Genomic DNA, 69,961 nt, shown 5'->3' with positions numbered 1-69,961 from the left:
CATCATAACTATGGCAGGGAGGTGTGATTTTTAAAAATCCAATGGTCCCATTTCTTCTGACCCCCAACAGCAGCTGCAATTATTACTATTACAGTCATACCTTAGTTTTCAAACAGAATGCGTTCCGGAAGTCCGTTTGACTTCCAAAATGTTCGGAAACCAAGGTGCGGCTTCTGATTGACTGTAGGAGTGTCCTGCAGCCAATCAGAAGCTGTGCTGGATATTCAGCTTCTGAGGCAAAGTTCGCAAACCAGAACACCTACTTCCGGGTTTGTGATGTTCGAGTTTCAAGTTGTTTGTGAACTAAGCTGTTTGAAAACCAAGGTACGACTGTATTACTATTACTATTCTTATTATCTCTCCCCCCCAATAATATTTATTAAGTTTCATACAATCAATAAAACAAAAATAAGAAAAATTAATTTTTTTAAAAAAATAAGACAAATATAACAAATAATAACCAAGGATACAGCCACAGCCACATATACAATAAGAATTTATTAATTAGTCAAACTTCCAACTTCATAAACATATTACTTGACTTCCTCTAATCTCTTCCATCTGAATTTCCTTGTAATTGAATGTAGCAGTTTTCCAATTCATTATTCAAAAAACAATATTCCAATTATAATCAAATTTCTTAACTTTTCTTAACATTCTATTTCTCATTTATTTATTTAACCCTAGGCCTATTTGGTACTTTCAAGTAATTACTAATCTTTAATGTTACAATATTTATTCAAATAATCTTTAAATTTCTTCCAATCATCGTGATATTCCTCTTCTTTCTATTATCTCTGCATGTTCATTGCTTACATGCAATGAGCCTCACTTGTAGCTTGACCCTTAAGGCCTTTTGCAAGAAAGCATGAAAAGAGCTTGGCTAGGAAAGTCCTCTTCAATTCCCCCCGCTCTGGCAGCGCAGACAAATAGGAACTGCTCTGGGTGTCCCCTGTCTGTGCTGAGTCCTTTCCAGGGTCAGACTGAGGTAGGAGAACTGGGAGTGTAAGTGACACATTTTTGTTGTTGTTTTTAGTAAGATGATGAATGGATGAATAAATGCTAGCAGAGCTTTGAAACTAAAAAAGAAAAAGAAAAAAGGGCAAATGGACCACTAGAGGCATGGAGTGGTGGAAAGAGGGCAACACAGCTGTGTTAATATTGTGCAGGTGTGCTGGGCCAGACATTAGTTGCACTCCTGCACAGTCCTGACCCAGACACCTCAGTTTCTCTGGTGGGGCATCATGATTAGAGATGGAGGAAGAATTGGATTCAGTTTACATTTAGAGATAAACTTTCCTAATTCACACTTTCCAAAACTATGTGCAAACTGAAACAGCCATACTTCGAAATTCACACTTACCTGAATTTTGCAATGCAGCTCTCCAGCCAAATAATGTGTACATAAACATGTGTGCATGAAAATGCACATGAGAGAGAGCGAGAGAGAGAGAGAGAGAGAGAGAGAGAGAGAGAGAGAGAGAGCGCTAATTATTACTATCACTTAAATCGCATTTTTGGTGCCAAAGGCAACAAAGAAAGAGGTGCTGGTACTCTACTGATTGGTGCTATCACAAAAAAGCACTGTATAAATTTGCCACTCTATTGGGAAAGAAAGTGACCAGGTGATTTGGGTGACTAATTAGTCTCCTATCCAGGCATTTACTGTTGATGGGCAATGTCAAGGCCCTGACTCTCCAAATGATCTCACCACATCCATAGGCAAGGATGTTTTCTGCATAATGTCTTTCCTTCCATAGCATTTGGTAATCCCTGTTCCTTCTCTAGCTTACCTATTGGGACTTTTGTTTCTCATTTTAAAGAACACTATTAGCTTCTATCACCACCACTCCTAGATGCAAAATTGCACACAAACCTGTGCATATTAGGATAAATTCCCACTAAAATGCTCATGAATTTTAGGGAGGATTTATATCTATTGTAGGGACGCGGGTGGTGCTGTGGGTTAAACCACAGAGTCTAGGACTTGCTGATCAGAAGGTTGGCGGTTCGAATCCCTGCGACGGGGTGAGCTCCCGTTGCTCGGTCCCAGCTCCTGCCAACCTAGCAGTTCAAAAGCACTTCAAAGTGCAAGTAGATAAATAGCCTCCAGCGGGAAGGTAAACGGCGTTTCTATGCGCTGCTCTGGTTTGCCAGAAGCGGCTTAGTCCTGGTGGCCACATGACCCAGAAGCTGTACGCCGGCTCCCTCGGCCAATAAAGCGAGATGAGCGCTGCAACCTCAGAGTCAGCCATGACTGGACCTAATGGTCAGGGGTCCCTTTACCTTTACTTTATATCTATTGAAAACGTGGAGAACCAAACATGAGACTGGAAAGAAGAGAAGGCAAAATCAACATATTCACCCATCCCTAATCGCAATGAGCACAAGCAAGGGCACGGAACATCTTCTCGTTAATGGCAGAATGGGTGTCTTCCTACATGCAGAATTCCTATTTGAGCTGTTTCTGTGGCTTCTGAGCAGAATAGTGGCTGTCTAGTGGCCCATGGAAGGGGAAAGATTAATTATATAACAATGCTGTTCAAATATTCAAAGCAAATGTTTTTGCTGAAAATGATGGCCAGCTTTTTTTTAAAAAAAACAGAAATCCTGCAAGTATTTGTTGCCACAATTTTTTTTTTGAAAGAAATCATTTTTCTTTTGTAGTCCAGGCATGAAGGCATTTGTTATTCAGCAGTTCATTATTCACTGACTTCATTATTTGTCCATTATTCAGTATAGGTTGGCAAGCTGCAGACTGATGAAACTGCATCACATGATGAAGAAGGAGGTGCTGAGGTGCTGTAGTGTGGAATACTAACAATTATTTGGGCAGCAGTCCAGCATATTGATGGAACATTGTAAAAAGTCCTAGATTCTTTGAGGGAGATGGATTGAGGATTAAATCTGTAGATTAAAATTTAAACCTCCTATACACATGTGTGGGAGAAATGGAAAAGTAAGCAGGCCATGAAGCCGATATAGCTGAGCAAAAACACTTATATGTTTTACAGTTTGCTGAAGCTTAAGAATTACAAAATTATAGTGTTTTATCCACTTTTATTTGTGATCTGCTGACCTTCCTCTCTTCACCCCCGTTGCAGAGAATGAACCAGACATTTTTAGTAAGACAAGCAAAAAGTTTTACTTACATTTCAATGAAGGCAGCAAATGCATCAAAGTAGTGTGCAGAAAAATACTTCTAAGTTACCATAATATAAAAGTTGGTAGTCTCAAAATAGGGTGTGTGTGTGTGTGTGTGTGTGTGTGCACGTGCACGTGTGTGTGCGCGTACACTTGAAACCCCAGACACATGTCTGCTTAGCTTGGGAGCATGGTGTAAAGAGAGAGTCTCCTCAGAGGCAGAAGGAAGTGTAAGGGATTATCACATTTATTACAGAATTGCGCTGAGAAGGCAAAGAAAGTGGCCTCACACAGAGGGTCCTAGCAAAACATGTACTTGTGATTTGGCTGCAAACCCCACAGATTCCATGTATGATTTCATACTTCTTATCTCTCTGGTTTTCCAGCTCTAGCAAATTATTCTATTCTATTCTATTCTATTCTATTCTATTCTATTCTATTCTATTCTATTCTATTCTATTCTATTCTAAATACACCACTTGATTGTAAAGAAATATATCACAAAGTGGTTTAGAAAAGATAAAACAGAAGCAAGAAACATACAAAAGTTAAAACGCTAAAACAGATTAAAATTACCTCCTTGCATCTGCAGCAAGGAAGACTGCACAGTGCAGGCCACTGGTTAAATGACTTGTAGAATGAAAGAACACTTGCAGGCAGGGCCGTCTTAAGCATATCGGTTGCCGTGGTGCAAAGATCCCTCCAGCGACCCCCTCCTTCCCCGGCTTCCCAGAGTTGACCTTTTTAAGTGGGGTACGGGCGATGGGGACGACGACAACCTCAAAGTTGTAAAGTTGTTGACCTTTTTAAGGAAAGGTTCCCCGGGGTTGTTGACCTTATTTAGGGAGCTGACACCACAATTACACATGATCTCTGCTTGGGAAAAGAAAAAAGGAAACATAAACAAAGAACCAGTAAACAGTTAGGATGCAGCTTAACTGTATCAGGAAGGCACCCAGGCAATTTGGTTGCCAATAAATATTCCTGCAGACATTTCTGAGATCATGGTCTTTCCAACTAGTGGCTTTGTTAATTGTCTTACTTTGTGATGCTCCTCTGCCCTTTTAAAATGTGGTTTTGGGAATGGGAGCTTATTAGGGTTGTTGTTTTTATTTTGATTATGTATTTTGTGGTTTTATATTTTGATTTTATTCAGTGAAGCGCCCCGAGACCTTGGGGTATAGGGTGGTATATAAATTCTAACAATACTAATAATAATCCCACTTCCCACCATCCACATGCCCCTTTTTGACACTGTCATGTTTTGCACCAGCTTTCTTTCAACTAGCATAAATAGATAAAACTGAAAGTGGGGGGGGGGGGGAGAGGTAGCAGTGAGAGAAGAGAGACAGACATCCTGAAATATACTCAGAGTCGCAAAGTGATTTCATGCTCTTTATTCAGCTCATAGTGGTAAGGAGGAATGAATGAATGTCTGAGGGGTCTGCTTTATATACATTATTTACACAATGGGCTGCACATGATTGGCTAATTCTGGAATTCTACTGTAAGCCAATCAGGTTGTGGATTCACTTCTATCTGGAGCATGATTGGGTGGTTCCTGCCAACCAATCATACTGCTGCATTGTTCTAAGACCAATCAGACTGCTGCCTTTTGGATCCTATTGTTCTAGGACCAATCAGACTGCTGCAGTTTGGATCCTATTCACTCAGTACATAACACCCCTCCCCTCTAAGTTCCAGTCCTGCCCGGGAGGTCGCATTCATAGTCCTCAAGGTATGCCGGCGGCCTACGTGTGCGTTGCGGCCTGGGGTGTTCCCTGGTCTGGGGTTCAGGTTCTGGCTCGCGTTCCAAGGATGCTGGCTGTGATGGGGCTGTTTGGTCTGGTGCAACCTGCTCGCTCAGTCGTAGTTCTGGTTCCGGTGTCCTTTCGGCCTCACGGGTCCTCTCTGTATTTACTGATTCTGCCTCTCCTGCTTGCCCTTGCTGCTCTATGGGCCTCACTGCCCCACTGTTCCCTTGGGACTCCTTTGACCTGTCCTCCTCCTCCTGGTTTTCTCCCGGGAATCGTCGCCGTATCTGGTCGCAGTGGCGGCGCCAGCATTGCCCCCCATCTGTTAGCACCTCGTACGACACGGGGCCAGTGACCCTGGTGACTGTGGCGGGTACCCATGCAGGGCCTGCCCCAAAATTCTTTGCGTACACTGGGTCCTGAGCCTCGAAGGTCCGGGGGTTCCTGCCTTCCCCCACCCCTACCTCATCCTGAGCTCTATCGGGGTGAAGGCGGTCCAATCTGATTGCAAGGCGCCGACCCATTAGTAGTTCAGCGGGGCTCCGGCCAGTCGTTGAGCTGGGGGTGCTGTGCTGTGCTAGAAGGAATGTGGCAAGGCGGTACTCCCAATCCCCTTGCGTCATGCGGCGAAGGGTGTCCTTGGTGGTCCGCACCATGCGTTCTGCTTGGCCATTGGTGGCTGGGTGGAATGGCGCTGAACGGATGTGGCGGATGGCGTTCTGCGCTGTGAAGGTTTGGAATTCTCCTGACGTAAATGCAGTCCCGTTGTCTGAGACGAGAGTGTCAGGGAGCCCGTGGGTTGCAAACAGCCTGCGTAGTACCCGGATGGCTGCGGACGTAGAAGTGGACGGTATCAGTGCGACTTCCAGCCATTTGGTGTAGGAGTCCACCACTATGAAGAATGTTTTCCCCTGAAAGGGGCCAGCGAAGTCCACATGCAGGCGTGACCATGGTGCTCGGGCGGACTCCCAGGACTGGACTGGGGCCCTTGGGGGATCTGGGCGGGATTCTTGGCAGGCCTGGCAGTGTTTGACCCAGGCCTCTATCTCTCCGTCGATCCCCGGCCACCACACATAACTCCTGGCAAGGGCTTTCATTCTTACTACCCCTGGGTGTGTCTCGTGTAGGGCTGTGAGGACCCTTTTGCGGAGGGGCTGGGGAACAACGACCCTGCTTCCCCATAACAGGCACCCCTTGTGGGCTGACAGTTCATGTTTGCGGGTTGTGTAGCCGGCGAATTCTGGCCCGGGGCTGCTGCTGGGCCATCCCCTCCACACCCAGTCCAGGACCCGGGAGATGACCCTATCTTTCTTGGAATGGTGTGCGACTTCTTGTGCCTGAATGGGGCGGTCGGGAAGCAGCTCCAGGCTCATAACCTCTTGTGCAGGTGCTGGGTCGGGGCCTGTTTCCGGTAGTGGTAGCCTGCTGAGGGCGTCCGCATGGCCCATCGCCTTCCCAGGGCGGTGAATCAGTGCATACTGGTAGCTGGCAAGGAAAATTGACCACCTGAGGACGCGAGGAGACAGCACTTGGGGGGTCTGCTTTTCGGGGGCAAACAAGCCAAGCAACGGCTTGTGGTCAGTCACCACAGTGAAGGGCCGCCCGTACAAGAAATCATGGAATTTTTTTACTCCCTTCACGATTGCCAGACCCTCCTTGTCGATTTGCGAGTAGTTCCGCTCGGTTTCGTTGAGTGTCTGGGAAAAGTATGCCACCGGTACCTCTCTTCCATCCGGGAGTTGGTGTCCCAGGACAGCGCCAATGCCATAGGGTGAGGCGTCGCATGCTAGCACCACCGGCAGCCTCTCGTTGAAGTGTGCCAAGACCGAGTTTGAGACAAGCAAGTCCTTGACTGCCTGGAATGCGGCCTCCTGACGCTGGCCCCACACCCAAGGGGCCCGCTTGTCAAGGAGTCTGTGTAGGGGCTCCGCTACCGCCGCCTTGTGGGGAAGGAAGGAATGGTAAAAGTTCAATAGTCCCAAGAAGGCCTGAAGTTCAGTCTTGTTCTTGGGCGCTGGGGCATCACAAATGGCCTGTACCTTGTCCCCAGTTGGGTGGACCCCTTCTGCGTCCACCATAAATCCCAGAAAGTCCACCTGAGGCACTCCTAGTAGACATTTTTCCCGCTTCACCTTGAGACCCGCCGTCTGGAAACGGTGCAGAACGGTGCGGAGGCGGTCCTCAAACTCCTCTGGTGTGGGCCCGGCAATCAACACATCATCAAAGAAGGGGGTGACACCAGGAATCCCTTTAAGGAGAGAGTCCATTAGATTCTGGAATATGCCTGGTGCCACGCTGACCCCGAATTGCAGCCGCTTTACCCTGAACGCTCCTCTGTGCGTCACAATCGTCTGTGCCTCTGCTGTAGCCTCATCTACTGGCAGCTGTTGATATGCTTGGGCCAAGTCCAGCTTGCCAAAAATTTTCGACCCAGCCAGGGTGGCAAGGACATGGCTGACCACTGGCACTGGGTATGCATGGGCCGTGAGGGCCTTGTTTATGGTACATTTGTAGTCTGCGCAGATGCGTACCGAACCATTAGGCTTGACGGGTGTGACGATTGGGGTTTCCCAGGGGGCATTAGGCACCGGCTCCAGCACTCCTTGCTCCACGAGTCGGTCCAATTCCTCATCTATACGGGGTTTCAGGGCGAACGGGACCCGGCGGGCCTTGAGCCTGACTGGTCGTACTGCGGGGTCAAGCTGTAGAGCAATGGGGGGCCCCGTATACTGTCCCAATTTCCCATCGAAAACCCCCGGAAATTCCTTGCATATGGCGTCCACGTCCACTTGTAAGCTCATGTGGTTCACCCCGGTGATGGCTAGCCCCAGTGGTCCAAACCATGCCAATCCCAGTAAGCTAATGTAGGGGCCCTTGACCACAAGCAAATCCAGTTGCCGCGTCCGCCCTCGGTATTGCACCCTGAAGGTCCCCACCCCCATTGTGGGGACCTTACGTTTCTGGAAGTCCCGGAGGGTGAATGGGGCTGGCCTGAGTTTGGGACCCCCAGTAGGACACAGTTTCCTTAAGGTCCTTGCCGAGATTATGGATAGAGTTGAACCCGTGTCAAGCTCCATGCGGCATGGGGCCCCCTCTATCTGTACCTCTACATAAATTTTCTCTACGTTGGGGTGGGGCAACTGGTATACCTGGAAGTCCGTGAGCTCCGTCGAGTTGCCTTGGTGCGTTGGGCCCCGGGACCTGGGGCTCTTGGATTGGTCATCTGATGCCTGGCGTCGGGTGGGCCGAGCCCGACACACCCGGGCGATGTGTCCCAATTTTCTGCACTGCCTGCACTCTGCGTTGCGGAAACGGCAGGTCCTCCTCTCGTGACTTTCTCCACAGCTTGCGCAGTTCCCTCCTTCTCGTCGAGGCAGCTGTGGTATGTGGGCTGCTTGAGTGCGCTGCTGTACTCTGTGCACCTCCTCCCTGTCGGATCCTGAGTCGTCGGTGAGGTCTTCGTGGTGGACCCTCGGTTGGGACGGCTGGCTCGGCCGTGCCTCTTGCGTTGACCTCTCGGCAGCTTCCGTTGCCAGGGCCTCCTCCAGAGCGACCTGGAACGTTAGGTTCTTCTTAGCGTAGAGGCGTCGTTGCAGCTTCTCATCCTTCAGGCCACCGACGAGGCGGTCACGAAGCATGTTCTCCAGCTCTGAGAAGTTGCAGAACCGGGCAGCTTGGCGGAGAGAGGTCACAAACCCAGTTATGGTTTCCCCAGGGGCTTGCCGCTTTGCGTAGAAGGCATTTCGACAAGCCACCACTGAGGGCTGTGGCGAAAAGTGCCCCTTCAGCTGTTCCATTATTGTTTTGTATGGAACAGTAGCGACGTCTTCAGGTGCAAGGAGAGCCCGGGCGATTTCAAACGTCTCCTCTCCGCAGACACTGAAGAATATTGCCCTCTTCTTGGCGTCTTCTGCATCGGTGACCCCTTTGGCTTCTAGGAGGAAGGTGAAACGGGAGGCGTACGCTTCCCAGTCTCCAGATGCTGGGTTGAACGGCGAGAAGCTGCTGTCGGTTGCCATTCTGAGTTCCTTGTGTCCCGGAGCTGAAGCCTGGATACACGGTGCAAGGCAGCGGTGCGGCAGGTGGCGGTGCTGCGGTGCTGTGTGTGGCAGTCAGCTCAGCGGGATCCCATCCTCGTCGCCAGTGAAATATACTCAGAGTCGCAAAGTGATTTCATGCTCTTTATTCAGCTCATAGTGGTAAGGAGGAATGAATGAATGTCTGAGGGGTCTGCTTTATATACATTATTTACACAATGGGCTGCACATGATTGGCTAATTCTGGAATTCTACTGTAAGCCAATCAGGTTGTGGATTCACTTCTATCTGGAGCATGATTGGGTGGTTCCTGCCAACCAATCATACTGCTGCATTGTTCTAAGACCAATCAGACTGCTGCAGTTTGGATCCTATTCACTCATCCCCTCCCATATCCTATGCCTTCCTGCAGCACTACTCAGAAGTAAATCTGACTCTATACAATGGGGCTTACTCTCAGGTGCATTTACATAGGATTATCATTGCTGCAGAAATGATACCTTTATATTGCTTTTAATTATCAGCTGCCCAGGAAGGTGACCTTTGCAAAAATGAAATTGCAAGGCTGCGTTGCAAGATCAGAAATACCGAATATAAAAGTGGTCGGCAAGGGGTGAAGGGTGGAGATGGATGGTGACGCACAAACTACAATGCTTCATCCAGCCCACATCATAGAAACGGCTCCCCCTCCCCTTTTAATTTCATGGGGAGGGGAGAGCAGGGGACCCTTATCAGCCGCACTCAACAGAAATCATACCCCACCACATAAAGGTAAAGGTAAAGGGACCCCTGACCATTAGGTCCAGTCGTGACCGACTCTGGGGTTGTGGCCCTCATCTCGCTTTATTGGCTGAGGGAGCCGGCGTACAGCTTCCGGGTCATGTGGCCAGCATGACTAAGCCGCTTCTGGCGAGCCAGAGCAGCGCATGGAAACGCCGTTTACCTTCCTGCCGGAGCAGTACCTATTTATCTACTTGCACTTTGATGTGCTTTCAAACTGCTAGGTTGGCAGGAGCAGGGACTGAGCAACGGGAGCTCACTTAATTGCGGGGATTCGAACCGCCGACCTTCTGTTCGGCAAGTCCGAGGCTCTGTGGTTTAACCCACAGCACCACCCGCGTCCCTCTCCCCACCACATATCCAACTATTAAAACTCCCTCTTGCCAAGCAGCAGGTGGGGGCAGGCACAGCAACGGAGGAAGTCTCTTGGCACTGCCCATAGGGACGGCGTGGGAGCTGCCCAGAAGGCAGCAAAAGGGGGTGTGGGGCTGGGATGGATGCAGTCCTTGTCTCACCCCCCACCCGCAGCCACCTTCGTGTCCTCCTCCTCCTTTCGGGGCAGGGCGGGGACTCGGAGCCTCTCTGGAAGCTGGAGAATGCCTCTCTCAGCCCGGCTCCTTGACAGCCCTATGCCAATCCCAGGCACGCAGGGAGGAGCCAGGAGGCCACCTCAGCGCCTCGCTTGGCCCTGAACTCACGCAGAGCCGCAGTGAAAGAGCCCGCTTGGCGCCCCTGGCAGCCCAGCACTGTGGTGCCACGCGCCACTAGAGACAACAGTTAAGACGTTCCTGCTTGCAGGCAAGCTTCAAACATCTCAAAAATGTGTGATGAAAGACTCTGCATTCCCCCCGCCCTGTGAAAATTTCACCAAAATTATGTTATCTTTTGAATGCAGGTGGTTTAAAATTAATTGATTGAAAAATAGTCAGGAAAATAGCGGGAGAAGGTTTTGGCACTTACAATTCAGCATTACTTCAGCTCAGCACTTGAACACAGTAAAGGTGAGCTACACCTGGGATCTTATAGGTACGGAAGGCTCGCATGAACTTGCCTAGGTCTAGAGCAGTGGTTTACAGAGGCCTTTGCTTTTGGCCATTTGATTATTATTATTTAAACAATAAGGGACAAAGAACTAGAATACAGTGGTACCTCGGGTGACATATGCTTCAGGTTACAGACTCTGCTAACCCAGAAATAGTGCTTCAGGTTAAGAACTTTGCTTCAGGATAAGAACAGAAATCGTGCTCCGGCAGCGGGAGGCCCCATTAGCTAAAGTGGTGCTTCAGGTTAAGAACAGTTTCAGGTTCAGAACGGACCTCCAGAATGAATTAAGTACTTAACCTGAGGTACCACTGTATATTGTAAATCAGAGGACTTCTGCAAAAAACAACAACCCCCAAAAACAAACAAACCACACCCCCAAACCCCTATAGTACCAGTGGGGATTTTTATTCACCAGGAACGTCCATCGCTCAGTGGTAGAGCATCTGTTTTGCATGCAGGTTCAACCTATTGGCGCCTCCAGGTGTGGCTAGGAATGCCCCCTACCTGAACCCCTGGAGCTCCACTGCCTGTCAGTGTAGACAGTTTTGAATGACACCCTACCAAGGGTCTGACTTGGTATATAAGGCAGCTTGCTATGTTCCTACCAGGCAAAAATAAATAAATGACCATTTGAGCACATATAGCTCCCATAATGTCTTACTGATTAGCTTTGTGGGTGGTATCCCTCAGCAATCTCTCACAGCAGCAGCAACTGGGATTGCATTTTAAATAAAATTATAAACTTCACTCTAGCAGCCACAAGGTGTCCCTAGCTCCTTTTGGTGATCTAGGTGCGCTGCACAGCAATCGGATTGGAATTTGGGAAAAGCAATTTAAATGAACTTTAAACAGTTGGATTCAAGGGTGATGCTGAGTCTTCCGCAGCAACAGGATTCCTTTACACTGCAGAGAGTCCAAAATATGCGCATGGCATGTACTGTATTTCCTGATCCCAAAGCATCATCCTAAGGGTTCTTTTTTTAAAAAAATGACTCTATGATGGCTGAGTACCCTTGGGGAACTTATTCACGAGAAAGGCTTTGGGAGTAAACCCTGAGGAAAAATCTATACCCACTGCCTTGCAGGACATATTCAGGAGAAGAAAAGGCTAAGGAGTAAATCCTACCCACATCTGGAGTGGAGTCCCTAACATGGTTGAATGGTGCCTTGTACGTCTCCTTCCAGCAACTCCTGCAGCCAAGTTGGGCCAAGCATATTGCTCTGCTTTCCTTTTGGACCACATCAGTGAGGCTGGGTAGCCCAGGACCTCCATACACGCTGCTTGTGTCTCAGAGAGGTGACTGCAGCAAAATCAATGCAGGAGGCAGCAGTTACAAGCTACGAGTCTCTGCAGCCACAGAGAATCAGCGCTGTGATTCTCCAGCGGTTTGACTTAATCCCCGGAGGCACACTCCATTGTCTCTCGAGACAGACAGTTGCCAACAACAACAACAACCCTTGGGGAACCCAGCTTTCCTGGGTACCCAGTCACTATAGCTCCCACGGTGTCTGATTGGGTAGGATTAATCAGATGGGATGAATCCAGTCAATGAATGGATGGTACATATAGAAATATAACTTAAAACTGGCAAGTGGTGTTTATTTCTTCATTATACAAGTGGGGAGCCTTTACACCCCCCAGGTATTGCTAAACTACAACTTCCATCATCCCTAGCAAGCATGGCCAATAGCAAGGGGTGATGGGAATTGTAGTTTAGCAACACTTGGTGCTTTTTTAGCTGCTCTGGAATGTGTTTTTGAGTATGGTTTTGCCCAAGGTAAGGTGCAACACCCACCTTACCTTCAAGGAATGGTGTGTTTGCACATGTAGGACCTGCACCATGTAGGACAGGGCACCTCAATGTCAGGATGTTCTCCTGTTCAGGCTTCCTGCCAACTTGCAAAAAGTGTGAGGAGCTCAAGCAGAACATTCTCTACTCCCTCCCATTTTCCATTTTCCTTCTCCAACAAACACCCAGTTCTCCCTGTGTGTGTTGAGGTTCCTTTGGTTTTTGGCCCCAATAGTGTTGTTGTTTTTTTTTAAAAAAAGGTTTTGTTTCTACATCTGCAAACGCCTGCTCCCCTGTGTAAGTGAATGCCTCCTTCTTTCTCAGAGGTCTCATTCTAGCTCTATTTTTTGTCAGCACTCATCATCCGAGTTTGCTATTAGAGGGAGTGATTAATGATCTAGCAGGAATCTTCTCATCTGTCAGACGGTGCTGCTGTTTTGGTTCCCTGCCTAAGACAATCTTGGCGACACAGAAGAGCTGCCACAGTGTCTATGATGCCAGGAGGAGCTGCCACAGCACAAGGATTTTCAATGCTGCATCTCCCCTGTGTTTTGGGGAGACTTCTTCCATGCCTCCTGAGATGCACTGCAGCACACAAGGGGTTCCTTGGCAGGAAGGCAATTCAGAAATACTCCAAGTAAATAAATGATGGAGCCTTCTGCATTATCTATAAGGACTGCAGACTTCCTGCTGTTCAGAGGGCTTTACCCTAAATGTTCGATTGCCAGGCAGAATTCTAAACCTCCAAAAAGAAGAGAAGAAATATTTTCATTTTGCAGTTGGATATGGAGGGTGTTTTTAGGTGTCCAAATGGAATACCTGCTGGCCTGGTTCATGACTTAGGCATAGGAGTGTTATGTTACAACTGGCTCAAAGTTTAGAAAAGGATGGGCTGCTCCATGTTACAGAACTGGCTTGGACAGCTGTTTATTGTCCAGGACAGCTGTTTATCAGCTCCATCTGGTACGCAGGCTAAGACCCTATCTGCCCACAGACTGTCTCGCCAGAGTGGTGCATGCTCTGGTTATCTCTCGCTTGGACTACTGCAATGCGCTCTACGTGGGGCTACCTTTGAAGGTGACCCAGAAACTACAATTAATCCAAAATGCGGCAGCTAGACTGGTGACTGGGAGTGGCTGCCGAGACCATATAACACCGGTCTTGAAAGACCTACATTGGCTCCCAGTATGTTTCCAAGCACAATTCAAAGTGTTGGTGCTGACCTTTAAAGCCCTAAACAGCTTCAGCCCAGTATACTTGAAAGAGCTTCTCCACCTCCATCGTTCTGCCTGGACACTGAGGTCCAGCGCCGAGGGCCTTCTGGTGGTTCCACTGCTGCGAGAAGCCAAGTTACAGGGAACCAGGCAGAGGGCCTTCTCGGTAGTGGCGCCCGCCCTGTGGAACGCCCTCCCACCAGATGTCAAAGAGAAAAATAACTACCAAACTTTTAGAAGACATCTAAAGGCAGCCCTGTTTAGGGAAGCTTTTAATGTTTAATAGATTATTGTATTTTAGTGTTTTGTTGGAAGCCGCCCAGAGTGGCTGGGGGGACCCAGCCAGATGGGCGGGGTATAAATAATAAATTATTATTATTATTATTATTATTATTATTATTATTATTATTATTATTATTATTATTATTGAAACCAGAGCTACAGAAGCTGCAGATGAAAAGCCTCTGTGCACACTTTGGAAACTGGTTGTGGGCATTGCAGAGCTGATGCCAGCCACCTGCCTGGACCTTCCTGTGGTGTAAGCTGTGCCAGGCATAGAGAGGTAACCAGCAGCACCATTGGTGGTGCCATTTCTGTGCACATATTGTACTGCAGGGACTTTCAGAGGCCATCAAGTGCACCGCTGTGCCTTTGGAAAATCTCAGAGCTCTTGAGCCCTAAAATCACTGGTGGTATCTCTTCCCCAGATTTCAGGCGACAGAATGGAAAGCTTAAAACATCTGCTTGCTTGTTTCCCCAGCCTTTGAGTAACAAATCCCTTCTCTGACTTTCAGCTTACATAGCATAATCTTGACAAGTGGATCCTTTGGCAGTCTCCTCTTCATGGAGATGCAGCTTTCCCCACCTATATTTCTTCTCTACTCTTGAGGGGGGGGGGGAATGTAGTTTCCATATAAACTAAAATAAATTGGAAAGAGAGCTCCACTAAAGCCTAGGCTTAGGGCACCATTCACGTTTAAAGCGCTATGATATGACTTTAAACAGTCATGGCTTACCCCATGGAATTCTGGGAGCTGTTAAGGGTGCTGAGAGTTTCCTGTGAAAAGGGATTTACTCTTAAAAGACCCTGAGAATTGTAGCTCTGGGAGGGGAATAGAGATCTAGCAATTGTTAACAGCCTTAACTGCAGCTCCCAGAATACTTTGGGGGAATGTCATGACTGTTTGAAGTGTCATGACAGTGTTTTAAATGTGTGGGATGTGTGTGACCTAGGTCTAGAGTCAGGCCACAGAAAGATAACTGGCTTTCCTGATCCTTAAATATAATGGACTGCAGCTCTTGTTCATTCAACCTTCCCCAAGCAGGCATTAGCTGTGTCACAGATGAACACCTAGAACCTCTATAACAGGACATGTATCCAGATGCCTTCACACAACACATTTTTAGCTGTTTACAGATTTCTTGCTGAAAGAGTAATGTGTGAAATGTCTAAAAAGCAACAAATGTGCTTTATAAATGCACATATCACACAGGTGGGCACATCAGGGGACTGTGATTGGCTAATGACCCACAAGCCCACATTTAATTGGTATGGTGACTCATTGATTTATTATCACATGAATTTTGGACCTTAGGTCTTCAGCAGCTGCCTGCTTCATGCATTTTAACTTCAGCTTTGCCAATTTTATAACCATGACTTGAGGCACCCAAGCAAAAAATTACTTAACTCCTATGAGCACCTTATGGCAAATGCTCACTGGATCTTCTGTCAGCTGCCAGAGAGTGGTTCCCAAGCGTTAAAATGTAAGACTTGAGCCTTTCCAAAGTTCAGCTGCAGATGTCAACCCAACATTATAACCGTTGTATATAAGTTGTAAGTGATATCCATCATACCAGTTAAGGATTGTAACCAATAATTATTTTGGGTTTACTTATGGAGCCTGCAACCCACTTGCACAGGTGAGCCACAGATTGGGAAGTGCTGAGTTAGAGACCTGGATTCCAAGTGCTTAGCAACTGATGTAGCACATCAAATCCAAACCACGTGTATATTATCTGGAGGACGTTTCAGAATGCAATCAAGCACATAGAGAACAAATAAGAACTCAAATACTGCATCTAGACTGAGGTTGGTTTTTTTGACCGGCATCTTTCCAAAACCCACAACTTGCCGGCCAGGTTCATGATGATTGACAAGAGCAAACCTAAGCCAAAGAAGCAAGGAAGTGGAAAAGGGTATACCAAGCACAGAAGTACCACAGGTGGAAGTCCAACCATGGGCAATGCAGGAATCTCAGCTATAGCATCCATGACAGATGGCCATCCAACCTCTGCTTAAAAACCTTGAAGGAAGGAGAGTCCACAACCTCCCGAGGGAGACTGTTCCACAGTTGAACAGCTCTTGTGTGGGATAACAATTGTTTGGTGCATAGTCACATAACTTCCCCTGAAACAAATCAGAATGAATGATCGCTGAACAGCCAGCATTATATAACGTCCCCATAAGCTTTTGCAAACAAATCAAGATTAATTCTCAATTAATAGGTGGCCTGGAGCTGACCTCTGTGTGGACTTCTGCTTTCTCTGTCTCCAGCACAAGGCTTGTGCGACAGGAAGGGAGTTCCCTGGAACATCTCCCAATGGATCTTTCAGAAAGACATCCGCAGTGTTAACAGACCAGGTGGGAGGGCCGTGAGTCAGCCCAAGCAGTTCTATTAAAATCTCTGCACCTGTTTCAGGAAGAAAAGGGCCAAGCAGAATAGGAGACAGAGGAGGCTCTGCCAGCTGGCAAGAGATGAATAGAGGAAGAAGAGGGCTTGTCGGAAGAAGAAAACTGCTGAGATGGAGCTTGTTCCCATTGTTAGGTTTAGTATTTGGTAAGACAGGAAGGAGACTGCAGCACAACACAGGTTGTGGAAGAATAACTGAATCCCGACTCAAACATTGGGATTAATCCAGCAGTGGGTGGTGGTGTCAGTCAGGGATGGTAGGGAGGAAGACAGCCGGTCTACTGGTAGGGGGAGAGACAAAAGCAGGCAGGTGGGAACTGGCTGAGGGCAGACTTGAGGCTGGTGGGGCAGTGGTCCATTCACCCTCATGGACCAGCCCCCAGCAGATTAGTCTTCTGCCATGTCTGGTGTGCAGTTAGCAGGCCAAATGGAGATATTTTGCATAGGGACAGTAAAGAATGCTGGGAATGCATGTAGTTTTTGATACCATAAAAGGTAAAGGTAAAGGGACCCCTGACCATTAGGTCCAGTCGTGGCCAACTCTGGGGTTGCAGTGCTCATCTTGCTTTATTTGCCGAGGGAGCCGGCGTACAGCTTCCAGGTCATGGCCAGCATGACTAAGCCACTTCTGGTGAACCAGAGCAGTGCATGGAAACACCATTTACCTTCCCGCCGGAGCGGTATCTATTTATCTACTTGCACTTTGAGGTGCTTTCTAACTGCTAGGTTGGCAGGAGCAGGGACCGAGTAACGGGAGCTCACCCTGTCGTGGGGATTCGAACCGCCAACCTTCTGATCAGCAAGCCCTAACCTCTGTGGTTTAACCCACAGTGCCACCCGCGTCCCTTTTGATACTATAGTGATTTTTAAATAAAGCAAGAATTGGGGTGTATGGGGTGTTGGGGGACACAGTGTGCTCCTTGTGGGGTAGTTTGACCACTTTTGGTCCCCACCCTGTACTCAGCTCTCACCTGTGGCTCCTAGAAACTGCCATCACACAACAGCAGTCACATCCTGGGAATGGCTTCAACTGGCCGGCTAAACCAGGTGAGGGTAGCCAATGGGTCTCAAACTCTTGGTGAGTTAGGAACTCCCCTTGCATTTGAAGACAGGCTCTGAGAGATTGAGTGGATGAGATCAACAGTGGGTCCAACAGTCAAGAAAGCAGTTTCTGCACATGTTGTAGAGGAAAGTGAGGGGCAGACAGGGCCTGTCAACTTGGGAAGGTAGCGCACCTAGGAGAAGGAAAACTCTGATCCTTCAAGATGACGGCATACATTTAAAAGCAACATTATAAAATGCAATGTAATAAAAGCAAATTATTTTAAAACAATAATTAAAATACACCCAAACACATTTAAAACCAGCAATTAAAAACAGCCTGCCCTGACAGCGGTCCAGTGATCAGCATTGTATATACCTTAATTTTTGGAATAAGGTCTTAGCCTGTTGGTGGAAGGATAACAAAGAGGGAGCCAAGGGAGCCATTATTGGGAGAGAATTTCATAATGTGGGAGCAACCATGGAAAAGGCTCTCTCTTCTGATGATGATGGAACAGAGAGAAGGTGCTCACTCAAAGATCTTATCACCTCGTCAGGTTCATAGAACCACATAGGGCTTTATAAGTCACAGCCAGCACTTTGAATCGTGCCCAGAAATTAGTAGTTAGTGAAATTGTTTTAACCAAGGGTCAGGGTTGGGGCTTTGTCTTCTGTAATTAAAGGTGACTGGGGCCTCTCCTTTCAGAGGATATTTTATAAACTTCCTAATTTGGCTAGAACAATATAGGTGGCAGCACTAACTGACTTTTAAACTTTTCGATTACAGATCGACAAACTTCTGTCCGTTGAACCCTATTATTGCACTTTGGAACTTTTTTTGTCAACAAAGTTTTTAAATAGATTGTGTAGCCATGTGGCAAGGATAGCAAATTCCCAAATGAACTTTGTATAGTATTCCCTACAAATACTATGGTTTTCTAATCCTTGTCATAGGATCTCCTCATTCATGCAAATCTTCAATTTTTGACTCTCTGCTGTGATTCCTTCAGCAGAAGAAGATTGCCTCTTTAAAGAGTCTTGTTTAAACAATTAGCTTCTTTAAAACGTTGGCATTTTACTCTAGACCCCTGCCATAAGCAATGATGCCTCTTCAACATTGCTTTTTTTATTAAAGCAAACCATCTGGCTGCCTAATCATATTTCAATGAAAAAGTTATTGTATGGGGTAAAATGGTTTGGTGGAATTTTTATATAGATATAAAAAGAGTATCAGGTACCTAGTGTGGTTTTAAAAGGGTTTAGGATATGACCCATGGGTCTACTGTTCATTGAGAAAGTACCCCTAGTTTCGAAAGTGGTTTGCCATTTAGTATTCAAGGTCTGCTGCCTTGCATCTTCAAGCCCAGAAGAAGAAGAAGAAGAGGAGTTTGGATTTGATATCCCGCTTTATAACTACCCGAAGGAGTCTCAAAGCGGCTAACATTCTCCTTTCCCTTCCTCCCCCACAACAAACACTCTGTGAGGTGAGTGGGGCTGAGAGACTTCAAAGAAGTGTGACTGGCCCAAGGTCACCCAGCAGCTGCATGTGGAGGAGCGGAGATGCGAACCCGGTTCACCAGATTACGAGTCTACCGCTCTTAACCACTACACCACACGGGTTCTCATTTCTTCTCTGATGTATCATATGAAAATACAGCTGAGGGAAGAGTGGAATATAAGATATCATAGTCAAGATCAGGAATGTATAGTAGTCAAAGGAGAAATTGTATTTGTTAGGTAAACTAATTGAAAACAAGTCGGACCCAGAGCCTGTTTGCCATGTTGTTCTCAGCATCCTGGCCACTGGGAATAAAGGCTGTGGCATCCAACATTCGGCTGCTGTGTTCCCTCACCCCACTTTTCTGGTCATGCAAACTGACCCAGTCTCCTCCTTATTTATGTCTTTTAATAATATCTATGGGCATTTCAAGGCAGTGGTTCAGGGAAGGTGCTCTAATATTAGAAGGGTCAAGTGGGTGCAACCGGGCGTGGTGCAAAACGTACAATAGCAAATAATGTGAATATTGTATGAAGGGTTTATCAATTCGGAAAGGCGTGGGAGGGCCCTTATTGCCAGATGTTTTAAAAAGAGCATAGCTTCTGTTTGCTTAACTTAACTGTGCCATTCTGGAATGTTGCTGATTAGCAATATGCACTGGGAACTAGAGAGTAATCGCTTTTTAAAGAACCTGGCCCTGATTTGGATGTGGTATAGTGGTTAAGCCGTGGGATTTGGAACAGGGAAAATCTGGGTTCAGCTCTCTGATCAACCATCAATTCTCTGGGTTACCTTAGGCAACCCATGACTCTTGGCCAAGATACTATAACAGGATTGTTTTGGAGGATGAACCCATGAATAATGCCCTGATTTCCTTGGAGGAAGCAAGGCATACAATTAAGAAACTTGCAGCTCAGAGGTCCACTACAATTGTCTGTCCCCTTGCCAGCCCTTACATTAAATGCTAGTTTTATGGCCCTGGCTGCGTGCCCTAGTCTCTGCAGCCAGTTGTTGAACATTAGTTTCCCAGCTTTTAGAAATGTCCATTCTGGCTGCATAAAGCCAATTAGATATTTATGTGACATTCCTTCATTCTCCCCTTCCCATACATTTAGCAAGCTCTTGCTTTGTAAATTTCATTCCTTGAAAATTAACTCCCAGTGCAATGCCAGCACATGTGAAGATATAAGCCTCTTTGATTGCATTCCCTACCGCTGTATCCATTTACGAATTTTCATAAATAAGTATCCTGTATGAAGTTTCCCAAATTGTTGCCAGGATGGACTTGATGGGCTGTTTCTTCTGCAATCTAACCAAAGCTAATAACTTTTAAATCCTGTTTATTCAACAAACAAACAAACATTTATTTTATTTATTTCCCAACTCAACTTGGGTCGAGGCGTGATTCGCTTGTCGGCCTCTGCCTCTCATTTTAAACTGCCTTCCAGGGTTGTTGTGAGGGTAACACACTGCCATCCTGAGCATTTTTGAGGCAGGAGAGTGGAGAATAGAAATGAAGTGGATAAATCCAATGCCATAGTTGCAAGACACAGGCCCACTTTGCAGCTCAGTTTCGTTGTCCATTCAAACAGCAATAATGTGGTAGCATTCAGGAAGAATTACACAGCAAATTAAAGCAGCATGAACCCACTGCTGCTGCATTATTATGGTGCAAGAACACCCCCCACAAGGTCATGCCCACACCATACATTTATTTTTGCAAAACACTTAGAGGTAGGTGTGTGTGTGTTTTACAATCAAGTGGTACAGAAATCTTGCTTAAAGAAATACATTCACAGCACCTGGCTTCCTCCAGAGAATCCCGGGGACTGTAGATTACACCCCACAGAGCTACAATTTCCAGCACCCTTTAAAAAAAAAAGCCTATGGTTCCCAGGATTATTATTTTTTTTTGGGGGGGGGGAAAGAGCTATGTGCTTTATACATGCTAGAAATGTATGGTTCCAGTAGTAACCTCCCTCCTTCCCTCCCTCTTTGACAGCCAATTGCGATGCCTTTTTACTTGGGCACAAGTCCCACGGAGTTAACTTTCTAGCAAGCACATTTATGACGGCACAAGTCGCATGTGTGAAAAACGCCCCCTCAGTGTTGTGAAATGATCACGGTCTCCACATTTTTGGCCTGCCTGCTGGCCTCCCTCCCTCCTTCTCCTCTCACTGCTTCATAAAGAGAAGTATTATAAGGCAATCCGAGAGAGAGAGAGGGCCCTTTCTCCCCCCCTCTTCAGAAATGCATATACACACCCTGACCCTCCACCCACAAGAGAACTCTGGTGATAATTCGCTTGGAATATCTCATGTAAGGGGAGGGAAAAGAGGAGGAGAGAAAGAGGAGAGAGAAGGGTTTGTTTGCTCAGCCAACTCTCTCTCCCTCTCTCTTTAGTGGCTCCGGATTTGCTTTTCCCTTAATATTTTGTTGATGTTGTGGCATTCCCCAGCTGGTTTGCGGTGACCTAACAGGAACAAGACGGAGGCGTTTGTGGGACCTCGGGTGAGTGGCTTTTCCTTTTGCCTGTCACTGATTTTGGTGCCCTGCTTCAGTCGGAGAAGCCTTGAGAACCAGCACAATGCAACATGGGAAATTGTACCGGAGGCAGAAATGCTTTGGCCCAGGGAGAGTAGACTAACAGCGCAATCCTAAGCCCCTCTGTGTTCAGTGGGGCTTTGGCCCCATCGGCAATATACGTTCAAAACAGCACCATGCCACTTTAAACAGTCATGACTCCCCTGCAAAGAATCCTGGGTGGTCTAGTTTGTAAAGGGTGGTGAGTGTTGTTAAAAGGTAAAGGTACCCCTGCCCGTACGGGCCAGTCGTGTCCGACTCTAGGGTTGTGAGCTCATCTCACTTAAGAGGCCGGGAGCCAGCGCTGTCCGAAGACACTTCCGGGTCACGTGGCCAGCGTGACGAAGCTACTCTGGCGAGCCAGCACCAGCGCAGCACACGGAAACGCTGTTTACCTTCTTGCTATAAAGCGGTCCCTATTTATCTACTTGCACTTAGGGGTGCTTTCGAACTGCTAGGTGGGCAGGAGCTGGGACGGAAAGACGGGAGCTCACCCCGCCGTGGGGATTCGAACCGCCGACCATACAATCGGCAAGTCCTAGGCACTGAGGTTTTACCCACAGCAGGAGACCCCTATTCCCCAACATGCGTAGTTACAATTTACAGAGTGATTTAACAGTCAATGCCTGTTCCCAGGGGATTCTGGGAAGTGCAGCTCCACGTGTGCCTAGGATTGCAAGCTGATAAAATGAATTGGCCTTGAGGGAACTCTAAGCATGATTCCCCCCCCCTTTTTCCACTCTTTTCCACTGAGGAGCCCTAAGGAAAATGGTGTTGGGAGTAGGGATGGATGAGAAATCTGATTCAGTTCCCATTTGAAGATGAACCCACCAAAATTTCACTTTCTGAAACAATATGCAAACAGAGACCCAGCCATTTTCTGAAATCCACACTTCTCTGAATTTTCAGTGCAGCCAAGTAATGCGTACAAAAATAAATAAATGCATATACTAGGGTAAAAATGCACATGTCAGTGGAAAACACCCGCCAAAATGTGTTATATTAAGGAAAATTGCTTTGCAAAATTGCGTATATTGGGAGAAATTCTCATTTAAAATGCTGGTGAATATTCACAAGGGCCATTTAAAAAGAATCACACACTTATGTGGAAATGTGGAGAACTGAATTTAAGGTTAGAAAAATGAAAAACGTGGAGAAACTGAAATGGACAGGCTCCCTTATACCTAGTGATGGAAATGGAGAGGAACAGGGCAATGAAGAAGTTGTATGTGGGTGTGGAAGGACAGGCCATGACAGGGTCAAGCAATATGAATCACAGGCTAGAAATGAATTGTGAAACACTGCAGACTGAAGGCCCAGTGGTGTGTGTGTACATGTATGGAAAACAGCAGACCAGACTCCAAGAATTTGTTTTCATTTCACTGAGGTTGAGAAATCACATTGCTTCCCTGAAAGCAAGCACCTTGGGGAAAACATGGTTTGGTGTTTGGTGTGTGTGTGAGAGCCAGGCTAATGCCTCTGTGAAACAAATCTAGGCTCCTTGATATATTCTTTTTATTGTGCATCCATAATGATTTGGTCTCATGATGTTATTGGAGGGGTCATATGCAATACCATTGGCACTTGCCAACGTTTGGGGGCAGGGATACTGCTCCATTCACACCTCTTGCCCCCATGATAGAGGGGACCCAGGGTCGTGTGACATCAGTGCAATGTATGTGCATGCCTCACGGTGTGCAAGCATGACATCAGAATACACGTTTGTGCCCATGTTTTTGCCCTCAAATGAGCACACATCAGCCCAGTGCTGGGCCGCCCATGAGGCAAAGTGAGGCGACTGCCTTGGGCAGCAGAATCCATGGGGCAGCAGATCCCAAGATGTATATCTTATTTCCCACCCCCTCCTCTTCCTGATGTAGCTTTTCATGCACCCATTTTTTCCCTGGTGGAGAGGAGGATGCCATTCTGTGGTTTGCCTCAGGCACCCAAATGTCTTGAGCAAGCCGTGCATCATCCCATGCGAGGTTTATTGCTGCATATATCAATTTGTCTGTATGTGAGCCTGCAGCAGATAATTTTAAAGAGTTCCTAAAGGAAGTCCCTTATCTACTGACCTTAATATTGCTGCTGTGAGCACAGTTGCGCCACTCCTTCAACTAGCAATTGCTGATACAAGGTGTCAAACCTTGGACTTTACCTCTGGGGCTGTTCCTCAACCAGGCTTGGCAGGCCTGTTCTGAACACTGGCAAAGAGAGTTGCTTCCATAGAGATGTGGGCAGAGATTAACTTGGCCAAAAGTCACTTGGGATGAACTGCAAATGTCTCGATTGCTTAGCAGATTGACTCTCTCACCTGCATAGGTGTGCAGCAGGACAGCCCACCCACCACAGGGAATTGCGGGCAGTCCAGAGTGCACTGTTGATGATCCCTCATCTCAACCATGCAGGAATGCAGGAATCTCAAATACAGTGGTACCTTGGGTTAAGTACTTAATTCGTTCCGGAGGTCTGTTCTTAACCTGCCACGCTGCCGGAGCACGATTTCTGTTCTCATCCTGAAGCAAAGTTCTTAACCTGAAGCACTATTTCTGGGTTAGCGGAGTCTGGAACCTGAAGCGTATGTAACTCGAGGTACCACTGTAAAGCATTTAACAGATGGCCATCCAACCTCTGCTTTAAAATCTACAAGGAAGGGGAATCCTTTGTGGTCATCCCCATTGTGTTGGTGTATCTTTTATGGGACTTTGTTGATTTTATTGCTGCATGTATGAACAGGAATTGAAGGCATGAGCGTGCTACAGTGCAATCCTCTGCATATTTACTCAGAAGTAAATCCTACCAAGTTTGCTTACTCCCAGGTAAGTGTGCATTGGATTGAAGTTTTAATTAAGGATCCCAAAGTGCAATCTGCAAACTCAAAATGGAAGGTCCCCTGCCTTCCATTTCGGAAATGATCATTCTTTCTAGACTAGCTCTTATAGTGTCCATACATAGTATCCTTGGGGGAAAAGGTGTTTTGCAAAATTTCTGGAAATGGGAATGCAGAGTCCTCCCCTTAGGTGTCTAGGCAGCAATATATACTGCATACAAACGCTTATAATGTAAACATGATACCCTTGTCTTATACGGAAAACTTTTTAATTGGACTGCTGTCTCCCCGAGGGGGACCCAATTTGGATTGGAATGGGGGTGCTATGGCTGCTGGAGGTGAGGAAATGCAACACATTTTTAAAAAGGATGAAAGAGGGTGCATATTTGAATAAATTTTGCATATGCTAATGTATACCTATAAATGTGGATTTAGGAACACACACACACACACACACACACACACACACACACACACAATATTATAGAATAAACATAAATAAATGCATCACACCATACTGGGAAAGACTGCGACTAGAGGCATGTGCAGGATTGCAATTTCCAGGTGGGATGCATAAAAGGTAAAGGGACCCCTGACCATTAGGTCCAGTCGTGGTCAACTCTGGGGTTGCGGCGCTCATCTCACTTTATTGGCCAAGGGAGCCGGCGTACAGCTTCCAGGTTATGTGTCCAGCATGACTAAGCCGCTTCTGGTGAACCAGAGGAGCGCACGGAAACGCCGTTTACCTTCCCGCCAGAGCTATACCTATTTATCTACTTGCACTTTGACGTGCTTTCGAACTGCTAGGTGGGCAGGAGCAGGGACCGAGCAACGGGAGCTCACTCAATTGCGGGGATTCGAACCGCCGACCTTCTGATCGGCAAGCTGTAGGCTCTGTCGTTTAACCCACAGTGCCACCTGCATCCCTTGTGGGATGCATACAAACCAGCAAACTCAGGTTGCACGATTATAGTTGAATGGGAGGTCCTGCGTTACCAGCCAACTTGAAATTGCAAACTTTTTGCAGTAAATAAAATGAAGGGGGAATGGAAAACGAGCAAGGTCCCAGCCAATGAAGAATGGTAATTTAAACTGATGGAATATGCAAAGCTTGCAGATTTAACATGTAGAGTAAGAGAACATGAAGAGAACATGAAGAATGAAGTAAGGGAACATGAAGAGAACATGAGGAATGTACATTTAAAGAAGTCTGGAAAATGTTTACTGAATATATGGTGAAAATTGTGTTCATTTAAAAACGTTGGTAGCATTAAGATAAATTCAACAGTGTAAATAAGTTTTGATGGATGTAACAATAGATTACTGGATGGTTTGGTTCATGTAAAATATGCAGGAATGTATGATATGCAAAATGAACCATGGAAAGAGAAGAAGGAAAGTCATTGATTTAAGGTTGTTTAAATGGTTATTTTGAAATGTAAATAATTTTTTTTATTGATTATATATATATGAACAGCACATGCACACATGCACCTGCAGGTGCACGGATCCCTACCTTTCCATCTAGGCATGCAAGAGGCAAGATCCTATTCCTGCACCAGCAAAAGCTGCATGAAAGCACCAACCAGAGGTGGGGAAAGGTGTAGCCTGGGGAGTGGGTATGGGCTGGAGAGAGTCCTGAGGGCCAGTTAGAGAAGCCCGGAGGGCCACATTTGACCTCCAGTTGGCTTGAGGTTCCCCATGTTGTAGCTTGTGCAGGGATTTCCATCAGTTTGTCCATTCTGATTCTGATTCTTGTCTACAGAGCTCAGCAAGCCTAGGTCCATCCCTGTAGAGGCGCCAGTAAGGAATGGCGTTGATGAATCCTACAAACAGAGAGACACAATTCAGGCTTTAATCATACTGGACATATGACTTGGGAGTGCTTTGCAAGCATCATGCCACATTATACGATGCGCTTAAAATAGTCTTCTTAGCAATTTCATAGTGGTCTGCGAATTTTGCAATGATAAATCGATCTTACAGAACTCCCCTTTCTCCTCTTGCCTTTAAAAGAATAAGATATAGAAAGCTGACTTATAACACATTTTGGCCAATACGCTCATCTAGCCCAGGGCTGTTTACCTTGACTGGCTGCTGTTCTCCAGGATTTCTCTGGCAGAAGTGATTAAACCTTGAATTTTGTACATACAAAGTTGCAGGAACTTTGAATTCTGATTTCTACAGCAGTATGGATTTTCCAAAAAATTCTGAATGGGGAAATTTTCCAGTAGTTTTTGCTGATGTAAACTACCTTGTGCAAATCTGCATAAGGTCGTTTGCACCAAAAATCTTCCTGCTGCCCTAGAGAGGGATCCAATTTAGCACGTTTGCTTTACTTGCATTTATATGCAGTAAACAAAGTCAAAAACTTTTGAAACTGCCAAGTTGGCTTAATATTATATTTGCACTTGGCATCCATTCATTTCTACTAACAAACTTATGAAATGGACAAAAAAGAATTCTGCAGAAAAGATTCTGCTCCGCATCGCTGTAAGACCGTCAAGGTTTGTGCTTCATCAGAACAAGTGTCTGATCAAGTGTTCTCATAATGCAAGTAAATAGTTATAAAAACAGGTTGGCTTGGGAAACGGGCTTTGTTTTCATCCCTAATAAGCAAATAAATTGAAGTTAGATCTTCTGCTGTCTGCCCGTAATGACATTGCTAATAAGCATTGTCCGAAGCACTGCTCTGCTTGATGATATGCATTTGGCAGACACAAATTGGAATGCGGTGAAGACTGTGACAGTTCAGAAAAGGTTCCATTACAAAGCATTGGCTTTCGTTCACTTGACAAGCCATGGAGCTCTGACGAGATGGAGGAGGCATCTGCGCTGAACAGGCATTTTCCTTAGCTGATCAGCCAGATGGCATGTTTGCAACAGATCTGGATACAGCAGATGACTCTCTTAGCAATCTGAGGATCTTGGAGAAGCAGGGTGGTGTGTGTGTGTGTGTGTGTGTGTGTGTGTGTGTGTGTGTGTTTGCAAGCAGCGAAGCTGATCCTCAGCACAGCAGGTGGCAGGCCATCAGTGAAAAAGGACAAGGTGAAAATAGGGTTCATTGGGTCAGGGTCATTATACAGCAAGCATATCAGGTTTGCTGACACATGCGAGGCACAGACAAGGGAAGGCAATATGGGATAGGACAAGGAGGAGAAGAAGAGGAGTTTGGATTTGATATCCCGCTTTATCACTACCCGAAGAAGTCTCAAAGCGGCTAACATTCTCCTTTCCCTTCCTCCCCCACAACAAACACTCTGTGAGGTGAGTGGGGCTGAGAGACTTCAGAGAAGTGTGACTAGCCCAAGGTCACCCAGCAGCTGCATGTGGAGGAGCGGGGAAACGAACCCGGTTCACCAGATTACGAGTCTACTGCTCTTAACCACTACACCACACTGGCTCTCCACACTGGAGAGGAGGGTGCAGGGCCTGGGATGGAGGAGAGGAAACAGGAGTGAGGGGGAAAGGGGAAAAACACAAATAGTTTTGTGTGCTGCCACCATTCAGCTTCCTGTGGCGGCCCCTCCCTACAACTGCTGCCGCAGGGATTTCTGAGGGAGCATCTTGCCCTGAGGAGAGAAGCAGAAACAACTTCAGGAGTCAGGCTCCCTGCTGCCTTATATAAAGTTTAAAAAGAAAAGATGCTCATTGTAAGGAACTTACGCAAAGTGTCTTGTGAGTTCTGCCTAAAAAGTGGTATATAAATATCTGGAATGAATGAAAAATGGTGCCTTGTAAGAAGGGTTATTGTGTGCCTTGTGGTGCTGGTGGGGTTGTCAATAGAAACTGAAGTTTTTAAATCTTGTCTCACTGCAATTTATCTTATGGTTAGGTATTTGGGATTTTTTAAAAATATAAGTTCAGAATTTGAATCACTGAAATACAACAAGACTGAGTTCAAATTGCACATATAAACCACACTATTTGAATTTAGTCTTTGGATTGAATTAAATATTGGTGTGTTATAATTGTGCAGGCAGTAGGATGCGCACTGTTGTTTTTTTATTTGCAATGATGAATTTTCTTCAGGTTTTTAATCATATACAAAAATGGCTTCACAGATATAAATTAGCTTGCTTTTCACTATTATTGCTTTTACTGATAGATGAAAGTTCTCAAGGTTACTACCAGGGCAAGCCTATATTTGCCTAAGCTGTTGCGAATTAGACTGAAGTGATGCAAAGCTTCTGAGGAATGGTTCAGCTAGATAAGGATTATAGAATCCGTTACTTCTGGTTAAACAGTTACATTCAAAGTTTTAAATTTTAGTTTCATTTTCTTTTCTTTCCTTTTCCTTCCTTCCTTCCTTCCTTCCTTCCTTCCTTCCTTCCTTCCTTCCTTCCTTCCTTCCTTTCTCACTCAAACTCTGGCCATTGCTGATTCACACAGATGTGAAGAAGTGGTTTTAGACCAGTGAGGGCTGTGGATTGAATCCAATGTAAGCCATAATTGGAGTAGACCCATTGGAATAACGGACACGACTTAGGTTTATTCATTTCAATGGGTGTACTATGAATAGAGTAGATACAACCCTGTATCATTTTCCCCACAAAGGTCTGCCTCAAGTATCAATTTCAGTAGTCTATATTTCTCGTTTTTCCAACCTTAAATTCAGTTCTCTACATTGCTGCATATAATAAAAATAAAAATAAAAATAAAAATAAATGTGTGTACCTGCTATACCTGCAGGCCTCAGGTTGTTGCTATTTTTTAAAAAGATCCTCATGAAAATTCACCAGCATTTTAGTGCAAATTTCACTGAATAAATACATTTTTGCATGTGATTTTGACTAATGTACACATTCCTTGCTGATAATTTCACCTAAAATAATGCACTTTTGGATGTTATTTTCATGAATATATTTATTTTTATGCACATCATCTCTAATATATGCATTTTTTTAAATTTTGAAGGATGGCTGTGTTTTAGTTCTCATGTTATTTTGGAAAGTGCAGATTCAATAGATTCACCCTTAGATGCAAACTGGATCCAATGTCACCCTCCTCCCTAGCCCCCCTTATTTTCACTGGCTCACTCCTTGAACATAAGAAACTGTTTGGACAAAGCAAAGCAAAGCAAAGCAAAACAAAACAGCTTGATAGGAATCCTATGAGAATTCCCCATGTCATGTGATCTGCCTTCTCCTCTGCCATCCCTTGCCCTTCAGAGCCATGGAAAGCAAAGGACCTTGGGATGCGGAATCCAGTGGGATTATGGTTGTGCCAGTGGTAGAAGAAAAGCCAGAAGAGAGGAAGGATGAGCTTGAGGACAGAGGACAGTGGACCAACAAAGTGGAGTTTCTACTGTCTGTGGCCGGAGAGATCATTGGTCTGGGCAATGTATGGAGATTCCCTTATCTCTGCTACAAGAACGGAGGTGGTAAGTGTACAGCACCCATAATTTTTCTAGTGCCCTTTATTTCATTGTAGCCGTTGGTCATCAGGAAACAATTAAAAAATAATCGTAACAGCGCATTTTAGCTCGCAATAAAGCAAGCCATATGCAATATGCAGACTAAACATAAAACTCACTATAAAATTTATGACATGCAATGAAGAATCTAATTAAAAATATATCAGATTAAAAAAATCATTAGATAAGATGGTCCCCTTAGCACCTGCTAATCATATTTTGTGCAGCAGATTTATTGCAAAGAGGACTATTTTATGAGCTAGATATTTGTCACAAAGTAGATAACAGATTTCCACAGTCTTGCACAAGACAGTTTTTTTTAAAAAAACCCCTGTGCAATCATTTTTGTGTGTCAAAGAACTGCGAGCTCGGTTCACCCCCTCCCCAGTGGTGGCACCAGAATTTTTTTGGGGGGGAGGAGGACACACATAAGGGGTATAGTATACCATATTTTTCGCACCATAGGACGCACTTTTCCCCCTCCAAAAATGAAGGGGAAATGTGTGTGCGTCCTATGGTGCGAATGCAGGCTTTCGCTGAAGCCTGGAGAGTGAGAGGGGTCGGTGCGCACTGACCCCTCACGCTCTCCAGGCTTCGCACACCTCTCCGCAAGCAGCGGGAGCCCAACGCTGGGCTCCCACTGCTTGTGGAGACTTGCCTGCATGCTGAAGCCTGCGCGCACTCAGCTCAGTGCGTCCAGGCTTCGCGGACCTCTCCGCAAGCAGCGGGAGCACTCCCGCTGCTTGCGGAGAGTTGCCGACATGCCGAAGCCTGCGCGCACTGAGATCAGCGCGTCCAGGCTTCGCGGACCTCTCCGCAAGCAGCGGGAGCGCTCCCACAGCTTGCAGAGAGCTGCCTGTTTGGGGGCTGGGGTCGGGGGAAGCTCGAGCTTCCCCCGCCCCAGCCCTGCGCCTGGGGGGGAAAAATAATTTCCCCCCCTTTATTCCCCCCCAAAAAACTGGGTGTGCCCTATGGTCCGGTGCGCCCTATGGTGCGAAAAATACGGTATCTCTAGGTGGATGAGTTGTGTCCCACATGATCACTGAAAAAACATAGCAGCATATGTTATTGACAGGAGTCCAGCAAAGAGGAGGGGCCAGTGGGAGAGGTGAGCACCTTGTTTGGGTGGGTGCTTGCCTTCCTTGCCCCCTGTTGAGAGATGGGGGGAAGTAGCTGGGGTTATTTTAGAACAGAGAAGAGGTAGTCAGCATAAGGATTGCACTTCCTCACTGCTTCTCTGCTTTTGTTTGTCACTGCCCTCCATTTTGTAAAAACAAAAAATGGTGATGAAACGCTAATACAGTCGTACCTTGGAAGTTGAACGGAATCTGTTCCGGAAGTCCTTTTGACTTCCAAAATATCCAGAAACCAAAGCGCGGCTTCTGATTGGCTGCAGGAAGCCCTGTCAGATTCCCAAAAATGTTCATAAACCGGAACACTCACTTCCGGATTTGTGGTGTTCGGGATCCAAAAAGACTCTTACGACTCTTAATGTGCATTTGTGGAGGCAGCTATTTTGCAAGATCGTTAATCCAGCCCTGTGAAAATATCACTTTCCCCTCTTTTTAACAAAGGTGTTAATAATGAATTTGCTTCAGCTTCTCTCCCTGCTCTCTTTCCCCACAGGTGCCTTCTTCATCCCATACCTCATATTCCTCTTTGCTTGTGGGATCCCAGTATTCTTGCTGGAGACAGCCCTTGGGCAGTATACCGGTCAGGGTGGGATCACTGCCTGGAGACGGATCTGCCCTATCTTTGAAGGCAAGTTGGTAGTACAAGGGAAGTCCTGGTAGCTTTCCACCAAACACGCACTGTACTTTTTGATCTAATTCCCTCTGAGCTCCCCTGCTACAGGGCATGGCTCAGAGCCAGCTGCCATTGTACCTGTTCAGAACTGCAGTCTAAGTCAAAAGGGCGAGTCATTCTGAAGTGTAGATATTGGAGGCAGAGCTGGTTCTCAATACAGAGTCAAAAGGTGGTGGCAAAGGAGCAGCCAGAAGCAGAACAAGTTTAAAACTGCGGAGCCCCTGCCAAGGCAGGTGTGAAAGGACATATATTCAGAGGAGGAAGAAGCGGTGGCAGCAACAAGGAACCACAAGTCTGCAAGTCTTTCTGTGTTTAAGATAAAAACGTGAGCTCCCTGTTTGCAGCAGCAGTGAGGAGTTGAAGGGCGAGGTGATTTCCTGCAAGGCGTTGTTTATGCTAGGAGTGGCAGTTTACGTTGCAGAGATGCAAACTGATCCTGTACAACAGGGATGGGGAACCTCATACAAAGGGCCAAATGTGGCCCTCCAGGTCTCTCTGCCCGGCCCTAGGAACTATCCACAGGCCACACCCCTCATGGCCATTGCTTCACCCCCAAGTGGTTTTGCCTGCCTGGAATGTGTCCCTGAATTCTAGTAATGTTTCTTGCTCGCCTGGATGGAGGATAGAGGTGTGTGTGTGTGTGTGTGTGTGTGTGTGTGTGTGTGTACTAACTTACTGTCTCTGAAAACTTTTACACATCACTTGGGAAGACAGGCGAACTAATACTAGCATACTGGAAGAAGCCTCACCAGTGTTGAAACAATGATTCTTCAACATCAACTTCGTTGGACTGGTCATGTTGTGCGGTTGCCTGATTATCGTCTTCCAAAGCAACTACTCTATTCCAGACTTAAAAATGGAAAGTGTAATGCTGGTGGTCAACAAAAGAGGTTTAAAGACTCTCTCAAGGCAGATTTTTAAAAATGTAGTATAAACACCAACAATTGGGAAACACTTGCCTGCAAGCACTCCAATTGGAGAACAGCCTTTACCAAAGGTGTAATGGGCTTTGAAGACACTCAAACTCAGGATGCAAGGGAGAAATGTGCTAAGAGGAAGGCACACTTGGCAAATCCACAGCGTGATCAACTCCCACCTGGGAACTAATGTCCCCACTGTAGAAGGATGTGTGGATCCAGAATTGGCCTCCACAGTCACTTACAGACTCATTGTTAAAACCATGTTTATGGAAGACAATCTTACTCGGCTACGAGTGATCGCCAAAGAAGAAGACTCTACAAATATGAAATTTGCATCCATTGCCCTGCCCACTGTGAAGCAATGGTTCTGCTCTCCACAGGCATGTGGATCTCACCTGCCTTCAGACCAGAGTGGGAAACTAGTGACCTTCTGGACATTGCTGGACCCCATCAGCCCCTGTGAGCACGGCCTGGGATGATGGCAGTGACACCTGGAGATCCACAGCTTCCCCACCTCTGCTTCTGGCCAGTCTCTGAACTATGTTTGGTCCTATCAGTAACTGAAAACCTAGGTCTTTTTCAATCACAGCTTGGCAGGAAATTGTGGCCCTTTTTTGTCTGTTTTTAACCATCACCTTTATCTCTCTCTGCCACTCAGGAATTGGCTATGCTTCCCAAGTCATCGAATCGTTCCTGAATGTCTACTACATCATCATATTGGCTTGGGCTCTGTTCTACCTATTTAACTCCTTCGCTGCTGTTCTACCCTGGGCCAGCTGCAGCAATACCTGGAACACAGGTACGACTCTGGCAAGATGCCACCTCCTGCATGGCTTTCTGAAGAAATGGAACTGTAGTTCTTCTTACTTTGCTACATAGGTTCAGGCGCAAGATACGTTGGCACACAGAATTAAAAATGCAAATCCTTTTTCTCACCCCCTTGCTGGTGAAAATATAATAAGCAATTGACAATTTAAAGTAGCAAAAAAATTGGCATTTGAATATTGTCACTTCTGATGTGACATTTGTGTCTGTTTATTCTTTAGCGTAGACTGACTGGTTAGACCTATGTAGGACATTATTGGCAGATGATAACATATACTAGGTTGTATCCAATGCTACTCAGAATAGACTTATGGAAATTAATGAACATGGCTAATTTAGGCCCACTAATTTCAATGGGTCTGTTCTGAGTTAGGACTTAGATGGGTAGGTGAATGAACCCCAGATGTTGTGGTTGATACTATTGGAAGAATTCAAAGGCTATCCCAAATCTGTTGGCTGAGGTTTCTCCATCATTCTCTGCCTAAGGTTAGGGATGGCTCTGGACCAAGGCAAGCTAGCGCTTGTGATACATCTTTGTCTTGTCTTTGAGAAGATTTGATACTGCCTATTTTCTCTCTGAGCCCAATCACGATGATAGAGATGTGGGGTGTACCTTTATTTTTTTGATTTTTTATTTTAAAAAGACCTCATGATGTCTTGGAAAGAAAAACCCTTGTGTGAAGAGCTTCCTTACAAGGTTGTGGCTGTTTCAATCTCATGAGTGCAACTCCCAGAGAGTGGTTTTTGTTTTGCTTTTGGGGGTGTGGGGGGAAAAAAAGAGAGAGGAAATACTCACTGCACATTCTTCTCTTTGCTTTCCTCCTTAGATATGTTGTAGTCAATTCTGTTCTGAGTAAAAAAGTCTAGTTCTTTTCCCTTAAAGCCTTTGTGTGCCTGGCTGGTTCCTGGCTTTGTGGACAGCCTTTCTGTGAGCGGAACATGACCTTCTGAACTCATGACTGAAAGGATAAGAATGTTGTACCACTGACCTCCTCACATGGCAATAAACACTGCAACCCCCCCCCCCCCCGCCTGCCTCTCTCTTTCAAGTCGCTGAAGAGACCAGAGTCTCATGCAGTGGGGCTGTGAACTGCACCTTTGTACAGTCAGCCTTTGCTTTATTTCATTTTATTCAGAATCCACAGGGAGAAGCTGGAGAAGCAAGGCCAGAGGTTCCACCTGGCCCCTGAATGCTTCTTGCCTTCTGTTACAGTCTCTTGCCTCTTTCTCTGCAGGCGGAACGAGTGTATCCACATCACAAATCGCCATTTTCCTTTTACTCATACCAGGCATTTAATTTTTAATGACACCTTAAGGATCTGATCCCTGTTCCCAGTCTGTAGGGGGCCTTCCCTTCACAATTTCCATGTAAGGGCACCCACGCCACAAGTTAACAGCATCTCCAGAGCACATCTGAATAGCATGACACCCCCCAAATAATAACGGGAACTGTGCTTTTGTTAACAGTGCTGGGGAATGGCATCTCTGTGAAAGGGAAACTACAGTTCCCAGAATTCTTTGAGGGAGGGTAGTCATGTGCTTTAAACTTGCTTTAAATGTGTGATGTGGATCTGCCCATAGTTTGTTAATTTTAGACCCTTTATGGTCCTCCCTGGGGGTGGGGAGCAGGTGAAGATTATCTCTTTATAAATGGCCATGGGTAAAACGTCACTTACTCTAAAATAGAGTAAGCCAGCCCTGCTGCATTCATGCTCACAGCACTGTGGTCTAAACCACTGAGCCTCTTGGGCTTGCCGATCAGAAGGTTGGCGGTTTGAATCCCCATGATGGAGTAGCTCCTGTTGCTCTGTCCCAGCTCCTGCCAACCTAGCAGTTCTAAAGTACACCAGTGCAAGTAGATAAATAGGTAAAGCTGTGACAGGAAGGTAAATGGCATTTCCGTGCGCTCTGGTTTCCATTAAGGTGTTCCGTTGCACCAGAGGTGGTTTAGTCAAGCTGGCCCCATAACCCAGAAAGCTGCCTGTGGACAAACCTTTGGCCTGAAAGCATGATGAGTGCCACAACCCCATAGTCGCCTTTGACAGGACTTAACCGTCCATGGGTTCTTTACCTTTTCCTTTTCCTGTTGGAGGCAGTATGCCTCTGAATATCTGAACGGTCGCTGGGATTGGAGGGGGGGGAGAGCGTGATGTGAAACTCAAGACCTTCTTTGCAGATTTTCCGTGGGCTTCTGGTTTGCCACTGAGAGAAGAGGGTGATGGACTAGGCTGGACTTTGGCTTGGCTCAGCAGGGCTATTATTATTATTATTATTATTATTATTATTATTATTATTATTCCACCCATTTGACTGGATTGCCCCAGCCACTCTGGGCAGCTCCCAACAAAATATTAAAAACACGACAAAACACCAAACTTTCCTGTAAAACTGAAGTTCTTATCCCACCCTGGGGGCATCACCAAAAAAGAGGACCCATATTTGATTTTTAGATTTATATAAATCTGAAGATTTATATACATAGAGGCAATTTCAAAATTATCACTATCACTTAAAAATGAATACAACACACCCAATGCTTTTTGGGGTATTTTTTTTTTTTTAAAAAAGAGGTGCTGGTATTCCATTTTTGATGTGTGTGCCAGCACACAATGGCTGCCAAGGGCAACAAAGAAAGAGGTGATGGTCTTCTGTGCTGATTTGTACCACCACATAAAACCCCAAACACTGCATGAATTTCCCACAATATTGGGAAAGAAATGACCAAGTGTCTTGGGCGGCTGCTCAGTCTGCTGTCCAGGCACTAAGTGTTGATGGGCAATGTCAAAGTCCTGACTGCTCTCTCTTGTTGTGGTTCTTCTGCCTCTTTAGCATGGACAACTCTTCAGATAGAGAGAGGGCTCCTTCAAACAGAGATCTGCCCTTTCTAAAGTAAGACACAGAGCCACCCTATGTGTGTGTGTGTGTGTGTGTGTGTGTGTGTGTGTGTGTGTGTGTAGGGGGCGGTATTGACACCTGCCCCACAGTCTTGCCTTGATGGCACCACTGCAAGAAAGGTTCAGTCCTGCTTCTCCAAATGATTGAGAAGCGAGGATGTTTTCTTGTGAATGTCTTTCCTTCCAAAAATATGATGATGATGATTGCTTTATGCTCAACATTTGCTAATTCCTGCTCCTTTTCTTGCATTTCCTCTTGGACTTTCATTACTCATTTAAAATACGTTGTTAGCTGCTATCGCCACCACTGCTAGATGCTCTGCGACTTGCTTCCCTCTCTAGGAATTTCACCCATAAACTCTCACACAGCCCCTCCCCACCATTTGTAAGTGAGGGTGGACTTGGATGAATGCAAAGCGATGACAGAAGGCGAGTGTGTGGGGGAAAGGAGGAGGGGAAACTGGAGTTTGTATCTGTGTTGCTCAGTAATAACCTGCATACCACAAACATCTGGATTCTGTATAAATAAGGAGCTCCCATTTCCTTCTGAAACTCTGGGCAGGGGAGGGTTCCGGTCAAAGTCAGGCCAGAATGTTGTTGAAGCGTCGAAGACTCTCACCCAATCTCTTTCTCCTTTTCCACAGCTCTTTGTGTGGACTTTCTGAACAGCTCGAGTTCGGAGGACAATATCATGCCAGCTAATGCCACCTCTCCAGCCACTGAGTTCTGGGAGTATGTATTCAGATTTTTCTGATTCCTTCCCCTACCCTATAATTTAAAGGCAGGAGACTTTTGAATTTGGCCTCTGTAATGTTCCAGCAAAAGGAAGTTACAAGGAGCATGCACAGAAGACCCAGGCAAAGGGGAGCCTCATGAGTTTATTGACAGGGGCACTGAAAAAAATTCAGGGATTGGACAAGGATGTGAACATTTGTACGCCTCAAGTTCTGAGCAAGTTAAAAAGGCTAAATGTCCACTGTCCAAAGGAGGGGAAACCATGCAATGCGATGAGCGGGGAGGGGAAGTCTGTGGAAAGAGGGCGATGGCCATTGCTCAAGATAATAAGATAAATTGAAACCAAGTAGAAAGATCAAATGGTGGAAGATGAAGGAATGTCATTTAGCATCGGCAGAAAAGGAAACCGACTATATGGGGGTCTAAGTGAAAATAATCAGGAAGGGGCTGGAGTTGGCTAATAGTGAAATGTCAGGCTTGGGACATCACCCTGTATCTCATCTTTTAATCTGCACTGGCAGGAGGAGAGTCTTGGGAATAACGGATGGGATACATAATCTGGGCACCGTGAGGTGGGAACTGGCTCTCTGTCTCCTGCTGGCCTGGATCATCTGCTACTTCTGCATCTGGAAAGGAGTCAAGTCCACTGGCAAAGTAGGAGCAACCGTGTGCTTTTCACTTCCTAAAATATATTGATCTGACCTGTCAGGTTCCCTGTGTCAAAGGAGGAGCAGAAAGGAAGAGGGAGGAGACCCAAGGGTTTCTTTCTTTCTTTCTTTCTTTCTTTCTTTCTTTCTTTCTTTCTTTCTTTCTTTCTTTCTTTCTTCCTTCCTTCCTTCCTTCCTTCCTTCCTTCCTTCCTTCCTTCCTTCCCTCCTTCCCTCCTTCCTCTCTCTCTCTCTGATAATTTTTTATTAGTTTTCAATTACAATATCCAATAATAGCCTCATTATAACAATGCCAAATTATAATTCAATTACTAAAACCAAAGGTTCAGATGCCAAATTATGTAATTTAGGCGGCCCCCCGTGCTAGAATTGATGGTTTGATGATTTACTTTATTTCAGCGTTCCAAAATCTTATTAACTTCAATTACACTCCAGTCAAAATTGCAATCCCTTATACAACAACTGCAATATTAACAACTTCTATTCGTATAGACACATTAAATGATTTATAAATCAACAGGTGAAGCATTCAAACGATATCCTTGTTCTTCCTGTGTGTGGCAATTATTCTGTCCACGATGTTTCTTTCTGTCCCGGTTGTTGTTGTTCTCCTTTATGCCTTGGGTGGAGCTAATATCCCATTGTTGTTTCAGAAGTTCTCCATTGCTCTGTCCCGTGCTTGATTGTTCTGCAACTTCAACAGCAGCTGCAAAACCCACAGTGTCCCAGTAAATAACCTGTTTTCGCCATTTCCCCCCTCTCAGCCTGGGAAGGAGAGTGATCTGCAAATAACTCAGTAATGACCCGACCAACTCCTTGGCAAGCTCGCAGATTCCTTTCATCCCTCCGTTCAGCCGAAGATAAACTCGAGGGTCAATTTCAGGTAGCATCACCTGCCATGTGTGGTGATGTTATGGCAAGGTGTATTCCAGCATCCTTGGCTCACAGCATGCTCATGTTGGAGGCAGGGAAATGTGCAGTGCTCTGTCACCCAAGGATGCTGGGTAATTTCACACATAATATTAGTTCACATGTTATGCTAAGCCATGGTTTAGTGCAAATGTGTGGGCTCTGGAAGAGGAGATGGCAGGTGCTTTGCTTCTGCCTGGTGGTTCTGCTCCAGAGCTGAGCTAAGCCATGGGTTGGTTTAGAGTGTTGTCCGAACCCAGGCTTGTGATTTAGCTCTCTCTAGACTAACCAAGGTTTGTCCGATGGATTATGTCTTGTAATCTGAAACCATGAACTGTGATTAATGCCGTGCAGTGAAGCAATGCAGCTGAATGACTGAGGAAAAGCAAAGCAGCCACCTTCTCCTGATTCAGAAGCCTATGCACATTCACACTAAACCATGGCTTGGCTTAGCGTGATATGTGAACATAGTTACTTTGCTTGAGTTGATTGGCAGTTCTGACTGCCAATGAGACGTCCCTAAATGTCACCTGCTTTTAACAGCAGCAACAATAGTTCTTTTTTTTTTAAAGTTTTTGCTCAGCCCACGATAAAATAATCTGTTTTTAGTACTTTTAAAACGCCAATGAATTTAATGGTTTCATTGTTATAATATTCCCATAATATTGCTGTAACTGTCATACCTTTCTTCAGGGTTATGTATGTTTAAGTACCTAGTACTAACCTAATTATTTCTATATTCCCCCTGCATGGGTTGATTGTGTCTTGGATCTTAGTATTCCAGTATGTTGTAAATAAGCTCCACTTTTCTCCAATGTTGTTCTCAGATTACCTTCCTTCTCTAACCCTGATCACAGTCCTAAGTTCAGGAGGACTTTGTCTCTACATCTCCGTTCTGCTTGCCTGCAGGTGGTCTACTTCACTGCCACATTTCCTTACCTGATGTTGATTGTTCTGCTGGTTCGAGGAGTCACTCTTCCTGGTGCAACGGAAGGGATTCTGTTCTATTTGAAGCCAGACATTTCAAGGCTAGCAGATCCCCAGGTGAGTTTATGGATGATTCTGATCTGATGGGCTTGAATTTGGTGGCTAGAAATCACAAGGTCTGATTTTTCTCCTCCATAAATACCTGAAGAACCAAAGATCTAAGAACATGATTAAACCAGTAGAATAAAATGTCCATGCAAACATAAAATATTACATATAAAAGAGGATAGGGAAATCTGTCAGTTTCTCTCAGTTTCTCATTTCCCCCAATCTTAAATTCATATTTCTGCATCAGTTTGGATTTATTTTTATTTTTAAAAAAGAATCCTCATGGACAAAAATATCTAGGTCACACAGGGCAACCTTGCTCCCTCTAAAGCAGTTTTTAGCATTCCACCTTAAAGGCAGCATCCCTTTCTAAAGGGCAGCAGAAGTTTACTCTAGCACGAGGACTGCTGCTTGCCAGAATATTTTAAAATATGGATATGTTAGGCCATTGGCACTTAAGGCACAGCAAATGCGGCTGCTCCTATTAAATATTCAATACCTGACAGATGGCTTCACCGAGCCCTAAGTGAAAATGATTAAGAAAGAGAAAGATAATGTCTCTTCTAATTTACTGGGATCTGGCTTGAGTTTCTCATGGATAACGCCAGAATTTCCCCAGAGAGGCCAGAGTTTCTAGCCAAAGAAAAACCCCTGAAAAAAATCACATAGTTATCATCTCAACTGCAAGCAGTCAGGAATATTGGAAATATGGGAACTATTTCTGCATAGTTTGTGGTTCAACAATTATGAACAGGGTAGCTGGGTGCTTTATTTTTTTTTACAGTGGACAGTCCTCTATTTGAAAGGCTGTTGGGTCCAAGACTGGTTTAAAGATAACATTCAGACTGAGCAGTTACATTCAGACTGAGCAGGCAAAGAGGCCGCCATTTTCTCACTGAATTGAGATGTGTTGCATTGCTATTGAAATTATAGTAATTGGGTTGTGATCAACTAAGTCCTACTCAGAGTAGACCCACTGAAATAAATGCACCTAAGTGATTCAGGGCAATTGATTTCAATGGTTCTACTCTGAGTAGGACCAGCAAATATTATGCAAATATTATGAAATTCTTCTGCACTACTATTTTTTTTGGGGGGGGGGGATGGATTTCCTCTATTTTGATGGTTCACAAATGCGATGCTCCTTTGTGATTATACCTGCTGGTACAGAGTACCATCCACTTTTGTAGCCTTTTACTGTGTAGGTACCCACAGCACTTGGATCAAGATATGAGCACTGGCATCTCATTATTTTTTACCAAAAAATAATAATAATCACTGTACAGTACAAGTGGCTACTCTAAATATGAAACTAGTGATGGCCTGTCCATTCCTGCTACAGGTTTATGCCCCATTGCTATTTTTTTTAAAAAGATGGTGTTTTGTGCCCTTTGTTTCTAAAGACATTTCTACCATGCTTTTTGGTCACACAGGCTACCCATACATTGCTTACATGTTGGGTGGTGATGGTGTGAGAATTGTCTGTAGCTCTCCTGTTGGCGCCATGGTCACATGACTGCTTGATCCCATGCAGATAATCAGTCGCATTGCCAAGGTTGGGCAGGCAGCTCCACCCGACCCCACATGCCACTGCTGTTAACTTATATCTTTAGCAATAGAAAATAAACAATAATAAAACCAAGGCAAGCTGAAAATACAACCCAGAAAGCAGATTAAACAGATAGTTTCAGCAGCCAAGAAATGAACGGAGAGCACAAGCAACCAAATAATGCTCGAAGCCAGGCAGTCAACAAATCAGTAAATGGGCACAACTAAAACATAAATATATCAGACATGCTTCATAAATATGGTAGTATTAGCAATTGTAGCGATTATTAGCCAGCAATGCAAAACATTTCGTAGAAACAGACTGCAGCTGGCATCATTTAGGGCCCTGACCTCCTAGGCCAAGTGGAAATGAATGAGACAGAATATAAGGGACCAACCCTTTCAAGACTCAAGGGTTCCCATTTTAGTACCAACCTATATACCTTCCTTCAGGGTTATGTATGTTTAAGTACCTAGTACTAACCTTATTAGGGATGTGGGTGGCGCTGTGGGTTAAACCACAGAGCCTAGGACTTGCCGATCAGAAGGTCGGTGGTTCAAATCCCTGCGATGGGGTGAGCTCCCGTTGCTCGGCCCCTGCTCCTGCCAACCTAGCAGTTTGAAAGCACGTCAAAGTTCAAGTAGATAAATAGGTACCGCTCCTGCGGGAAGGTAAATGGCGTTTCTGTGTGCTGCTCTGGTTCGCCAGAAGCGGCTTAGTCATGCTGGCCACATGACCCAGAAGCTGTATGCTGGCTCCCTCAGCCAGTAAAGCGAGATGAGCGCCGCAACCCCAGAGTCGGCCATGACTGGACCTAATGGTCAGGGGTGCCTTTACCTTTACCTTTATATAACTCACATTTCTTGAACGGCTTAGTTGTTGAACAAGTTGGCTCCTGAATGCTGCAAACCCAGAAGTAAGTGCCCCAGTTTGCGAACGATTTTCGGAAGCTGAACGTCCGACGCAGCTTCCGCTTAAGTGCAGGAAGTTCCTGCAGCCAATTGGAAGCTGTGCCTTGGTTTTTGAATGGTTTCGGGAGTCGAACAGACTTATGGAATGGATTAAGTCAGAGAACCAAAATACCACTGTAAATGAAAAACAGTTATCCTCTGAATTTTTCACTTCCCTGAAGTTTGCAATAGTGTTCTCAACCACAAAGTGTGCCCTAAAGTACATATATTAATGAAAATAAAGCACACATACACACTACATTGCATTAGAGGAGGAAGTTTCCAGAAATGCATATATTGTGCAAAATTGTATACAAAAAAATCACATATTAGGAGAATTCTGCACACAAATGCGCATGAATTTTCTTGTGAATGTTTTGTAGGAAAATGTGCAAATGCAGAAATGGAGTAAACCAAGCATAAAGTAGGGAAGAGAACAAAGTGAGAGAAACAGAAGTTGAGAGATTCCTCCGTCCCGATGCTCAGCTAAGTGTATAGCATGGTGGAAATGACAGGTGCTGCATCTTCATCTTTAGTCATCTCATTTATATACCGCTTTATATATATATATTTTAAAAAACCCTTAAACCATCAAATAAAACAACCCAGAATAAAACATTACCAAAGAAAGTCAGATATAAAGTGTACATTCAAAGCAGCATAATAAACAGGAAACTAAAATATATCTTAAAGATTTCAAAATAAAACATTACAAAGGTCAAGAATGCACATTTAACACAAGAAAGTTAATAGGGCTTCTCCTACTCTCTTGCAAAAGCAGCAACTGTCACATGGGCATAAAAGACGTCACCTAAGCACGGCAGTTGACACAGATGCAGGATTTGTGCCTGGCATCTCAAACGATGCCCTGTCTGCCAGACTGTGATTGTTTGCTTTCTGAATCTAGACATGATTCCCCTTTGCTTTTGCTCTAGGTATGGATGGACGCAGGCACTCAGATCTTCTTCTCTTATGCCATCTGCCAGGGGTGCCTCATAGCTTTGGGCAGCTACAACAAGTACAACAACAATTGCTACAGGTAAGGAGATGTTCCCCAAAAAATCTCAGCTACTTTGACAAAAAGAAAACAAACAAAAAACTCAAAAACTTTGTCCAGATTTTCACTTTGGGGAATATTGCAACCCGACTCAGCTGTGCTTCACTGTGATCAGACTCCCTTGGGATTCTGCAGCAAGCAGTTCCAAATTCTGTGACTGGAGTAGAATTTTCCACCCTATCAAGGTTTGGGACATGGATTTTCCTCTACTCATGATGCTTCCTTTTGAGTTGTCCAAATTATTTCATCGCACCCCACCCCCAATATGTTCATCATGATTCAACCAATCTCAGACTTGTGAGCCACTTGGAGAATACCCTCCCCATAAAAGTCCACTTGGTGCCAATACACGTATCATTTGGATGCCAATTAAAGGCTTGTCTCTTTGCCTTTGCAGTAGTTACTTTATCATTTAGTTGATGGCAGGTTAGCTGGTTCTCTTGTTTTAGCCGCTCTTATTGTTTATTGATGATTTATTATTGTGCCTTATATGATTTTATACCTTCTCTGTTTTGTACTGAGCCCTGGGATCCACTGAGGTGAAGGGCAGACTAGAAAGGCTCTTCATAAGTAACGTAAATAAAGTAGTGACCTAGATTAATTTTGTGAGGACATTCAGCTAACAATGATTTAGTGGTTGCTTTTGGGGTGTGGGTTTTTTTGGACTGATGGCCTGTGTGTGTGTGTGTGTGTGTGTGAGAGAGAGAGAGAGAGAGAGAGAGAGAGAGAGAGAGAGAGAGAGAACACACACATACGCCATATATGAAGTCATAACACTTTTGACTATGACGAGACTAGGAAGCATACTCCGCGCTCCTCAGCAAAGGTCTCTTGGAGACCTATCAGGAGATGTGAGGGCTTGAATGTAAGATCTTCTGCCTTGCAAACTGTTTGCTCTGCTAATGAGTACTGGTAGGTCCAGTGCTCAAATTCTGGGATAAAAGGTGGAGGGGGAGCTTTAATTTAATTGAATGCACAAGCCCCACCTCCAGCCTGGTGGTGCAAAGGACATGAGCACCCTCCAGTTGTAACCCACTCACCTTTGTTTTGCCCCGGCAGGGATTGCTTTATGCTCTGCTTCCTGAATAGTGCCACCAGTTTTGTGGCTGGCTTTGCCATCTTCTCTGTGTTGGGCTTCATGGCGCACGAACAGGGTGTGCCCGTCTCATATGTGGCTGAATCAGGTGAGCATGCAGGGACTGCAACAAAGAGACGGGTGAAATATAAAGCATGGGTTGGGGTCTTAAGAATGGAACTATGAACAGGAAGCTGCCATATACTGAGCCCATTGGTCATCAGTATTGTCCACTATGACCACGAGTGGCTCTCTAGGACTTCAGGCAGGGGGCATTCCCAACCCTACCTTGAAATACTGGGGTTTGAACCCAGGACCTTTTGCATGCAAAGCAGATGTTCTACCACTGAGCTATGACCCTTCCCAAGCCTGAAGAGACACAGAAAAGTTATCAGGACTACGGGCGGAAAATATTTTTTATTGCCTCTAAAACTGTTGATGTTCTGAGTTTGTTCTTTGGCCAGAACCAGCTGACATTACATATCAGGACATAAACAGAGTGGAATAATGCATATCTTCATGCCACTTGTAAGAGCCAAGATTGCATTCACCCCCAGCAAAAATTCCTAGAACATGTGATCCATTCTGTATTATTGTGCAATACCTGGCTTTTCATATAGTGGCTCAGTTAGGGATCATTATGAGAGCTAGTTCAATCCACTGACTGAGACCATCAAGACAATGGGAAGACCCCACTCAACCAGGGAACTCTAAACCTAACCTACTTGGTGGGGTTGTTATGAAGGTAAAATAGATGTGGGGAGGAATAATAGACCCCCACCCTGATGGATGGACTGAGCATGTTTAGAGGGTGTGGAATCCAGACTTACTGTTGGGAATGAGAGGGCCAGAATTGAGTGGATGGGTTTCCAGAACCTGGAAGCTTTTGTTGTAGGTCCCACTACGACACTAAAGGAGGTTTAAAAAAAATTGCTAAAAAGGCCAGCATAAAATATTAGATTGAGCATCTGGTTAGAAAGATAAAGGGCACTGGGTTGTATCCAATAAATTATATCCCGAGTAGACCCATTGAGTTCAATGGACTTGACTAACTTGAGTCCATTGGTGTGAATAGGTCTACTATGAGTATGACTTGGTTTGATGCAACTGTTTGGGTAGAATTCTGTGTAGCACGAAGGAGATTGTTCTATCAGCACAACCATTATATGCTTGTCTGATGGAAGAATATCTCCTTTCCTCCCACCTGTTCACTGTTCTGGGATTTTGCCAAATCCTCCAGAGCAGATTTGGGGGATGCACAGGGTGAATGAGGGGAGGGAGCAGAAAGTCCTGTTCTGCTAGTGGAAGTCCTTGCACCAACTTCTGACAGCTGAATGGGGTAGTTGAATCTGGCCCTTTCCCTCCACCTTGTTGTACATGGAAATACACCTCATGATAGATGTAGATGTGTCTATATCAACCCAGTTTATCTATTGGGTTAGTGAAACATCAGTTCACCTGTTTCTGCTCAATTGGTAGGTCCTGGATTAGCATTTATCGCCTACCCAAAAGCTGTCACCATGATGCCTGTGTCTCAGATCTGGGCCTGCTTGTTCTTCCTTATGCTGATCTTCTTGGGACTGGACAGTCAAGTATGGAAAAATATTTATCATTTTCCTGAGTTTGGGGGTGGTATGATTGTAATAGTATCTTGCAGGGGGGAAACCTACTAAATGGTATTTGGAAAAAAGGAGTGACACTAATAAATGATAAGCATTAATTTGTTGTATAGATTGGTGAAAAGATGTGGGAAGCTCTTCACCTCGACCTGCATCGAATGTGCATTATTAATTAATTAACTGATTAATTAATTAAATTTTTATACTTCCCTTCATCCAAAGATCACAGGGAAGTTCACAACATAAAAATACATAATACATAATAAAACAAAACAAACCACCACCAATAACCCCCTCACACAAACACATTTAAATGGCCGCAGAATGTTAATCAGCCAAAGACCTTGTTATAGAGAAATGTTTTTGCCTGGAGCCTAAAGACAGGTAATGAAGGTGCCAGGTGAGCCGTCACGATCCACAGATTTTGCTAACACAAATGCAAACTTCCTTCTTGTTGCATCCATTTCCCCCACCCACCCACCTTTTTGGTTTCCCAAATGAAACGTCATTTCTCAAGCTGCTTACATGGTTAAATATTATGAGGTGGGGAGAGATGATGATGATGATGATGATGATTATTTCCCTGGCTGGTTTCCCCAGCCACTCTGGGCGGCTTCCAACAAAAGATTAAAAAATGCATTAAAACATCAGTCATTAAAAACTTCCCTAAACAGGGCTGCCTTTGGATGTCTTCTAAATGTCAGATAGTTGTTTATTTCTTTGACATCTGGTGGGAGGGCATTCCACAAGGCGGGCGCCACTACCGAGAAGGCCCTATGCCTGGTTCCCTGTAACTTCGCTTTTCGCAGTGAGGGAACCACCAGAAGGCCCTCAGCGCTGGACCTCAGTGTCCAGGCCGAACGATGGGGGTGGAGACTCTCCTTCAGGTATACTGAGCCGAGGCCGTTTAGGGCTTTAAAGGTCAGCAGCAACACTTTGAATTGTGCTCGGAAACGTACTGGGAGCCAATGTAGGTCTTTCAAGACCGGTGTTATGTGGTCTCGGCGGCTGCTCCCAGTCACCAGTCTAGAGAAGAAAAAGCAGCTGAATTGGCTAACTATGGATATACTAACACGCATCCATTACAGTGCATGCTGGCCACTATTTATAGATCTACACACACACACACACACGCACACACAGTCTTTCTAGGGTCTTGCATGGAGGTATCTTCTGAGCCTTTTAACTGGAGCTGCCAAGAATTAACCATGGGTCTTCTGCATGCAGAAAAAATGTTCTCCCATCGCTGAGTTACAAACCCTCCCCAGGGGCAAGGGGAAGTTTTGGCTTCCAGCTACTTTGACTTGTGCCAAGGCAGTCATGCACACACCCACATGGAAGGATTCAGGCCACGTGAGGCATGCCATTGCAAACACTGTGTGTGGCAGGGTGGGGTTGGTTTCCAGCAGTGTATCTCAAGTCCAGTCCTGCATGTGCTGAGAGATGTGCGTGACCGGGTTATGGCTACAAGAAGTTATGACTAAGAGCAGGCATAGGCAAACTCTGGCCCTCCAGATGTTTGGGACTACAATTCCCATCATCCCTGACCACTGGTCCTGTTAAGCTAGGGAAGATGGGAATTGTAGTCCCAAACATCTGGAGGGTCGGAGTTTGCCTGTGCCTGGCTAAGAGTGAACACTGACAAGGAAATTGGAGGAGAGGGAGGACCGAGGAAGGGGAGCTCTGGAACATGGTATTTCCTGATATTACTATTTCTTCCATAGTTTGTCTGTGTCGAGAGCCTGGTGACAGCCATTGTTGACTTGTTCCCGGACATCTTCCGTAAGAAAGGTCGTCGGGAGATGCTGATCCTGGGCATTGCAGTGATCTGCTACTTGATTGGCTTGCTACTGGTCACTGAAGTAAGAAGCAGAGTTCAGTGGAGGGCAGAAGAGGCATTTGGAAATAACACCTGCCCTATCAACCACAAAATGGCATACAATCACTATTATCCAGCACTCTAAGCTCACATAAATGGTTAGAAGAAGCTGCAATGCGATTTGCATTTCCATATGCTATACAGTTGTACCTTGGAAGTTGAACAGAATGTGTTCCGGGAGTCTGGTTGACTTCCAAAACGTTCAAAAACTGAAGTGCAGCTTCTGATTGGCTGCAGGAAGCTCCTGAAGCCAATTGGAAGCCGTGGAAGCCTCACTGGATGTTTGGCTTCCAAAAATCGTCCCAAAACTGGAACACTCAAGGTTTTGATTGTTCAGGAGCCGATTTGTTCAGGAGCCAAGGCATTTGAGATCCAAGGTATGACTGTATATGTCCTTTCCCCCAGGGACAGTCCATGTATTTTGGTGCCTGACCCAAATAAATCACTACCCCTCTTTTCTTCCTTGTTTTGTCTCTGGGGTGCCTTTTGAACCAGGGGTGGAGAACTATTTTCAGCCTGAGAGCTGTGTTCCTTCATAGGTCATCTTCTGGAGGCAAAAGTGGGTGGAACAACAAATACGATTATTATCTTTGTACATTAGGCTACATATCCGGCCACACTGAAGTTATTGGTTTCTACATGCAAAGCCATCCTCCACCCAGGCAAGCAATCAAAAAAGCCCCCAAAGGCTCCATTCATTGTGAGAGGAGAGGCTGGGGGCCTTGGTGAAGGTTTGAGAGTGCTTTGATGCCAATGGGTGTCACACAAGGCACCCCAGAGGCAAGTGTCCCCATTTCCATCTGTGAAATGATGGAGAATGTGAGGCACATCGGTACTATGTGAGGATTCAGTCTGTGCACCAAGCCCCCAAATGGCCCACCTTAGAGAACATACATCTACCATCTGTGCAAAGAACCCAGAGCTGGCACCAAAGGTCAGCATGGTCAGGCATGTTCTCAGCAGCAGAAGAGCGTAGGAGTCCCGTTCCATTTCCTCTTTCAGGCCTCTATTCCAAGGAGTATTGGGAACTTGCGCCAGAGGCACTTGGATCATTGCATTTTCCAGGTGGATCAAGTCCCTCTGCCTTGTGGAATTGCAAAAATGTGTAGGCATTCTGTGGAATGTAGGAAATGAGAAGGGCTGTGATCCTCTTTCACTAAGACCTGTAATCCAGGAAGGGGGAACCTGGTGCTCTCCAATTGTTGCTGGACGACAACTCCCAGCATCCTTAAGCACTGGCCATGTGGGCTGGGGCTGATGGGAGCTGGAGTCCACCAACATCTGTGTCAAGGCATTTTGACAACACCCTCCCACAGTGAAGAGGCATTTAGATGGGTTTGCTTGACAGATTTTTTTTTTAATAGCAAGGTGAGTTCTTCTGTGCCTCTTAACACCATACTAATATAGCTCACTGCTTTGTTGGCTTCTTCAGCCATTTTGCTCTAGTTGTTTGCAAATGGGCTTCCTTTCCCCCTTTGTGCCTCTTGCAGGGTGGAATGTACATCTTCCAGCTGTTTGATTATTACGCAGCCAGTGGGACATGCCTGCTTTTCCTCGCTATCTTCGAAGTCGTCTGCATTGGTTGGGTTTATGGTATGTAGAAGTTCTCAGATTGGGGAGAAATTTGGTTCGTGTTCACATTTTAAGGCATATAGCCACAATTTGCACTTCCTGAAATGATGTGTGAATGGAGACGCAACTGTCCTTTGAAAATCACCAGTGAATTTTGCAATACACTTTTCCAACCCCGAAATGTGCACAATGACCGCTCCCCGCTTAAAACGGGGGGCGCCCTTTGCGTGGACGCGTGCAGCCCCTAGATCTGGAGCTGCTCCAACAGCATAGGCTTGGCCTTGCCTTCCCTCAGGTGGGATACCTGGAGGTCTCCGCCTACCTCAGTCATTTGCCCAATCCCACCTGGGGGAAGCGTTGCCAAGGAGACCAAGCCAGGTAGGGGAGGGACTACCTGCCCATGTCTTAGTGAAAACAAGGAGTGAAACTACAAGGATCTTTCCCTCCAGTCAGTAAGGAGAGGGGAGGGGGAAGTTTAAACTTTCTCTTCTCCTGATCTCTCCTCTGCCAATTAGCAGGAAACAGCTCAGCAGCAGAGAACAGGGTGCAAGGCTGAGTCTGTCTCCTGAGCTGTCCATGCCAGGAAGAGAGCAAACCTTTAAAAATAATAATAATAATAATTTTTATTAGTTTTCAATTACAATCCAATAATAGCCTCATTATAACAATGCTAATGTATAATGTGATTATTAATACCAATGGTTTGAGTACTGAATTATATAATTTAGATAAAGTGGCCCCCTGCATGCTAGAATTGATGGCTTGATTATTTGCTTTATTTCTGCATTCCAAAATCTTATTAATTTCCATAACCTTCCAGTCATAATAATAATCCTTTATACAACAACTGCAATATTAATAACTTCGATTCATGTTGACACATTAAATGATTTCTAAAACTACAAGTGAGGAACTCAAGCTATATCCTTGTTCTTTCAGTGTGTGTGGAGGTTATTCTGTCCATTGTGTTTCTTCCAGTCCTTGTAAGATGTTACATCTTTCTATCCCCCGGCTGCTGCTTCCACACCCCAATCCCAAGGTGTGCCCCTCGGGGCAGGTAGTTATCCCATTCTTGACCTGCATGACAACTGTATTTCTCAACACATGCTTATCTCATTCGTGTGACATATTTAGGTGTACATCTAAAATAGGTTTATTTGCTTTTCCTGCTGGTTAATTTCAAAATTTGACTGGTGTGCTCTCTTGTTATACCAGTTGCCCATCCTGAACTATCCCAGTGTCAACATCCCAGCAACTCCTTCTGCAAACGAGGGACTTGTTGGAAGACTAATAATAATAATAATAATTTATTTATACCCCACCCATCTGGTTGGGCCTCCCAGCCACTCTGGGCGGCTTCCAACAGAATTTTAAAATACAACAACCTATTAAACATTAAAAGCTTCCTTAAACAGGGTGCCTTCAGATGTTTTCTAAAAGTCTGGTAGTTGTTTTTCTCTTTGACATCTGGTGGGAGGGCGTTCCACAGGGTGGGTGCCACTACCGAGAAGGCCCTCTGCCTGGTACCCTGTAACTTGGCTTCTTGCAGTAGGGGAACTGCCAGAAGGCCCTTGGCGCTGGACCTCAGTGTCCGGGTAAAATGATGGGGTTGGAGACGCTCCTTCAGATATACTGGACTCATAGTTCTTTTGGTGACAGAACGCTATTTCTGGAAAGGCTTAGGAAGGATCCCCTGACTTCCTGTGTGCAAGCTCACATGCCTAATTATATGCGCTCTATTCTAAGTCTCTTTCCTCCCCCATCCCAAAACCTCACTCCATGTTGGCATGAAATACCATGTAGGCAAACGGGCAACTTGTGCCCAGGGATTGTTGCTCCTCTTGCCCTCTCTCCTCCCGAGGATATGTAGTTTGGCAGCCCAGTTCTGCTTTGCTTATGCTGCAAAGGTTTACAGCAAACATCATAAATAAAGACACATGTTTCAGACTTGCCTGTTGGCAGCCATGATGGTGCCACCCACACAGCCTGGCAGCTTTCCCCCTGCCTGTCAAGCAGACATCGTGACAAAGATTTGAGGATTTCCTGCATATGGCTTTATTTCTGTGAAAGGAGTATGCCATTTCCAGCCAACTTTTGGTTGCTGTTGCGCTCTCTCTCTCTCTCTCTCTCTCTCTCTCTCTCTCTCACACACACACACACACACACACACACACACACACACCATGCATGTTTTAAAAAGATTGGAATAATAACACAGCCCAGGGAGCATTTTCTGAACGGCGCCAGTGTATATGACCCCAAGATTACTTGTTCAGAAAGAGATCTTTTCCTGTTGGAGAAGAAATTGGGTTAAAGCTGTTGGAATCTTAGATAACCAGGTTTGGCCCTGGGTGAAAGAATGCTCAGGGCAATTTTCTGAGTGGCCTTGAAATGAATCCGTGGCCTGTCTCTAATAATTTCCAATAAGTGTATCTTTCTTGCACAAGCACACAGACAAATTTGGATAGGCCGAGTTGGTGTGGCAAAGAGTGCAAGCTGTGAAATGGGATATTCCCACCCCTTTCAGATCCTACCCAGTTGCAAACTTGCAAGATCGCATTAAGATTAAGGAAATATGCTGTTCCCTCAGCTTTTCTCTGCACTATTCAGAGTGAGTGGGTAATAATATTGCTGGCTTTTGATTCAGAACTGTTATAAAGGATTCTGCAATAATAGGTGGGGAGGGTGTGTGCTCAGAATGCTTGAGACGTGCTATTAAAATGCTAAGTATGGTTATTTAGGCATTGCAAGTTGGACACCTATGCCAGGTAACTGACCAGGAGCAGCCTGAAGACATATTATGGTACAGAGGTGGAGCACTGACCACTTCTTGGGGCATTGGGAGCACCTTGTTGTGTGGTAGCTGCTGGGATGACCGGGGACAAAGAAGCTCTTTGAGGCAGGGTTCATACTGCTTCCACGGACTGCTGCTTTGTGACCGTATTTCAGCTTGTGTGCTTTAGGTTGTCCAGGATAACAGCAAACACCTCCATTTACTTAAACAAAGCTCTCCCTAAGGAGTTATTCAAGGCCCTTCTCTACGGCAGTGTACATAATCCTTTTGAATAGATGACCGGGGGGTGGGGAGGCTGAGCCACATCCTTCTTCCAGCTTCCACTTTTGCCAGAAAGCAGCGCAGGCTGACTGAACTGATGACTCCTTAAGCCTGATTAATTTTTTTTCATCATCATTTTGAAATATAGAGCATGCCAACCTCCCCGTTCAAGGACTCAGTAAATCCATTCGTGTCAGGTTCCATTGCTTTCTACTATGTCACCCCTTGCCTTTGATGGGTTGGGCTGAAACCTTTGCAGAGTAGCATTTCTGCAAGGAGGCAGATGAGTAAATAAAGCTTTAACAATGCTACCATAGTCATAGAATCATAGAATTGCAGAGTTGGAAGGGACCACGGGGGTCATCTAGTCCAACCCCCTGCAATGCAGGAAGCTTTTGCCTAACATGGGACTCAAACCCACTATCCTGAGATTAAGAGTCTCATGCTCTACCAGCTGAACAGTGTTGGTGAATATGTCCCAAATTGCTGCTGTTACTCACTTTTTGCTTTTCCAAAATGTTTCCTTTTCTCTTCCCACCCACTAGATTATCATTCCCCTCCACTAGCAAAATGTCTGCTTTTTTTTAATAAAAAGTTGTATCTCAGTATCTCATAATAAGTCATCCTTGACTTCTGATGTTGCTTGCATCCCAATTCACTAATCTTCCCTGATGTCACAGCAGGCATATGTGCATTGGGGTGTGGGGAAGGTTTCATAGTGACTTGCCAGTGGTTTACTTGCTGTGATTCACAGAGAGACTGAGCCACTTGGGATCAGGCACTTGGACCTTTGACTCTGAATCCCAGCTCCAGAAGTAACTTTTTAATTAAATGCAACTCTTTCATTTCTGTCTAAATGCTATGGGCTTTGGAATATGATTCCTTGTTTGCTCAGTCAGAGCCTGAAGATGAAAACAGAGCAATGGAACTTGCTGCTTGTTTGACTCCGAAATTTAAAAACTAGCATCAACTTCAACGGTGCTACAAGCAGGACAGGTTATGGCTAATATTTTGTGATACTCCATTTCAAATGTCCACAGAGCAGGGAGCAGGCCTGAGCCTACAGTTCCAGTTCCTGACCCCCACACATTCATCCATAGATCTGAATAAAGTACCGCTGGGTCAAAGTATCACCCACAAATCTGGTGTAAAATGTGGAGGATTGGGTTTTTGTTGGGAGTGAAATGCACCAGTGTACCATGGGCAAGGTTGGGTTGTGGTGGCTCAGTGACTGCCCCAGGATTGTAGAGATGAATAGAGCCATACTCTGGTCTCTGTCACTAGCCAGGCCACCAAGATTGACTGGGACCCAGCACCCCTGCTTCCTCTTCTAACTACGGTACATTTCCTCCTCTTTTCTGTAATATCTATTAGACTGTGATCTTTAAGGGAAACATGCCTTATCTTTTTATATATGTACAGCCCTTAGAAAACATTAGGTGCCCTATAAGTGAAGAATATTAATAATATTAATAATAATAATGCCCGCAGCACAGAAAGACTTCTAGTGCTATGCTCCAGCCTAGCACCATAAATTTGGGCAAGTATCCCTGCATTGTCCAGATGGTTGGGCAATGCTTGCTGTCACTGGTAGAGAGTGAGCATTGTACAATCACCTAGGCAACAGAGGGCCATTTTGTCTCCTCATGTTACTGCCCCAGAAGCTAGGCAAGCATCCCTGGGTTGCCTAGGCAACTGTGCAATGCTCACTCTCTTCTGGCAAGAAGGACCAGTGCACAGTTTTTTAGGCAATGCAGGGATGCCTAATGTCCAGAGCCATGGGAGGTGGAGACTCAAAGTGGAAGCAGGCAGTGACTGGTGCTAGTGAAATGTGGGCAGGTAAGAACAGGACCTTGGACAGCTCTGAAAGCCAGTAGCAACTGTAGATGTTGCCTCTGCAGGGAGTTGGTGCCACACAAAGCCTTATGTAAGCAGAAAAAACCTGGAGTGTGGTAGGCCTTGCCTTGCAGGAGTTGTTAAAGGGGAATCACCTCATTCTGTAGTCCTCAAGGCAGCGGAGACAGAGGTACTGTAAAGGACTCATCCCCTGAGTCAGAGAATGCTGGCAGGGCTGTGGCTTCTGGCTGGGAGTGTCCTGAACAAGATACTGGCAGATCTTCCCCACATCCATGAAGGAAGCAGTCTGTCATACCCTACAACAACCTTGTCCAAGAAATATGGCCCTCTTGCTGAGAGTGGCCAAACTCTGGTTTGAAGGCTTTCTTTTGGGTTAAAAAGGATGAGGGGAATCATTGGCCATCTCATAACACCCCACCTTGACAGTTCTTAGAATTTCACCCTACCTCTAAAGATTAATCCTATCTTCAGAGGGTGTCGTTCTCCCCCAGCCAAGCTTATAAAAATCACCAGAACCAGCACTCCTTATGACTAAACAGATAAGACACCACTAAAACTGACCAACTGTATAAGAACAACAACTGCTATTTTTATGGAACATAAAACAGCATTATGCCTAAAGATGAAAAAGAACAATAAAACATTTAAACTCTGAAGATAAGATACGAGAAGACAATAAATAAAATGCCTTGTAAATCACCAAAAAGGTTTACTTCTAACAGAACTTTGTTTGCATTCCAAAGCACTATAGAAGTTTTCAGGTTTCCCTTCAATTCATTAAAAAATGGTCTAACAACAATAACAATAATTTTATTATTTATAACCTGCCCATCTGGCTGGGTTGCCCCGGTCACTCTGGGAGGCTTCCAACACATATAAAAACATAATGATATGAATACACCATTTAATCTTATTCATAACAGCAAGATCTTCTTAGTTTACTTCATCCCTGGTAATGAAGTGAAGTTGCTAGAACAGGGATAGAATCATAGAATCATAGAATCATAGAGTTGGAAGAGACCACAAGGGCCATCGAGTCCAACCCCCTGCCAAGCAGGAAACACCATCAGAGCACTCCTGACATATGGTTGTCAAGCCTCTGCTTAAAGACCTCCAAAGAAGGAGACTCCACCACACGCCTTGGCAGCAAATTCCACTGTCGAACAGCTCTTACTGTCAGGAAGTTCTTCCTAATGTTTAGGTGGAATCTTCTTTCTTGTAGTTTGGATCCATTGCTCCATGTCTGCTTCTCTGGAGCAGCAGAAAACAACCTTTCTCCCTCCTCTATATGACATCCTTTTATATATTTGAACATGGCTATCATATCACCCCTTAACCTCCTCTTCTCCAGGCTGAGGATGAGGAGTTTGTGGCCCTCTGAACAAGGTGGGGAGTCCCATCTTGCCCCAGCAAGCGAGACCCATTATCAGGGATGATGGGAGTTAGTGTTCAACAGCATCTGGAGGTGGTCCCCATCCCTGGGTTAGTGATATAGGAAACCCAGCTTCAAAACCCCAGTCGGCCCTGAAGTTGACAAAATGGTCTCCTGATATGGTTGTTGTTTGGTTGCCCAGATCTATTTGGAGAAAAGAGGGAATGGAAACATACAAATAAACTACAAAGTTGATGATTGTCTGGATGTGTGTGTGTGTGTATAAAATCAAGTTAATCTGTGTTCATAATATTATGGATTTATGTTGATTTTTTAAAAACCACCCTTCTCTTTCTTTGTGGGCATCAAGGAGCAGACCGTTTCTATGACAACATTGAGGATATGATTGGCTACCGACCATGGCCCTTGGTTAAAGTGTGCTGGCTCTTTCTCACACCTGGAGTTTGTCTGGTAGGTAGACTGAATCTTTTGTGCCATGTTTTAGGTCATTAATGCATCTCTGAATGAGGATGAAACATTGAACCTTCTATGAGGATTGCAGTAAAGAACTTCTTGTTCTTCTGTTGCAGTGTTGCTGAAGTAACAATGGAGTTCAGAATACTAATAACAGAATAAAACTTCAAACATTAAAAACTACCCTAAACATGGCTGCCTTCAGATGTCTTCTAAAAGTCAGATAGTTGTTTATTTCCTTGACATCTGATGGAAGGGCGTTCCACAGGGCGGGCACCATTACAGAGAAGGCCCTCTGCCTGGTTCCCTGTAACCTCACTTCTCACAGTGAGGGAACCGCTAGAAGGCCCCCATTACCCCTGCTTATTGGCCATACTAGCTGGGAATTATAGTCCACACCATCTGGAGGGCGCCAGGTCAGGAAGGGCAGCCCAAGAGGATCTTCACAACCACCTCTCCATGGGCTACCATGACTCAAGTTCAGTGTGGGTTGTCTTCCTCTCCACAGCTTAAATCATTCTGCTACGAAGTATCAAGCTATAAATATCAGTATACAGCTCTTTTCCAGAGTTATATTCTCATTGCACTTAGCATAGCAGTCATGCTTTCTGCTTTTGTCTTCTTCAGGCCACCTTCCTGTTTTCACTCATTAGGTACACACCACTCACATATAACAAAGTATACGAATATCCGCCATGGGGTATTGCTGTGGGCTGGTTGATGGCGCTGTCCTCTATCATCTGCATCCCGCTGTATGCTGTGTTCATCCTCCTGAAAACCAAAGGATCATTAAAAGAGGTAAAAGAAAGTGAGGCATCTCTAAGGTCACAGAACTTGGCTAGGGCTGTTCACTGGCTTGCAAGATGTGAAATTGGCAGCTTCGGTGATTTTCGTTGTAGTATAGAAAGTCAGAATGGCCTTGGTTTGCTGTGTCCCAAAATAATTGGGTGTTAGTGACATCCTAAGCCATGAAGCAATGCTCTGGTTATTTCAGAGGACCTAACCCTGAATTCTGCTTAATTGCAGCATTCCTTTTTTATATAAACATAATAGCATACTTAAAAGCATACCTGGCTTGATATGCATGCAGTTCCCCATGAGCAACAGATTGCCACCCTACATTGGATTGAGTATGGCAGACCAAGAGCCGTATGCAAGGCCCTTGTTGGACTGTTACATCAAGGTGATGGTCAATCTGTTTGGATAAAGGAAGACCCCTATACAACAGCAGGAATCATGCCAAACTATGGTTTAGGAATGTTTACTTTGTTTTGGGGTAATGTGTGAATTGACAGATCATTGTTTGTGAGTGTGATGTTGATGTTATTTATTTATTTAATAAATGTTTAATCCACCTTCAACACCCCAAGTTGTTAAAAACCCAATCAATATAACAAGAGCATGCTAAAAGTGAAGTTATTAAAATCTGACTGGCAAACTAAAATCAGAGACCGTGGTTTGAAGTCAATTGGCAAACCAGGATTTGTCGCAGCTATGGTTTGATGCGGTGTCTGAACTGACAAATTACAGCTCTAAAGGTTGGAGTGCTGAACAGATGAGAGCAACCAAGAAGTTCTAAATTATGATTTGCTTGCAAATTTGGAACAGGGGTGGGCAACGTGCAGACCTTGACCTAATTTTATGCAGCCCCAAACCTTGGGAGAGGAAAAATGGAGAAGGGAGTCAAAATTAGCGGAGTGATGGAAAGATGAGAGGGGAAAGCTCTCTGCAGGCGATCAGTTCATAACTCTGGCAAGAATGATCTGCCTAGTCCCCAGCTACCTGTTGGCAGGAAGTGGGAGGGAAGGCAAATAGGGTGGGGGAGAGGTGGCAGAAAGATAGAGTGAGAAGGGGCAGCCCTGCCTGCCTCTGGTGTTATCTCCTCCCACCACTGGCATGAAATCCCTGGCAGACCACTCCAGAGAGAATGAGGCCTTCAATAGAAGAAAGTTCCCTCACCCTGATTTGGACCCTTGCAGCTTGTTCTGGGGTTCTAAAACAATGCTTCATACAAACCACAGTTTGATGTGATGTCTAAATCGGGCCGTTGGCTTTTAATCTTGTGCATTTTTGGTGCAAGATCATTGTTGTTGGCTTGCTGGAAACTGCAGCTTTTGGAATGACAGATAATTTGAAAAGGATGAAATGCAATCTTCTAGGCGCACACCTCGTTGGGTGGTGCGTCTGCATGTTTCCTGGTGAAGCCATTTAAGTCGCAGTGACAAGTGGCTGGGAAATCTCACACACTAGCACTGAAGAGAATGAACTTTGCAGAGGGTGCCCTTCCTAGTGCTCTGACCTCCGGGAAGGTGATGTTGTGCCCGCAGGCCCTTGTTTACTGACTAGGGATTCTAACATAATGAGGAATGACAGGCTGTACGCCGGCACTGATTTAATGTCCACCTCAGGTGGACAAGTTGTGAGGCAAAGCCCCGGACAGGGAAGAAAAGGAAGGGGAGCCTTGAGGAAAACACACAGATGAGGCAAAGGGCACAAACAAATGAAAAATATGCAGTGGGAAGGAAAGATCACAAATATTGCATTATAAAAAGACCTCACTGTTTCCAGTTGGGTGTATCCACAGCTACATGTAGTACAATGACCCTTTTTCTTTTGTGTGATGAGGAGGGCACCTACCTGAAGGGGAACGAGGGATGTGACTCACTTGTTGACAGGGAGTGAATTGCTAGTGGAGTTTTTGACAGGTGGACAACTTTTTGTTCGGAGAGGGAAAGCAAAGGTGTGTTTTCAGGAGACAATTTGGTTCCACCTTGATGTTGCCTTTAACACCCTTGAAGACAGCTGCACCATTTCCAGTCAACTGTGTTGACACAGCATGCCTCATACAGTCAAAGTGGAATGAAAAGGAATATTCTTTGTTCTCTGGAGGTTTCAATTCACTGCTTCTGAGGTATTAACTGTAAGATCTTTAAATGATCTTTAAATGTATTGTCTTCAATATGCAGTACTTTCCTGTCTTCAAGTCATAACATGATGAGCTTAGGGATGTGAATGAATATCTCCATTGTTGAGGATCGCACTCAAAGGGAATAATAATAATTGCCGCAATTTCTGAGGTTTCTGAGCCTCTTTTCTCCTTGCAACAGCACAGAAGTAAGTCCTTTTGAATTCATTGAGGACTACTCCCTGGCAAATGGGGTTAGGATTGTAGCCTTAGTGATTTCAGAAAGTAAATACCATGTGAAACTGACAATTCTTAATTTACACACTTATTATGGAGACATTGATTTACTGGCTAGCTACAAAAGAGGAGTGCAAGTGTAGCTGCCTGGCAAGTTACAGCTGCTGAAATTCTCTCTTCTACACAACAAGGGCCAGAAAGTGGCCAATATAACTCCATTTAAAGGTGGGGGGAGGATCCAGAGTGGAATTTGGGAAGTTACAGGTCAGTTACCTTAACATCTGTTCTGGGAAAGCTGGTAGAAAGCATAAATATAAAATTACCAAGCACACAGAAAAACGAGTCTTGCTGAAGCAAAACCAGCAAGGCTTCTGTAAGGGTAAGGTCTGTCCTACTAACCCAGGCATAGGAGACATCTGAGCCATGGGTCTCACTAGGGCCACCAGGCCTCTGAATTGGCCTGCCAGGCCATTTTGGGCAAACCACACCTACCTGTCATTCACCTGACATCAGGGATGGAGATAAGACATTTATTATCTTCGCTCTTAGCCCTGAGCACCATAGCTCTAAGATCAGAGATAAGCCTCTAACTTCTTTTTGACAATGAATTGTCAAAGTTCAGGCAGCACCTGCAATCTTAGTGCTGTGAGACCACACCACTAAGATAAGAAATAGGTCTTTGCTGCTGCCTTTTACCATCAAAGAGCAACCAGAGGCACCAGATGACTTTAAATCTAGGGTTGCTTTTCCTCAGGTTAGTTCTAGGGCACAGTCATTTAAGCTATCTAGCAATGTTACCTCTTTGTTTATGTGAACAAACATTTACCCGTCTATGTGAAGGTATTGGTCCCTTATTGCATTTCCTCTTATGGGTGCTTCCTTAGTTTCATTCAGCATCTCAGGATAACTCTGGACATTTAGTATAGTCATACCTTGAAAGTCGAGTGGCTTAGTTCCCGAATGTTTTGGCTCCCAAACGCCGCAAACTTGGAAGTGATTGTTCCGGTTTGCGAACTATTTTTGGAAACCGAACGTCCGAAGGGGCTTTCACGGCTTCCGATTGGCTGCAGGAGCTTCTAGCAGCCAATCAGAAACCACGCTTTGGTTTCTGAACATTCTGAATGTCGAACAGATTTCCAGAATGGATTTTGTTCGACCTCCAAGGTACGACTGTATGTTCCTAGTACTAACTTACTCTTTGCTCCAGGTATTACCATCCACAGTGAGTATGTGGATGAGTCTGCCCTTTTTTGGGCCTTCTAGCTTGTATGTCTTTGACATACATATTGGTGCCTCCTTCATTATGCCCTCCCTTGTTCTTCCTATAGACTTTTATCTCGAGATAAGTGCCCCCCACTGTTTCTGTCACTATACCCCCAGGTTTCTGCTGTGCTCACAATATCATCTATCCTTTCCTTTAAAATCAAACACTTCAGCTCACCCATCTCAGCTTGGAGTCTTCAAGCATGAGTACATAAACAACTGCACACAATGTGTCTTCATGTCTCTGTCATATGCATTTTGCCCTACGATGCTCTGGCTTCTTTGAATCAGCCTCTGTTCCAGCTGGCTGTGGAACAGCAATGCCTGAGCAGCATTAAAGGGCCCTGGTGTGGAATCAGCTTAAGACAATAAAAAGAAACTACAGCACCAATAACCCAAGAAATAGACAGCATTAAACCATTTGTACTGGATTGCCTTGTTGATTTCAGTTTATTGTCGTAGCCAAAGGCCATAACAAATACCACTGAATATCGTTAGCATGCACAGATGGGGAAAACATTACAAAACAGAACAATTAAATATATACAAATGGAACAAATATCAACTCTCCCCACTTTCTGTTTTAATAAAATTAAAATAATAAAGATTTATTTTTTAAGAGAAATCATTTGGTTCAGAGCAATTCTTGCACAACTTTTAATTAGGTAAAACAAAACAAATATTATTATCTTTTAAAAAACCCCAGTGTGAAACATCCTAGCAGCAAGATGATCTGGTTTGCCAAGTTACTTAATTCCACCAGAAATGAAATCCAGGCCCCAGAAAAGCAAGAGCGGCACCAGTTTTGCCCGTCAAGCTTAATTTCTGATATTAACTGGATAGCTAATATTTTCTTCTATCATTCAAGTAGCTTAGAAAAATAGCAAAAATGAAACAAAAAAATGCAATTCTTAAAGTACAACTGGATGAGAACAGAGTTGTCATAACAATTCTTTTAACAATAATTGACATTGAGAAGGTCATTGTGAAGAACAGCCACCAATTCAAATAGAAACACATATCCAGTGTTTATAGCACTATTCACCTGGTCACAGGGGGCATCACAACCACTCTTGGTGCTTTGTCACATGACAGATTCAGATTTGAAGAAAATCTCCTAGGGAAATATTTGGATGGATCAGCTGTGAAAATACAGGCAGTGAAGAACTTAGTGAGAAACCCAAGTGCCATTTATATTTGGCAGGGGATCTTCCCCCACTGCAGGCATCATTCCAGTTGTGGGCGGGGCTAGAGGCAAAAGTGGGCGGTGCAATGGATGGGATTCTTACAGGAGGCGACATTCCACCCATGCAGAAGTCAGATGTTTCTATCTTCCTATATAGACACATATTACTCTCCATCCAGACAAGCAAATGGCATTATAATAGTACAAGGACATATTCCAGCTAGGCAAAAGCACTTGAGGACAGTGCAGAGCGGGGGGCCATGAGGGGGATGGCCAGGGAAGTGGCTGTGGCTTAGGGGGAATCCAGAGGACCAGGAAAAGAGGCCTGGAGAGCTGCATTTGACCAAGTAGAGAAGGGGAACCTTCCTGGAGCAGCCTAGGCTGGCTGATTAGCTCCTGCTATTGCTTTATTCATTTATTTACAGCATTTTCAAACCAACACTTTCTCCAGAGGGTTTGCAGCTAGGAGTGGACTAAATAGGCTGATTCCACCTGCATGCAGTTTTGCTGGCATTTAATGTTCCGTTCCTCTTTGTGTGGAGTATTTTTTTAAAGAGCACATGAAAAGCCCACATTGAAATTGTGCACGTTTTCTATGTGCTTTGTACATAAAACACACATTTGCAATGTTTTTCAATGCAAAATAGGCATCTTTATGTGAAATACATATTCCCCCCCACACACATGTGTTTTGCACACTGGAGCTGTGTTGCAAAATCTGTGAGCAGACGTGGGGGTCGGGGCTCAATTTTGATAGGTGGGCAGGTCCAGTAACATACCAATCACCTTACACCACATGGCGTCACTGTCAGAGGCAATAATGCTTCTGAATACCAGTTGCTGGAAGCCACAGCTGTTGCGCTGAGGTCCTGTTTGCAGGTTTCCCATAAGCGTCTGGCTGGACATTGTGAGAACAGGTTGTTGGGCACTGCCTTTTACTGAATCGAACCATTGCTCGATCTAATTTAGTCTTCCCTACACTGACTGGCTTGGGACATGAGTGACGCTGTGGGTTAAACCACAGAGCCTAGGACTTGCCAATCAGAAGGTTGGCAGTTTGAATCCCCGCGACAGGGTGAGCTCCTGTTGCTCGGTCCCTGCTCCTGCCAACCTAGCAGTTCGAAAGCACGTCAAAGTGCAAGTAGATAAATAGGTACCGCTCCAACGGGAAGGTAAACGGCGTTTCCGTGCGCTGCTCTGGTTCGCCAGAAGCGGCTTAGTCATGCTGGCCACATGACCCGGAAGCTGTACGCTGGCTCCCTTGGCCAATAAAGCGAGATAAGCGCCGCAACCCAGAGTCGGCCACGACTGGACCTAATGGTCAGGGTCCCTTTACCTTTATACTGACTGGCAATGGCTCTCCAGGGTTTCAGGCAGGAAACTTTCCCATCTGTACCTGGAAGCACCAGTGATTGGACTTGGGACCTTCTGCAAGCCAAGCAGTTGCCCTACAGTTGAACCACATCCCTTCTGCTACTTTCCTCCTACTTTATGCTATAAAGTGTGCATCACGTTGGCGTTACTGAAAGTCACTTTTTTTGACATGGGTTTGGGAGGAGGAAGGGGCCTCGCACTTTGAGTCAATCCCAGAAGTGATTTAAAACAACAACAACCTACACACTTTGCAGCAAACTGCATTTCTGTGAATTTCTTCTCGTCTTTGAAAAGTTTTGAAAAATTAAATGATAAAAAACCCTTTCAGTTAACAGCCCACTCCCTTGCTGACATATCATTCTGATTTGGTGCCTTCTGCTCACATGAAGAATTCGAGATTTATTATGTTTAGAGGCTTTTGTAGAAACATCAGAGTAACTAATTAACTCCAGGAAACACTTTCAAAAATGAAAGCATTTCTTCTTGCTTCTGGGATTCCAGTAATGATAGGAGCAGGCAGGCATATGTACTTTCCTGCCATCATATTTTTCAAACTCCTCTCAGCGATCCTGAGGGCTAGAGACTTCATTAAACAAAATAAAAAATAAAAAATGAGAACTGGGATTCTTAAGGCTTCATCACAAGCTTCCAGGCCTCATGTTGCTCACAGCAGCTGGGTTAACCAGTGCTTCATGAATCAGAGCATTGTACCCTGTCCTGAAATCGTGAAGTGCCAAGGTTAATTAACTTTGCAAAACTCCCAGATGCAAATTCTGACATTTAACTGACCTATGCTAGTGCATGCTTTTAGTTTAAGGATGTGAAGGGTGCTGTTTTCCTCTATTGTTTTAGACAGGTACTTCCTATATGCCTGTGTGCCATTTTGAGTCTCGGTCTGAGCAAAAGGCGGGGTATTAATATTACTAGTATTAATAATAAGTGGATGCTCTTGCCATGGCACCAGATTGGGCCAGATCTTGAGCATTTTAGCAAAAAGAGAAAGCAACTCCATGGTACTGAAAAAATTGCACTGTATTAAGTGATTCAGCATTTCTATATTCCATTTTGGAGCGGCTAATCTGCATTGGCATTGCAATGAGCATAGGAGTCCCCTGCTCCTTAAGTTGATGGCTGGAGTGAACTGCTACTGCTTGAAATGATGGTTACAAATAAGCCATTCGAGGGCTTGCTCTGGATGAAAGGCAGGCAGTGCAGCAGCCTGAAAAACGAGAAGCTTAAGAAGGTTCAGCACAGCCAGCAGTGGCTTGTGAGGCTGGTGGATGGAGGCGGCAGCATCCTTCCATTGGCAGCTTTGCACTTGTCGAGATGGGGCAAGGCAAGAGAGTGAGATCAGGGGTACTCCAGGTGAGAATGTATCTGTGGGGCTGCTGCCATCCCACCCCTCTCCCAACCCTGTCCCAACCTTGTCCCAGTACACCCACCAAGAGGTCACCATTGCCACCATCGCCAGCCGCAAGTAGCATAGGGGAGGAAATTGATTCAGGTTGCATTTGAAGTCCATCTATCGCTATGCACTTTCTGAAATCAAAAGCAACTGAAACACAGCCAACCTGTATTTCAAGCCAAACATATATTTACTTAGTTAACATAAGGGTAGTTGAAGCTGTCCATTATCACAAGCAGAGATACTGCTCTGGCCTACTGAATCTAATGCTGAAATAAGACGGATTAGTATATTGTTCTGCTGCGGGTTGGGGCGCATGGAGGACATGGCAATGAATTTTAGAATTTCATCCAGTGAGTCATGTCTGAAACGAGGCAAGTCAGGACCCTGGTCAGCTCCCATGGGGCCCTGCTACTTGAGTTGGCAAGATGTCTCAGCTTACAAAGCTATAAAAAGGCTAGCAGGGCCTGTCTTTCAAATGTCTCTGTCCCCTTGGCAGAGCTGTTGTTTTAAAGGGCCTGTGACCTAGTCTGCAGCTGCATGCTCCTGTGGAGCAGTTCCAGGGGAACCACCTACTAATGCACACCGTTCTTCTGTCATTCATCCAGACGAGCAAGAAGCACTATCAGAGTTTGAGGACACATTCCAGCCAGGCAAAATCACTCCACTGTGGGGTGTGGCTGGGGAAGAGGGGTGTGGCTGAGGAGGTATGACCTAGGGAGTGTCCCAAGGACCAAATAGAGAGGCCTGGAGGATCACACTTTGAGGTGTCCGAGGATGCTTTGCTGTTCTCCCCAAACCTGTGCCAACCACACTACCTATCCACTCATCTGTAAGCACTGCTGAATGTTTATTGGGCTCTACCACATGGTGACAAAAAGTGAGCCTAAAGGCAAAATGGATCAGAATGTTACGTTGTTTCCCTTCTGCTCTTTTAGACGTGTCTTCCAATAATCATGCATTAGGAAGTACAATGGATTTGCTCATGGAATGTCTTTGCCCAGAGCAATGGATACAGATGGCTATTGAGTGGTTGTCTGTCTAACAGCTATATTGACGGCTACATTGTCTGCTCCCTGCTTGTCTTTCTACAGCGGTTACGCCAGCTCACTTCTGCAGCAGAGGACTTGCCCCAGCCCAAGAAGCACCTGATTGCCTTATCTGGACAGTACTTCAAGCCGGGAGGTCAACATCCATGCAAGGATGTGCTCATCACCACAGAGAAGGAAACCAACTTCTAGACCTCCCAGGGAAGAACTTCTTTACCTTCTGGAGACACCTCTCCTTATTTCTTTTGTCTTCTGCTTACATCTGGGATGAGTTGCTGCTCAGGGTCGCTTAAGATGCCAGCACCTTCTTCCTTTTGCATTTACTTAGCATACAGGCTGGAATAGGGCCAATGGAACAGTCACTGTACAGGTGAAAAATTGTCTGTGAAGGGTCCAGAGCTCAGAGGAAACCTGAATTCCTGTTTACTGGCAGTGCTAGGAGATTGAACCTGGCATATTGTGCTTGCAACACAGGTGCTCTAACCACTGTGCTATACACTCCTCCCCATTTATAAGAAATAAATTAGCAGCAAGATGTTGGAAAAGACAGTGAATAAAGCTAGCCAGTTCAAGTTCCCAGTGACTTCTTGAAAGTTTATTCCACAGCTGGCTTAACTCCCTGGCAAAAACATTTCACGTTCCTTCAACACCTGAATCTTCAGCCATATCTGGATGACCTAACTGCAGGAATTGTAGCAAATTTGGTGGAGTACTGTTGTGTTGTTTTTAAATTTAAAATTCACAAAGATCTCTGCTGTAGGTGAGATTCCTTTTTTGTTTTTATCTTAAGAAGAGTGGCAACAATCCTCATTTGGATGTAGAAACCAGAGCTTGATCACTCAGCCTCTCCCATTACGCAGGAGGCCCTGGAGGGGGGAAAGGCGATAAATTGGAAGCAAGATGAGTTTGTCAGAAAAAGAGCATGTCAAAGCCACTTAAGATCTTTCTCTTTTTCCCCCCTTTGAGAAGAGACTAGTGCAGAAAGGAAATGGAGCAGGCAGACAGTATTTCAGCTTGAATATCCATTGTTTGATTCAGCTCTGTGTGACATCCTTGAGTTGCTGGGAAAACCTGAGAAATGCAAGTTGAATGCAACTGCCATATAAGTAAATGCCAAAACTGCATTAGAAGTGCAGGACAGTCTGGATCATATAGGAGATAACAAAGCTGAAGTCTCTGACCGCATGATGCTAGCTTAGCATTTGTGATACAGTGGTTGGCATATGGTCTGTGGCACAAAATAAGAGGTAGTGGGGGTGGGAGGGAAATGGAAGACGCAACAAGCTAGAAAATCAATTTCTGTGCAGAGAGTCCTGGCTTGTTTTCATTTATTTCTTGTATAAATGTTCACTGCTAACCAAGGTCAATTCAATATCCTAAACACCAACAGGGAACTCTTTTTGCATTGTGAATGTTGTGGCTGCAGCTAGGGATGTTGGAGAATCCTGACGAAAATGGAAACAGGAGTGGAAATTGCCTGTGTTTGTTTATTTGTCCCATGTCCGGAAATCCTTTGAGTATGATCAGTAATTGCTGCTGTTGTTGCTTTCAGCCCTCAAATGATAAGCAATTGATTCCAAACCCTTCTCTCCCATATTTGCATTGTGTTTCCTTTGTATTCCTTGCAGAATTTTGGAGAAGAGCAAAAGAGTTAAAGATTTACTGCATCTCAGTTTGCCTATTGCTTCAAGGAGTGTGAATTACATAAACTTGGATTAAAATGCAAGTGGAGCCAAATTTCACCTCCACCCCTAGATTGGGCAAGGTGTGCTATCTCAGTAATGGAAAGGCCGGTCCTGAAATGGTCAAATCATATACCATGAATGAAAACAGGAGGCAGATGTGGAGCCAGGGTCCATTTCAGCACTTGGAACTCCTTGACCAGTTGTTGAGAGCCCAGTGCCAGGTAGAGCACACCAGCACTAACACCTACCTTTGGCTCTCATGTCAGGTATATGGGTCTGTGAGTCACCATTCAAATGTCCCACAATGACCCAGAACAGCTGCCTGTTTCTTGTTCTGCTATGACAAAACTTATGCACACTTACCTAGGACAGTCTCTTCAAATGTTCATAGGATCTGTTTGTAGATAATAGTTTGACCCAATGCAGTGCTAAGTTGAAGTCTCTTAGTGGTATACTTCTTTCATTCGAAAAATGCGTTGCACCAATGGAGCACTGATGCATGAGAGAATGCATAAGCAGCTTGCTGGTAGCTTTGTTGTACAATAGACTGTGCAGTCTTGTATGGAACAAGTTTCTGCTAGCACAACTGTTGCAGTAGATTCCTGTGTTGCATAACATTAAAACTCAGCCACCCACTTGCACAAATACCCTTGTGCTAGTGGATAGAAAACACTGAATACAGCCCTCAGAAATGATGTGCTAATCAGAGTTTTGATCTGTCAGGTTTTTTCCCCCACCAGCAGAAGTTATTCCTAATTCCAAGGAGTTCATCAGCAACTTGAATGTTCATAAAAAGCCACCTAACTCTTGTTTACAACATTTTGCGTGTGTACAGAAGTCATCCCATAAAGGATTGACAAGTGTTTGTGTTTTTTACTCTGCTCCCATGCCTTCCCTAGCAGCCTGGTATGCAGAAATGAGGCAACTGAAGTGTTTCCTATCACTTTGGGCCAATTACCAGTCTTCAGTGGTTCCTGGTAGAGTGCCACAGAAGCACAGGAGGCAATAGGTTTGCAGCCAGGTGGTGTCCATGCCGTTTGCCAGAATCCTAAGCTACCACTATTTTGCAAATCGCAACAGCCACACAAGTCTTCACATTCATTATCTATCCAAATAGTACTTCCATCTGACAATCTCTCAGCTGCCAACAATGGCCCTGCATGTTCCTTTGGCACCCTGTTTGCAAAATTTAGTAATTCCAAAATACAGATGTGCTTTCACTTTCACAAGATTAATATACTGCCTTCGGCTGTACTTGAGGGATGATTTCAAAAAATTCCACTGGAAAAACGGTTATGTCCATGTGGAGGTGGCAGTATAGAGTCAGTGGCTCATGTGCTTCTGGCTTGCACTCTTTATAAAGATTTGAGGAGTGAGGTTATTACCCCTCTATTATTGTCCATGCCGGGTCGCTCAACCATTGCTACCGTGTCCTTTCTTTTAGCAGATCAAGATGAGCAGGTGACAGCGAAAAAGCAAGGTTTTTAGCGGGTGCAATTAGAATAAGATCTATTATTTGATTATTGTTGTAAACCTCCCAAATGTATTTTGTATAGTTAAGTTTTTACCCCTGTCTTTAGTGCATTTTGTTTTGTTTTATTGCTAGTGGCCGATGCAAATACAGATTCTTCTGATTCCGATTGTTCCAAACCGGGGAATGCATCATTGGCTAAATGTCAGTCTGCACAGGAAGAAAGAGCTGGCAACACCAGCTCACTGAGTTTTATTTGTCATAGATGTACATTTATATCTTTATATTTTTCATAAACTTTTGTACTTAAGATATACGCAATAAACAGCATTTCTTTAATTATGAACCAACAATGGTTGTGGTTTTGCTTTCTTTTCTATGGAGAAGAGGAGGTCCAGAAGACGTAAACTCTGGTCAAGAGAAAAACCCAGAGAATTTCAATCTATTAGCAGCTGACAGAATTTAATGGAAGGAGTGGCGCTTTAGAGTCGTGAACTTGGACCCAACCTATGCTTCATTTTAATAGCTAGAGAAAATATTTGACTGATACTTTACAGAAGGTCAGGAGGGAGCATGCAGTGGATTTCTTGCCTCAACAGAACCAGCCCCTTCTGCCTTGAAATCAGCTAAAATGCTTGCTGGAGGAGGCCTGTGATTTGTCTTTCAAGCTTTCAAACACACCCCATTGATAGTGAATGAAGACAATCTTGCAAAGTGGCATTCTTCTTCAATGTAGGGGGGAGAAAAAGGAAAAGAACAGACACCCCTACCCCAGACTTCTGAGAAACTATGGTACAGTTTCTCCAAACGCCTGGATAGCTCAGTTGGTTAAGAGTGTGGTGCTGATAGTGCCAAGGTTGCAGGTTTGATCCCTGTGTGGGGCAACTGCATATTCCTGCATTGGAGGGTGTTGGATTAGATGATCCTCAGGGTCCCTTCCAACTCTACAAGTCTATGGTTCTATGGACTAGACATACAAATGGTTCTCAAGCCTCAAGCACTTACCCATGCTCACTTACCTCTCCTCCTGTATCTGCCTGGTTCGAATTGTTACCCTCAGTCCCTTGTAAAATGTTAAGCACTCCTAAGCTCTTGCAGGCATCTCTGAGCTCATGGAAATATATGCCAGCATGATGCCCTCCAGATGCTGACTCCAGCTCCAGTCATCTCTGTCTACAGGCCATGCTGGCTTGGGTTGAGGGGAGCTGTCATCCAGAGCACATGAATGGCACCAGGTTGGGAAAAGCTGGAGTAGAGGCTCCTTACAGCGATCTTGTTGTTGGCTGGCATGACTGGAGTTCAGCATTCTGTGACT

General features: G+C 45.0%; 1 protein-coding gene across 4 annotated transcripts; it reads left to right on the top strand.

Moving 5' to 3' along the window:
* The first annotated feature begins 21,244 nt into the window (after positions 1-21,244).
* On the top strand, positions 21,245-68,999 carry LOC114605349 (sodium- and chloride-dependent betaine transporter-like). 4 transcript variants are annotated; one of them, XM_028746521.2, is made up of 15 exons: positions 21,252-21,503; positions 29,577-29,788; positions 31,448-31,582; positions 33,206-33,346; positions 36,911-36,998; positions 37,523-37,655; positions 39,487-39,621; positions 43,047-43,150; positions 44,228-44,352; positions 45,723-45,835; positions 47,587-47,724; positions 49,232-49,334; positions 55,968-56,068; positions 56,699-56,869; positions 65,536-68,999. In XM_028746521.2, exons 2-15 carry the CDS (start codon positions 29,581-29,583, stop codon positions 65,680-65,682), a joined length of 1,842 nt encoding a protein of 613 aa, XP_028602354.2. In that variant the 5' UTR covers positions 21,252-21,503; positions 29,577-29,580; the 3' UTR covers positions 65,683-68,999. The 4 variants fall into 4 exon arrangements, with proteins under 4 accessions (XP_077791256.1, XP_077791255.1, XP_028602354.2 ...); XM_077935128.1 differs by lacking the exon at positions 21,252-21,503 and adding an exon at positions 24,183-24,394; XM_077935129.1 differs by lacking the exon at positions 56,699-56,869 and having other exon boundaries at positions 21,247-21,503.
* The last annotated feature ends 962 nt before the right edge of the window (positions 69,000-69,961 follow it).

The sequence above is a fragment of the Podarcis muralis genome, chromosome 10 (assembly GCF_964188315.1).
Source record: "Podarcis muralis chromosome 10, rPodMur119.hap1.1, whole genome shotgun sequence".
NCBI classification, from domain to species: Eukaryota; Metazoa; Chordata; class Lepidosauria; order Squamata; family Lacertidae; genus Podarcis; species Podarcis muralis.
This window is presented reverse-complemented; position numbering and strand designations above follow the sequence as displayed.

Bases quoted from the DNA above. Each gene is read 5' to 3' on its own strand.
- LOC114605349 (XM_028746521.2), top strand. From the start codon at position 29,581: ATGGAAAGCAAAGGACCTTGGGATGCGGAATCCAGTGGGATTATGGTT. The intron at 36,999-37,522 runs GTATGTATTCAG...CTGCACTGGCAG, and splicing joins CCAGCCACTGAGTTCTGGGA to GAGGAGAGTCTTGGGAATAA. The intron at 39,622-43,046 runs GTGAGTTTATGG...CTTTTGCTCTAG, and splicing joins CAAGGCTAGCAGATCCCCAG to GTATGGATGGACGCAGGCAC.